The 72,089-nt window shown below is 41.4% G+C and overlaps 2 protein-coding genes and 1 long non-coding RNA gene across 6 annotated transcripts in view; 2 read left to right on the top strand and 1 right to left on the bottom strand.

The window, feature by feature from the left end:
* The window catches only part of LOC139756545 (ras-related protein Rab-24-like), a 369,051-nt gene extending 362,903 nt beyond the window's left edge, over positions 1-6,148 (top strand). For all 4 annotated transcript variants that reach the window (XM_071676111.1, XM_071676109.1, XM_071676110.1 and 1 more), the window contains one exon: positions 4,575-6,148. In XM_071676111.1, the coding sequence (XP_071532212.1) occupies positions 4,575-4,745 (171 nt within the window). In that variant the 3' untranslated portion in view covers positions 4,746-6,148. The remainder of the gene's footprint in view (positions 1-4,574) is intronic.
* A 7,033-nt stretch (positions 6,149-13,181) lies between these two features.
* On the bottom strand, positions 13,182-61,079 carry LOC139756540 (uncharacterized). Its single transcript, XR_011714375.1, has 2 exons — positions 60,940-61,079; positions 13,182-15,621 (listed from the first exon to the last, which is right to left on the bottom strand). It is a non-coding gene; the product is annotated as an uncharacterized lncRNA (long non-coding RNA).
* LOC139756539 (larval cuticle protein A3A-like) lies at positions 59,418-62,861 on the top strand. Its single transcript, XM_071676096.1, has 4 exons — positions 59,418-59,582; positions 61,061-61,132; positions 61,347-61,526; positions 62,020-62,861. Exons 1-4 carry the CDS (start codon positions 59,433-59,435, stop codon positions 62,098-62,100), a joined length of 483 nt encoding a protein of 160 aa, XP_071532197.1. The 5' UTR covers positions 59,418-59,432; the 3' UTR covers positions 62,101-62,861.
* Positions 62,862-72,089: the final 9,228 nt, after the last annotated feature.

Genomic DNA, 72,089 nt, shown 5'->3' with positions numbered 1-72,089 from the left:
CTTGCTCTTATTCACATTTACTCTTAACTTTCTTGTTTCACACACTTTACCAAACTCAGTCACCAGCTTCTGCAGTTTCTCACATGAATCAGCCACCAGCGCTGTATCATCAGTGAACAACAACTGACTCACTTCCCAAGCTCTCTCATCCACAACAGACTGCATACTTGCCCCTCTTTCCAAAACTCTTGCATTCACCTCCCTAGCAACCCCATCCATAAACAAATTAAACAACCATGGAGGCATCACACACCCCTGCTGCAAACTTACATTCACTGAGAACCAGTCACTTTCCTCTCTTCCTGCAAGTACACATGCCTTACATCCTCAATAAAAACTTTTCACTGCTTCTAACAACTTGCCTCCCACACCATATATTCTTAATACCTTCCACAGAGCATCACTATCAACTTTATCATATACCTTCTCCAGATCCATAAATGCTACATACAAATCCATTTGCTTTTCTAAGTATTTCTCACATACATTCTTCAAAGCAAACACCTGATCCACACATCCTCTACCACTTCTGAAACCACACTGCTCTTCCCGTCTGATGCTCTGTACATGCCTTCACCGTCTCAATCAACACCCTCCCATATAATTTCCCAGGAATACTCAACAAACTTATACCTCTGTAATTTGAGCATTCACTCTTATCCCCTTTGCCTTTGTACAATGGCACTATGCAAGCATTCCGCAAATCCTCAGGCACCTCACCATGAATCATACACACATTAAATAACCTTACCATCCAAACCTGCTGCCTTGCCGGCTTTCATCTTCTGCAAAGCTTTTACTATCTTTTCTCTGTTTACCAAATCATTTTCCCTAACCCTCTCACTTTGCACACCACTTCAACCAAAACACCCTATATCTGCCACTCTATCATCAAACACATTCAACAAACCTTCAAAATACTCACTCCATCTCCTTCTCATATCACCACTACTTGTTATCACCTCCCCATTAGCCCCCTTCACTGAAGTTCTCATTTGTTCCCTTGTCTTACGCTCTTTATTTACCTCCTTCCAAAACATCTTTTTATTCTCCCTAAAATTTAATGATACCCCAACTCTCATTTGCCCTCTTTTTCACCTCTTGCACCTTTCTCTTGACCTCCTGCCTCTTTCTTTTATACATCTACCACTCATTTGCATTATTTCCCTGCAAAAATTGTCCAAATGCCTCTCTCTTCTCTTTCACTAATAATCTTACTTCTTCATCCCACCACTCACTACCCTTTCTAATCTGCCCACCTCCCACACTTCTCATGCCACAAGCATCTTTTGCGCAAGCTATCACTGCTTCCCTAAATACATCCCATTCCTCCCCCATTCATGCTTGCCTTCATCCATTCCTGGTACTACCACTTCCTACAGGAAACAGCATTGCCACCAACAGCTTTAGCAAGGTAGCACTAGGAAACAGATGAAAACAGGTCATATCCTCTCACACTCATTCTCAGGCTGTCATGTGTAATGCCCCGAAACCATAGGTCCTTATCCACATTCAGGCCCCACAGACCTTTCCAGAGGTTTCACATGGCCTGGTTCAGTCTAGTGATAGAACACTGACCGTAGGATACCACATCATTCCAATTCATTCTGTTCTGTGCACTCCTTTCACTTGCTTCACCTTGTTCCCTCCACATCTGACACATATATCCGCTTTGCCAACCATTTCTCACTCTTTCTTTCTACATTTCCAAACCATTTTACAACCTCATCTGCTTTCTAAACCACAGTCTTTTTATTACCACACATCTCTCTTACCCTTTCATTACTTAATTGATAATACCACCTCACACTACATATTGTCCTCATACGTTTCGTTTTCAACACATCCACCCTCCGCACAACCCTTTCTGTTGCCCATGCTTCGCAACCATATATTATTGTTGGAACTACTATTCATTCAAACACCCATTTTTGCTTTCCAAGATAATATTCTCTCCACATATTCTTCATTGCTCCTAGAACTCACCCCCTCCTCCACCTGATGAATCACTTCAGCTTCCAGGGTTCCATTCGCTGCTAAGTCCACTCCCAGATATCTAAAACATCACTTTTCCTCCAGATTCTCACTATTCAAATGTACATCCAAACTAGTTGTCCCTCAACCCTGCTGAACCTAATAACCTTGCTCTTATTCACATTCACTATCAACTTTCTCCTTTCACACACTTTTCAGAAATCAGGCAACAGCTTTTGCAGTTGCTGTATCATCAGCAAACAACAGTTGACTCACTTCACAGGCCCTCTCTTCCCCAACAGACTGCATACTTGCCTGTCTCCAAAACTTGTGCGTTTATCTCCGTAACCACCCCATCCATAAACAAATTAAACAACTGTGGGGACATCACACATCCCTGTCGCAGACCAACCTTCACTGGGGACTAGTCTCTCTCCTCTCTTCCTATTCGTACACATGATATACACCTTTGATAAAAACTTATCTGCTTGTAGCAGCTGACTCCTGCAACATATATTCTTAAGACTTTCCACAGAGCATCTCTATCAACCTTATCATATGCCTTCTCCATATCTATAAATGCCGCATACAAATTCATGTGTTTTTCTAAGTATTTCTCACATACATTCTTCAAATTAAACACTTGATCCACACATCCTGTACGACCTCTAAAACCACACTGATCTTCCCCGATCTGTTACTCTTCACATGCCTTCACCCTCTCAATCAGGACCCTCTCATACAATTTTTCAGGTTTACTCAACAAACTTACCCTCTGTAATTTGAACACTCACTCATTGTCTCATACAATGGCATTATACATGCATTCCGCCAATTCTCAGGGACTCCACCATGATCCATACATACATTGAATAGCCTTACCAACCAATCAAAAAAAAACAGTCACCCCCTTTTTTGATAAATTCAGCTGCAGTACCATCCAATCCTGCCATCTTGCCAGATTTCATCTTCTGCAAGGCTTTCACCAGCTCTTCTCTCTTCTCTCAACCACTCTCCCTGACTCTCTCACTTTACACACCACTACAACCAAAACATTTCTACATCTGCCATTATCATCAGACATATTCAGCAATCATTCAAAATACTCACTCCATCACTACCTGTTATCACTTCCTCCCTTGTCCCCTTCACAGATGATCCCATTTGTTCTATCTTTCACACATTATTTACTTCCTCCAAAACATCTTTTTATTCTCCCTAAAGTTTAATGAAATTCTCTCATCCCAATTCTCATTTGCCCTCTTTTTCAACCCTTGCATCAGCCTCTTGACTGCCTGCTGCTTTCATATGTACATCTCCCAGTCATTTGCACTCCTTCTCAATGCTTGTTCCTTTCTGGAACTCGCTCAAGGGGGTGGCCATGGCAATAGGCTCTGTAACTAGTGAACTCCCATATATATGTAGGGGTTAGAAAAAAGAAAAAAGAAATATACTAGATACTCATCAATGTTATTACTTGACAATTGGTGATGATGATCGAGTGAAATTACCATAAGGGCCCATAGCCATGGTTTAAGAAAAAACCCTTGATATAGACTTTAATGATCCAATTATGCCTACGAGCCAAGCATTGGCTCATTGCTCATACAAGGAATGAGCCACTGTAAACACAACCTGCTGCCACAGTGGAAGGTATGACACACTCCTCTCTTTCTACTCATACAAACATCTCATCCACTCCTGAAAATGTTGTTCTTCCCAATCTAATGTTTTGTACATGCCTTCACACTCTCAATCACCATTCCACAACTTACCAGATACACCCAACAAACATATGTATGTAGTTTGAACCCTTACCTTTGTCCCTTTTGCCTTTTTAGGGTGGCACTATACATGCATTCTGTCAATCCTCAGGCACCTTACTGTGATCCATACATGCATTGTAATTCCTAACCAACCAATCAAAAACACAGCCCCTTTCTTTAGAAATTCAAAATTCGATTCCAGTACAAACTGCTCCAGTTGCTTGCCACATTTCACATAACACAGGGCTTTTACCACTTCTCTCTTCACCAAACCATTTTCCATGTCGCTTTTTGCACACCTCCCCAACCCAAACACATTACATCTGCCACCTTGTCATTGGATACATTCAGCAGTCGTTCTAAACAATCTTCTCACCTCATTATTTTCTTTTACCGCTTCCCCATTTTTGCCCCTTTCACTGAATTTCTCATTTGTTCTCAGATCAGTCAAGAATCACTGTTTATTTTATATGTCCATTGTGCTTTGTGGTAACTTGAAAATGACTAAATGTATATTTTAAATTGTATAAGAACCATTATGATTAACACATTTGTTGTAGAATACATGGTGATTAATTAGGTATAGGAAATAGGATATTATCCTCAGAAGTTGCAAAACATGCTGCTGTTCCTGAAACAATGAATATTACACATAAGAAAGGGAGAAGAGAATAAAAATACTAGGAAATAATGTTATTATTTTGCTTTGTGGTTTAATAAATATATGTGTGTATGTGTGGAATATCTGTTGCTGATAATTTCTAATTTTACATAATGTGTGGGTGGTAGTACCTGTTACTCATATTTCTATATTTCTCCAATTTTACAAAATAGGTGGGTGGGAAAGTGTTTGAAACATCAAGCAAGATGGGCAGCAATGTTGAGAAACTCTTTAACTGTGTTGTTGAAGATTTTGCAAATGAAAATGCCGAAGTTATGGTTACACTTGAAGATTCAACCATTGTCCTCCATAATAAGAATATAAAGAATAATAGGTGCTGTTGATTTAAATTAGAATGTTTGATATGTCTAAGCACACACATGATATATATTATTTTTTGTAATTTGATTTATATTTTATGACATATTTTGTATGGATAGGAAGATTAAAGTTCGTCATATTGTTGAAACTAGTTTTAGGGAGTGTGAAAGCATACGTGAAACGAAAACAACTCTTGGTTTGAAGTTTGTACTGTTGGCTAAATGAAGTGGTTTCATTTGGATATAATATTTTGAGTAATTGAGTCTGTGATAGAGTATTATATTTTTGCTCTTTTTAAACAGAAACTGAAACCTTGAAGAATGTTATTGTACTTAGAGCACTGGCTTTTACTAGTTATGGAGACTCTTGTCATTGCCATCCCATTGAGAGAGTTTAGGTGGGAGCAGGTGTCAAGATAGACATTGATTAAAAGGGATTCAAGAGTATTTTTATGTTTTAGTATAATTTTGGTGCAAGTTACTTTAATATTATTGTACAATCCTTGGTTGTGCATGTCTGTATAGCGTAAATTTATGGCCAGTTATTATGTTTTACATATATTGAATAGGGGATAGGGGAGAAAGAATACTTCCCACGTATTCCCTGCGTGTTGTAGAAGGCGACTAAAAGGGAAGGGAGCGGGGGGCTGGAAATCCTCCCCTCTCTCTTTTTTTTTTCTTTTTTTTTTTTTCCAAAGGAAGGAACAGAGAAGGGGGCTGGATGAGGATGTTTCCTCAGAGGCCCAGTCCTCTGTTCTTAACGCTACCTCGCTGACGCGGGAAATGGCGAATAGTATGAAAGAAAGAAAGAAAGAAATATATTGAAGCATCTGGAGGAAACCTGGAAAGTTCTGTGGTGCCTGGTTGTGGATAAGGGGGCTAGAGGATGGATTTGAGCAAATGAAGCCTTTTCTTCACGTATTTGGCACTACCATACTAATGCAGGATATGGAAAAGAAGTGATTAAAAAGATATGAATAAATTAGTTGTAAGAATGGTTTTTGTAAGCAAATATCTCTTAATATCTTGGATTGTTCCTTTAAACCTAAGTCAAGTTTGATGGATTGATAGTTCATAACATTTAATTTGGTTAAGGTTTAACAAGGGCTAGACTGGTGTATGGATCCTCATATCATTGAGGGGCTGGTATTGTTAAAATGAGATGTACTGATTTAGGTATTGTGAAACTGACATGCTGTAAAAATTAGATATATTATTCCTAAATATACTTTTTAATGATGTTAAAGGAGGATAATTAAGAAAATGGATCATGGTGCTTAAAAATGTTGAGTTTGTAAGTTGCATTTTGGTCAAGTTGTTGTTACTTAGGTTTTTAATGTGATTAGATCTTGGGTTCCCTTATGTGTGCATATTACATGTATATAAAACTTAAAGAAGCCATTATCATGTTCTCTTCAAAAGGTAAAGTAGTCATTATCATTTTCACTACCAAAATTGATTTAGTATAAAAAGTCCAAGGTGATTCTTAGATAATTGCAATTTTGTGTGGAATTAATTACAGTCAAAATGGATGTAGGGTTTAGTTTAAGGCAAACAGTTACATGATCTGGCTTCATTCCTGAAGTTAATTATGACAGTCTATTAATCCCTTGTTCAGGATATTAATATTACATGAGAATATTTCTGTCTTGAACACACACCTGAGGCCCCACTTCCTTTTTGATGTGCCTTTTCACACATACACTAAGGCCCTACTTCCCTGGGGATAGGGGAGAAAGAATACTTCCCACGTATTCCCTGTGTGTTGTAGAAGGCGACTAAAAGGGGAGGGAGCGGGGGGCTGGAAATCCTCCCCTCTCATGTTTTTTTTAATTTTCCAAAAGAAGGAACAGAGAACTGGGCCAGGTGAGGGTATTCCCTCAAAGGCCCAGTCCTCTGTTCTTAACGCTACCTCGCTAATGCGGGAAATGGCGAATAGTTTGAAAGAAAAAGAAAAGAATATATATATATATATATATATATATATATATATATATATATATATATATATATATATATATATATATATATATATCGCTACCTCGCTAACGCGGGAAATGGCGAATAGTATGAATATATATATATATATATATATATATATATATATATATATATATATATATATATATATATATATATATACATATATATATATTTTCATACTATTCGCCATTTCCTGCGTTAGCAAGGTAGCATTAAGAACAGAGGACTGGACCTTTGAGGGAACATCCTCACCTGGCCCCCTTCTCTGTTCCTGCTTTTGGAAAATTAAAAAAACTGAGAGGGGAGGATTTCCAGCCCCCCGCTCCCTTCCCTTTTAGTCGCCTTCTACGACACGCAGGGAATATGTGGGAAGTATTCTTTCTCCCCTATCCCCAGGGAAAATATATATATATATATATATATATATATATATATATATATATATATATATTTTTTTTTTTTTTTTTTTTTCATACTATTCGCCATTTCCCGCGATAGCGAGGTAGCGTTAAGAACAGAGGACTGGGCCTTTGAGGGAATACCCTCACCTGGCCCCCTTCTCTGTTCCTTCTTTTGGAAAATTACAATAAAAAAATGAGAGGGGAGGATTTCCAGCCCCCCGCTCCCTTCCCTTTTAGTCGCCTTCTACGACACGCAGGGAATACGTGGGAAGTATTCTTCCTCCCCTATCCCCAGGGATAATATATATATATATATATATATATATATATATATATATATATATATATATATATATATATATATATATATATATTATCCCTGGGGATAGGGGATTAAGAATACTTCCCACGTATTCCCTGCGTGTCGTAGAAGGCGACTAAAAGGGGAGGGAGCGGGGGGCTGGAAATCCTCCCCTCTCGTTTTTTTTTTTTTTTTTTTTTTTTTTTTTTTTTTTTTTTTTTTTTTTCAAAAGAAGGAACAGAGAATTGGGCCAGGTGAGGGTATTCCCTCAAAGGCCCAGTCCTCTGTTCTTAACGCTACCTCGCTAATGCGGGAAATGGCGAATAGTTTGAAAGAAAAAAAGAAAAAGATATATATATATATATATATATATATATATATATATATATATATATATATATATATATAGGGTGTTTTGGTCGAGGTGGTGTGCAAAGTGCGAGGGTTAGGGAAAATGATTTGGTAAACAGAGAAGAGGTAGTGAAAGCTTTGCGGAAGATGAAAGCCGGCAAGGCAGCAGGTTTGGATGGTATTGCAGTGGAATTTATTAAAAAAGGGAGTGACTGTATTGTTGACTGGTTGGTAAGGTTATTTAATGTATGTATGACTCATGGTGAGGTGCCTGAGGATTGGCGGAATGCGTGCATAGTGCCATTGTACAAAGGCAAAGGGGATAAGAGTGAGTGCTCAAATTACAGAGGTATAAGTTTGTTGAGTATTCCTGGTAAATTATATGGGAGGGTATTGATTGAGAGGGTGAAGGCATATACAGAGCATCAGATTGGGGAAGAGCAGTGTGGTTTCAGAAGTGGTAGAGGATGTGTGGATCAGGTGTTTGCTTTGAAGAATGTATGTGAGAAATACTTAGAAAAGCAAATGGATTTGTATGTAGCATTTATGGATCTGGAGAAGGCATATGATAGAGTTGATAGAGATGTTCTGTGGAAGGTATTAAGAATATATGGTGTGGGAAGAAAGTTGTTAGAAGCAGTGAAAAGTTTTTATCGAGGATGTAAGGCATGTGTACGTGTAGGAAGAGAGGAAAGTGATTGGTTCTCAGTGAATGTAGGTTTGCGGCAGGGGTGTGTGATGTCTCCATGGTTGTTTAATTTGTTTATGGATGGGGTTGTTAGGGAGGTGAATGCAAGAGTTTTGGAAAGAGGGGCAAGTATGAAGTCTGTTGGGGATGAGAGAGCTTGGGAAGTGAGTCAGTTGTTGTTCGCTGATGATACAGCGCTGGTGGCTGATTCATGTGAGAAACTGCAGAAGCTGGTGACTGAGTTTGGTAAAGTGTGTGGAAGAAGAAAGTTAAGAGTAAATGTGAATAAGAGCAAGGTTATTAGGTACAGTAGGGTTGAGGGTCAAGTCAATTGGGAGGTGAGTTTGAATGGAGAAAAACTGGAGGAAGTGAAGTGTTTTAGATATCTGGGAGTGGATCTGGCAGCGGATGGAACCATGGAAGCGGAAGTGGATCATAGGGTGGGGGAGGGGGCAAAAATTCTGGGGGCCTTGAAGAATGTGTGGAAGTCGAGAACATTATCTCAGAAAGCAAAAATGGGTATGTTTGAAGGAATATTGGTTCCAACAATGTTGTATGGTTGCGAGGCGTGGGCTATGGATAGAGTTGTGCGCAGGAGGATGGATGTGCTGGAAATGAGATGTTTGAGGACAATGTGTGGTGTGAGGTGGTTTGATCGAGTGAGTAACGTAAGGGTAAGAGAGATGTGTGGAAATAAAAAGAGCGTGGTTGAGAGAGCAGAAGAGGGTGTTTTGAAGTGGTTTGGGCACATGGAGAGAATGAGTGAGGAAAGATTGACCAAGAGGATATATGTGTCGGAGGTGGAGGGAACGAGGAGAAGAGGGAGACCAAATTGGAGGTGGAAAGATGGAGTGAAAAAGATTTTGTGTGATCGGGGCCTGAACATGCAGGAGGGTGAAAGGAGGGCAAGGAATAGAGTGAATTGGAGCGATGTGGTATACCGGGGTTGACGTGCTGTCAGTGGATTGAATCAATGCATGTGATGCGTCTGGGGTAAACCATGGAAAGCTGTGTAGGTGTGTATATTTGCGTGTGTGGACGTATGTATATACATGTGTATGGGGGGGGGTTGGGCCATTTCTTTCGTCTGTTTCCTTGCGCTACCTCGCAAACGCGGGAGACAGCGACAAAGTATAATAAAAAAATAATATAATATATATATATATATATATATATATATATATATATATATATATATATATATATATATATATATATATATATATATCCCTGGGGAAAGGGGAGAAAGAATACTTCCCACGTATTCCCTGCGTGTCGTAGAAGGCGACTAAAAGGGAAGGGAGAAGGGGGCCAGGTGAGGATATTCCCTCAAAGGCCCAGTCCTCTGTTCTTAACGCTACCTCGCTATCGCAGGAAATGGCGAATAGTATGAAAGAAAGAAAAAAGATATATATATATATGGGCTATGGATAGAGTTGTGTGGAGGAGGGTGGATGTGCTGGAAATGAGATGTTTGAGGACAATATGTGGTGTGAGGTGGTTTGATCGAGTAAGTAATGTAAGGGTAAGAGAGATGTGTGGAAATAAAAAGAGTGTGGTTGAGAGAGCAGGAGAGGGTGTTTTGAAATGGTTTGGTCACATGGAGAGAATGAGTGAGGAAAGATTGACCAAGAGGATATATGTGTCAGAGGTGGAGGGAACGAGAAGTGGGAGACCAAATTGGAGGTGGAAAGATGGAGTGAAAAAGATTTTGAGTGATAGGGGCCTGAACATGCAGGAGGGTGAAAGGCGTGCAAGGAATAGAGTGAATTGGAATGATATGGTATACCGGGGTCGACGTGCTATCAATGGATTGAACCAGGGCATGTGAAGCATCTGGGGTAAACCATGGAAAGTTCTGTGGGGCCTGGATGTGGAAAGGGAGCTGTGGTTTCGGTGCATTATTACATAACAGCTAGAGACTGAGTGTGAACGAATGGGACCTTTGGTGTCTTTTCCTAGTGCTACCTTGCACACATGAGGGGGGAGGGGGTTGTTATTCCATGTGTGGTGAGGTGACGATGGGAATAAATAAAGGCAGACAGTATGAATTATGTACATGTCTGTGTGTATATATATGTGTACATTGAGATGTATAGGTATGTATATTTGCGTGTGGATGTGTATGTATATACATGTGTATGTGGGTGGGTTGGGCCATTCTTTCGTCTGTTTCCTTGTGCTACCTCGCTAACGCGGGAGACAGCGACAAAGCAAAATGAATAAGAAATAAAAATAATATTTGTGTGTGTGCGATTCGGATGAGAAACTGCAGAAGTTGGTGATTGAGTTTGGTAAAGTGTGTGAAAGAAGAAAGCTGAGAGTAAATGTGAATAAGAGCTAGGTTATTAGGTTTAGTTGGGTTGAGGGACAAGTCCATTTGGACGTAAGTTTGAATGGAGGAAAACTGGGGGAAGTGAAGTGTTTTAAATATCTGGGAGTGGATTTGGCAGGAGATGGAACCATGGAAGCGGAAGTGATTCACAGGGTGGGGGAGGGGGCAAAGGTTCTGGGAACATTGAAGAATGTGTTAAAAGTGAGAACATTATCTCAGAGAGCAAAAATGGGTATGTTTGAAGGAATAGTGGTTCCAACAATGTTATATGGTTGTAAGGCATGAGCTATAGATAGGGTTTAAAGATGTGTGGTTGAGAGAGCAGAAGAGGGTATATGTGTCAGAGGTGGAGGGAACGAGGGGAAGTGGGAGACCAAATTGGAGATGGAAGTATGAAGTGAAGAAGACTTTGAGCGATTGGGGCCTGAACATCCAGGAGGGTGAAAGGCGTGCAAGGAATAGAGTGAATTGGAACGATGTGGTATATCAGAGTCAACGTGCTATCAGTGGGTTGAATCAGGGCATGTAAAGTGTCTGTGGTAAACACTGGAAAGTTTTGTAGGGCCTGGATGTGGAAAGAGAGCTGTGGTTTTGGTGCATTATACATGACAGCTAGAGACAGTGTGAACAAATGTGGCCTTTTCCTAGTGCTACCTTGTGCATGTGCAGGGGGAGGGATTTGTCATTTTATGTGTATATATGTATATATATTCACATGTACATAATCATGTATATATGTATATATATTCACATGTACATAATCATAGTTGCTGCCTTCATCCATTCCCGTTACCACCCCGCCACACATGAAATGGCACCTCCCTCCCCCCTGCGAGGTTAGCACCAGGAAAAGACAGCAAAGGCCACATTCAGTCTCTAGCTGTCATTTATAATGCACCAAAACCACAGCTCTCTTTCCACATCCAGGCCCTACAAAACTTTCCAGTGTTCACCACAGACACTTCGCATGCCCTGGTTCAATCCACTGACAGTAAGTCGACCCCGGTATACCACATCATTCCAATTCACTCTATTCCTTGCACGCCTTTCACCCTCCTGCATGTTCAAGCCCCGATCGCTCAAAATCTTTTTCACCCCATCCTTCCATCTCCAGTTTGGACTTCCACTTCTCGTTCCCTCCACCTCTGACACGTATATCATCTTTGTCAATCTTACCACACTCTATCTATTACCCTTTCATTACTTACTCGATGAAACCACCTCACACCTCATATTGTCCTCAAACATCTCATTTCCAACACATCCACCCTCCTCCGCACAACCCTATCTATAGCCCATGCCTTGCAACCTTAGGCATTGTTAGAACCACTATTCCTTCAAACATTCCCTTTTTTGCTCTTCGTGATAATGTTCTCGCCTTCCACACATTCTTCAACGTTCCCAGAACCTTCGCCCACTCACAGATATCTAAAGCACTTCACTTCAGTTTTTCTCCATTCAGACTTACCTCCCAGTTTACTTGTCCCTGAACCCTACTGAACCTAATAACCTTGCTCTTATTAACATTTACTCTCAGCTTTTTTCTTTCACACACTACCAAACTCAATAGCCACCAGCACTGTATCATGAGTGAACAACAACTTACATATAGTTTGTATTTTAATGCACCTATACATGAATTTTTATTTTTTATACTACTACTATTCGCCATTTCCCCCCATTAGCGAGGTAGCGTTAAGAACAAGAGGACTGGGCCTTTGAAGGAATATCCTCACCTGGCCCCCTTCTCTGTTCCTTCTTTTGGAATATTAAAAAAATAAAATATATTAAGAAAATATATTAAAAGGTCATAGTGTTATATGTGATTGCTTTTAGGAATAACAATACTATAAAGAGTATTTTCGATGAAAAAATAATTCAGAAACTTCTTTGTGCTTTGTTTAGAATGTCCCATAAAACATAACATGTTTGTTGAGCAACATGAATTTAGTATAAGAACAGGATAAGAATCAAATGTTTTGTTTGCTCATGTTAAAAATTATGACCATTGTATAGACTAAAGTAATGCTCAATGAATTTTATGTTAAATACAAAATGAATTGTAACTATTAGTGAAAGGTCTATACAAATTTGTCAGCAAGATTTTTAAACCTTTCAAGTACTAAAAGATTTTATGACAATGCCAGATCCCAGTCAGTATCTGGTAAGGATTGTTTACCAATGTCTTGGCTATATCTTTTCCCTTTATATCAACTGACTGTTCTACGTATTCTATCTCTTTCTGGTATCTCCCGACAATGTGATCATTACTCAGAAGTGTACTTATAAACTTACTGCATTTCATTTTCCTGTGGTTTTATGTATATACACACACACACACACATATTTGAGTATTAATACAATTACATGAATATTTATGTAATATAAAAGAACTTATATGTAGATATTTTGCAATTTCAAAATAAAAGTATAATATACATATATTATTATCCTGGGAAGTATTTCATATATATGAAAACAAAAATGGAAAACATCTGTACAGAAGTATTATAATTTCAAATCTGATATATAAATTTATTATCCTTGCTGTAGAAGTATATATGAAATTTTTAAGTCACGTTAAAAACTACGATCACTGTACTTGCTGGAGTAATGCCATCTCAGTTATTAACTCCCCTTGGGAACTTCCCTTCTTTCATTTTCCCCATGCACTCATAACCATATAACAAAAAGACATACACAGACATGCATATTCATACTTTTGTGCCTTTATCCATTCCCAGCGCCACCCCACAGGAAACATCATCGCCAACCCCTGCATTTGTTAGGTACCACCAAGAAAAAAAAAAAAAGGCCACATTTGCCACTCACACTATGTCTAGCTGTCATGTGTAATGCACAGAAACCATAGCTCCCTATCCACATCTATGCCCTACAGACCTTTCCATGGTTTACCCAAGACTTTTCACATGCCCTGGTGCAGTCCACTGACAGCATGTCAACCCCAGTATGCCACACAGTTGCAATTCATTCTATTCTGAGCACACTTTTCACCCTCCTGCATGTTCAGGCCCTGATCACTCAAAATCTTTTTTAACTCCATCCTTCCATCTCCAATTTGGTCTCCTGCTTCTCTTTGTTCCCTCCACCTCTGACACATAAATCCTCTTTGTCAACCTTTCCTCACTCATTCACTCCATACGTCCAAACCATTTCAACATACCCTCTTCTACTCTCTCAACCAAACTCTTGTTTCCACATGTCTCTCTTACCATTTCATTACTTTATTGATGAAGCCACTTTACACCACATATTGTCTTCAAACATTTCATTTTCAACATGTACACCCTCCACCGTACAACTCTATCTATTGCCCATGCCTTGCAACCATTTAATATTGTTGGAACTACTATTCCTTCAAACGTTCCCATTTTTGCTCTCGGATAACGTTCTCTCTTACGACACATTCTCCATAGCTCCCAGAACTTTGCCTACTCCCCACCCAGAATCACTTCCATGGTTCCATTCACTGCTAAATCTACTCCCAGATATCTAAAATACTTCATCCAATTTTCCTTCTGTCAAACTTGCATCCCAACTAACTTGTCCCTCAACCCTGCTGACTTTGATCTTATTCCCATTTACTCTCAACTTTCTCATTCATCAACTTCAGCAGTTTCTCACCTGAATCATCCACCAATGCTGTATCATTGGCGAACAACAACGGACTCACTTCCCAGGCCCTCGCACCCCCAGCAGACTGCATACTCGCCCCTCTCCAAAGCTTTTGCATTTACCTCCCTACCCACCCCATTCATAAACAAATTAAACAACCACAGCCACAGACCAACCTTCACTGGGAACCAATCACTCTTCTCTTCTTATTCGTACAAATGCCTTGCACCCTTGATAAAAACTTCTCAAGATCCATAAATGCTACATACAAATACATCTGTGTTTCTAAGTATTTCTCACACATTCTTCAAAGCAAACACCTGATCCACATATCCTCTACCACTTCTAAAACCACACTGCTCTTTGCTAATCTGATGCTATGTAAAAGCCTTCACCCTCTCAATCACTATCCTCCTATACAACTTACCAGGTATACTCAACAAACTTGTACCTTTGCAGTTTGAACATTCACCTTTATCCCTTTTGTCTTTCTACAATGGCACAATACATGCATTCCGCCAATCCTCAGGGACTTCACCATTATTCATACATACACTGAATATCCTTACCAACCAATCAGTAACACAGATGGAAGGATTGAGGACTGCATTAGACATAATACTGAAGGTGAACATGAAATAACAGTTGACAAAGGATGAATTGCCAGCCAAACAGGCTATCTCCTATAGAGGAGGGCAATTGACTTGAGGAACCTGATACATAACTGACTAAGCTAGTACATGTTTTCACAATTGATACATTATGTATCTTAGATATATTTATCGATTACAATATAAGTAACACCCACACCCAGCTGAAAATCATATCTTCCCAGGAGTGGCTTAATGCAGAATAACATTCATCCACCCTTCTTGACCTCTTGGCGGAGCTGCAATTATCTTGGGATGGTAAATTCACCAGCCACTAGGATAGCTAGGCTGACTTCGGTACAGTAACAGAGCAGGCACGTATAGCAGACATAAAGGCTAAAGTGTGAATCCAGGGCCCAAGGAGCTATCCTTTACATGGGAACACCTTGCTTCTGGTCCATTGTCTGGAGTGGCCACCTCAAGAGATATTGACCAAAGACCACCAGGTGTGATCACAGAAAGGCCTTGGGTCACCAACCCTATCATTGGCAACATCTGCAACTCCAACTGTAGGACTGTTGTTCTCACAATGTCTGCATGGGACCACTGCCAGCTCTGAGAAAGACAACTGTTGTTAGTATGGGCTGGGAAAATGCTTGAGATACTCGTACAGATAAGGCCACTGTCCCTGTTACAGGAGTTATGGACTTCAACTCCCAGCTGTAAAATTCTAAGTACATGTACTAGCTGAGGGCTACCCTACATTAAATACAGGGCTACACCAAGTCAATACATTATTACCTGACAGTCTCTGACAAAAAAGGTAACCAGGCTCATCACTTCTTCAGAGCAAAGTTCAGAGGACTCAACGATTGTGACTAATGCCATGGCTCCTGTGTGTGTGTGGAGGTACTACCATGGCCCCATAATGACGACGTATCCCTAAGTACCTGATGGCGGTGCGACTTTACCAGTAAGGTGCAAACACTCTCTCGAACCAATTCACCCAAGAGCATATTTACAGAATACTTTAAATGTGAATAATGCAGCTGCAGCAAACTTTTGTGGAAATCTCTTTGTAATCAAAAATCACTCATCCTCAACCTATACCATTCTTTCTGTAACTCATAGTGTGACACCAACACCACACTGTTGAGTATCTAACTGGTTACCTGAAGCTCTCTTCAACACAGGTACTCCTAACCATAAGTGAAGTCAAACTAATTAAAACTTCAAAACTTCTAACAGTCTTCATAAAACATCATCTGCCAGTAATCTCATCCACCACTGCTGCTGGCCAATGGTTTCATTAGATCCATGCCAGGTCCTAAGGATATCTCCCTGTCTAAGGTTAGCACTGGGCTCACTCTATTCCTATCAGCTTCTGTACTATGCCCAAGGAGATGTGCATCCCTGAGGTGAGCAACAGGCTTGCAACATCCCTACCAGGTTCTACACTTTGTCCAAGGATATCTACACCCCGCAGTTGAGCAACAGGCTCACTATAACCCTGCAATGTCCTACACTGCCCAAGGATATCTGTACCCCAGAGATGAGCAACAACAGGCTCACTATAATCCTGCCATGTCCTACACTTTACCCAAGGATATCTGCACCCCAGAGGTGAGCAACAGGCTCACTACAACCCTGCCATGTCCTACACTTTGTCCAAGGATACATACCTTCTTAAGGTAAGCAACTGGTTCATGCACACACCAAATATTTTTATCTTGGTCACCCTTTCCTGCATTACCAAAGTAAGTGGCCACCACTAGAACAATATGGCCTCAATTCCTCACATCAACACTACCTTCAACTGACTAGGACCTGAAAATTCAACACTGCCACCAAAGCAATGGTTTCACTGTATCCCTGACAGGTCCTCTTACCTTGCCGAAGGATATCTGCCTTCCTAAGGTAAGCAACCAGCTCACCCACACAACTAAAAAAGATTTTTTACAACCTGTTTCCTCCATCACCGAAGTATGCAAAAAACAGAACAATTGCCTAATTTCTTCACATCCTTTCTATATTTCATGTATAATACACCAAAACCAGAGATCACTATTCACAGCCATACCCCATACAACATTCTTTGGTTCCCTTGACAACTTCATATTCACTGACAAAGTGCAATGACCCCATGTATACCATATGAATTCCTTCTATCCCATGCATTCCTGTCATTCTCTTGCACTCCATTCTTCCATCTTCTCCTTAAGTCTCCCCTTCTGTCCAACCATTTCTGACAGATATGTAATCACCTATTCAAACCATTTTAGTTCTCAATCATTTTTTATATTAATTTATTTTGCTTTGTTGCTGTCTCCCGCATTAGCGAGGTAGTGCAAGGAAACAGATGAGAGTGGCCCAACCCCCCCACATACACGTCCACACATGCAAATATACATACCTATACATCTCAACGTATACATATATATACACACACAGACATATACATATATACACATGTACATAATTCATACTGTCTGCCTTTATTCATTCCCATCGCCACCCCGCAACACATGAAATAACAACCCCCTCCCCCCTCATATGCGCGAGGCAGCGCTAGGAAAAGACAACAAAGGCCCCATTCATTCACACTCAGTCTCTAGCTGTCACGTAATAATGCACCGAAACCACAGCTCCCTTTCCACATCCAGGCCCCACAGAACTTTCCACGGTTTGCCCCCGACACTTCACATGCCATGGTTCAATCCATTGACAGCACGTCGACCCCGGTATACCACATCGTTCCAATTCACTCTATTCCTTGCACACCTTTCACCCTCCTGCATGTTCAGGCCCCGATCACTCAAAATCTTTTCCACTCCATCTTTCCACCTCCAATTTGGTCTCCCACTTCTCCTCGTTCCCTCCACCTCCGACACATATATCCTCTTGGTCAATCTTTCATCACTCATTGTCTCCATATGACCAAACCATTTCAAAACACCCTCTTCTGCTCTCTCAACCACACTCTTTATTACCACACATCTCTCTTACCCTATTATTACTCACTCGATCAAACCACCTCACACCACATATCATCCTCAAACATCTCATTTCCAGCACATCCACCCTCCTGCGCACAACTCTATTCATAGCCCACACCTCACAAACATATAACATTATTGGAACCAATATTCCTGCAAACATACCCATTTTTGCTTTCCGAGATAATGTTCTCGACCCACACATTCTTCAACGCTCACAGAATTTTCGACCCTTTCCCACCCTATGATTCACTTCCGCTTCCAAGGTTCCATCCACTGCCAAATCCACTCCCAGATATCTAAATAACTTCAATTCCTCCAGTTTTTCTCCATTCAAACTCACCTCCCAATTGACTTGACCCTCAACCCTACTGTACCTAATAACCTTGCTCTTATTCACATTTACTCTCAACTTTGTTCTTTCACACACTTTACCAAACTCAGTCACTAGCTTCTGCGGTTTCTTACATGAATCAGCCACCAGCGCTGTATCATCAGCAAACAACAACTGACTTACTTCCCAAGCTCTCTCATCCATAACAGACTGCTTACTTGCCCCTCTTTCCAAAACTCTTGCATTCACCTCCCTAACAACCCCATCCATAAACAAATTAAACAACAATGGGGACATCACACACCCCTGCCGCAAACTTACATTCACTGAGAACCAATCACTTTCCTCTCTTCCTACACGTACACATGCCTTACATCCTCGATAAAAACTTTTCACTGCTTCTAACAACTTGCCTCCCACACCATAAACTCTTAATACCTTCCACAGAGCATCTCTATCAACTCTATCATATGCCTTCTCCAGATCCATAAATGCTACATACAAATCCATTTGCTTTTCTAAGTATTTCTCACATACATTCTTCAAAGTAAACACCTGATCCACACATCCTCTACCACTTCTGAAACCACACTGCTCTTCCCCAATCTGATGCTCTGTACATGCCTTCACCCTCTCACTCAATACCCTCCCATATAATTTCCCAGGAATACTCAACAAACTTATACCTCTGTAATTTGAGCACTCACCTTTGTCGCCTTTGCCTTTGTACAATGGCACTATGCAAGCATTCCGCCAATCCTCAGGCACCTCACCATGAATCATACATACATTAAATAACCTTACCAACCAGTCAACAATACAGTCACCCCCTTTTTTAATAAATTCCACTGCAATACCATCCAAACTCGCTGCCTTGCCGGCTTTCATCTTTCGCAAAGCTTGGGAAGGAGACTTGTGTGAGGAAGTACCAGGAGAGACTGAGTACAGAATGGAAAAAGGTGAGAACAAAGGAGGTAAGGGGAGTGGGGGAGGAACGGGATGTATTTAGGGAAGCAGTGATGGCTTGCGCAAAAGATGCTTGCGGCATGAGAAGCGTGGGAGGTGGGCACATTAGAAAGGGTAGTGAGTGGTGGGATGAAGAAGTAAGATTATTAGTGAAAGAGAAGAGAGAGGCATTTGTAAAACTTTTGCAGGGAAATGATGCAAATGAGTGGGAGATGTATAAAAGAAAGAGGCAGGAGGTCAAGAGAAAGGTGCAAGAGGTGAAAAAGAGGGCAAATGAGAGTTGGGGTGAGAGAGTATCATTAAATTTTAGTGAGAATAAAAAGATCTTTTGGAAGGAGGCAAATAAAGTGCGTAAGACAAGGGAACAAATGGGAACTTCAGTGAAGGGGGGTAATGGGGAAGTGATAACAAGTAATGGTGATGTGAGAAGGAGATGGAGTGAGTATTTCGAAGGTTTGTTGAATGTGTTGATGATATAGTGGCAGATATAGGGTGTTTTGGTTGAGGTGGTGTGAAAAGTTCTCAGTTGTACTCTACTTATATCACATCTCTCACAATCTCATACCTAACTTGATTTATCATCCTCACAATACATGTCCTTATCCATTTAATTTTAATACATCCACTCTCATCTGGTCTTTTGCATTTAATGACAATGCTTTCACCTATATAGCAGTCAGGAATAAAGTATCATCAAATATGCCCATCCATGACCTCTCCTTCAACATGCTCCTCATTGTACACTGGACCTCTACCCTCCCCATGCCCAACTTAAGGTATAGCACTATCAAGAATTATTTACCATCAAACATATCTATCTGTGACCTCCGTCTTTACATGCATCCTTGATGCACCCAGTGCTTTTGACCTCTCATCCATCCTTAAGTTCCCTATAGCTGCTGTGTCCACTTTAAGGTATATAAAATACTCATGGTTCTCAAACTGTCTCACTTCCCTGCTAAATCTTATCTCCTTACTTTTATTTACAACAACTGTCAACTTTTTCCTTCACTTATACTCCAGATTTCAGATACCACTTTCTCCTTAGAGGCTAAAACAAGAGTTGTGTCATCTGCAAACAGCAACTGATTCAACTTCTAGGTCCCAGCAAACCCAAGCATACTACAGGCCCATCCCACTCTCCCTCACATACACCTCACTCATCATTCATCCATAAACAAAGCTATGTTGACAAACTGCCCTTGAAATACACCTTCCCTCATATGTACCAATCTCCCTTTTTGCACATATGCCATCATTTTCACACAAAACTCATCACTACATGTAATGTAGCACATTTACTGTTACACCACATATTCACATCATCTTCCAAAAAGGATGTCTTTTAACCCTATCACAAGCTTTCCAAATCCATAAATGAGATACAAATCCCTCTCTTTATCAATTTCTCAACAAAATTTTTAAAGCAAACTCCTTGCCCTCACATCCAGTGCACCTTCAGAAGCTACAATGATCTTCCCAAATCAGTGCATGCCACCCACTCTCCTAAACCTCTGTAATTCTCACAAAACCTGCCACACACAATCAAGAGGCTTATAGCTCTGTTCTTCAAGCATTCACTTTTGACCCCCTTGCCTTTATATAATGGCACTATACAAGCAGTGACACCTAACTTTGGCCCATACAAATTTTCATAATCTAGATTAACCAATCAATAAGACTGACACCCCCTTCCATGAAAAATTCAAGCGCAGTCCTTCCTTGCTTGGTGATGTAGCTTCTTACACAGCCTCCCATAATGTTGTAGTGTCAAATGCTTTTTGGCAGTCCAGTAATGGATGAGCCACCCAGTCTTTCTATTTTGTCTAGGACTGAGCTCACTCTCCTGTAGTTACACCTTTCTTAAAATTATGCTGTCTCTTACTTAGGAAATTTCTTTTCTATAGAAAGTCATCTACATGCTTTCCGATAATTTCTCGAGAACCTTACACACCACACTCGTAAGTGAGACCAGTTTCTGGTCTCCTTTCATATATATTTAGAAGAAAGGAGACCAGGAACTGGTCTTACTAACATGTGTGGTGTGTAAGGTTCTGGAAAAGATTATGAAAGACCATGATTTTAAGAAAAGGATTTCTACAAGTGAGTTAGCTGTCCTAGACAAAACAGAAAAACTGGGTGGACTGTCTGTAAGTGGACCACCAAAAAGCATTTGACACTATAACTTTATGGGAGGCTGCATAAGAAACTGCATCAGCAAGGAAAAAGGACACATGTCAGAAGGACCTTTTCCAAATGGGTTGAGTTGACCAGCAAAGAGCCACAGGGACCATTAGCCTTCTTGTTCTATGCTAATGACTTGCATGAAAATCTATGGAATTTTACATGAATGTGTTTGCTGATGATGCAAAGGATATGAAGTGAAAAGTGAGGAGCACTGTATCAGCTAACAAGGGAACCCTAAACAGTCTCCAAAGTTGATCTGAAACATGGGTGATGAAAAAAACCACTGAGCAAATGTAACATAATGAAAATGGGACAAAATGAAAGATGACCTTAAAATGATTACTGTCTAATAGGATATAAGCTTCAGGATTCTGTCTGTGGTAAGGTCTTAGGAGATGACATCGTTAACCATATCCTAAGTCATTCTGTTCCGTTTATCTACCACCCTTATACCCAAGTCCATATTAAGGGAGTGGTTAGGGAGACAAAGTGTGTGTTGGGAAATAGAATGGCTTGCAAATATATGGATAAGCAAGCTATTCATATCCTACATAAAGCCAAAACTAGAATATACTTCTCAGGTTTGGTCATCACACCTAAAGCAAATATAGCTTACAGAGAAGGGCAACAAAGATGGTACCAGAATATAGAGAGATAAGTTACGGAGAAAGGGTGGAGGTTTTAACTTTACCCAACTTGAAAGAGAGAGTAGTGCCAGATAAGTGATCTCAACCTTAAAGTTTTTAAGAGAGACATGATGTGGACAGTGAATTGTTCTTCAAGAGATGAAGAGGTATAGCAAACAGAGGGCATAACATGAATTTCAGTAAGAAACTTGTTAAAAATATGTAAAAAAAATATATTCTTATAGTATGAGTGGTGGGTGAATGGAACAGAATTACTGAGGCATGATTATGAAGGCAGCATACATAAATTTACAAGGTTGTATGATGGTAAAGAATGTTCATGAGATGGGGCCCCATGAGAGTAAAACTCTCTCTCCACACAGAATACCATATCTGCAAAACAGGTTGTCTAAAATACAACAAAAAAAAAATGCCCCATCTCCACCCTCACAGTACTACAAAAATAAACAAAAATGTCACACTTACATATTTGTACTTTGTCATGTCTCCTTTGGCCTTGTTTACCATCTGCAGACATCTGGTCATGGAACTGACAAGGTCCACTTCTGGGTCCATGGGGTGTTGCCCTGAATGAGGTGAGGCACTGATGAGGTGTTATAAGACGCAAGCTCGACTTTTATCTGGTTCCAGCAACTCTCAATTGAGTTTACGGTCTGGGGAGTTCCCAAGCCACTCTGGCAGTTAAATATTGTTCTCTGACAAACAATTCATCACCTTTCTAGTCTTAGGGGACACTATCCTTAATAAAAAGATCACACCAGTGAACCTCATAAAAAGGAAGCACCTTATTGTATTTCTCTCCGTTTACTGTAGTCTTTTTAGGTAAGAAGTATAACCTTGTACCCACTGCACCACTAAAGCAACTGCAGCCCATCATAATATCTGGGTGAAATGAGAGCCATACTATTTGGCACTATCTGGTCTCTTCATCCTTCCCTGCCCTTCTCCACTGTTGCTCACTCCGGTCCTTGTATTTCTTTGTAAATACAAGTTGTTTGTATTTCATTTCCTTCATACACAAGGGTTTGGCATACTGCATATGGGAGTTAATATGAAGGTCCTTTTTCAGGTGATGTTGTTAAATGGTGGTTTGAGAGATAATTCCTGTAAGTCTTGGATGGCTTTTCTTAAGTTTGGTAGCTGAAATGTGGGGTAGCTTCAATACTTCTCATCTTAGGTTATCTGCAGATCTATATGTCTTCACGGATAGCTTTTGGTAATGGGGGTGACATTGTCAAGAAGGCCACAAGCACTGGCAAGCAGCTCCCTAATCATGTGCTCTAAGCCACCAGTGTGCTTAGAGATCTCATGTATACCCACATTTCCTTTCTTCCTTGCAAGAATTTCGGCTTTCTCTTCCTTAAAAAGCACAGGTGGAAGTAGTACAGTGCCCAGAAGTGAAATTTCAAATATAAAGTGGCAGCCAGGAGGAATAAAGAAAGAACATCCTTCCCTAAAGATAACTTGTGGCACACTGAGACGGGTTGCTGATGCCCAGACCTTTAGAAACTTTAGCTTCAATGACCAGATGTAGGATGATATCACCCTGAGAATGTCATGTGCTTGTACCCGCAATAAACCTTACTTATGAATCGTCTCTGAAAGCATGTGAGGGGTGGACAAGATTTTTGCAGACACTCATAGGTAATTATAGATAAGCATTTACATTTCATCTTAGATTTTTTACTGAAATGAAAGTTATCCACATACAGTGTCTGCAAAAAACATTATTCATCCCTTATATATTATCAAAGGTGATACATGGCTAAGGTTTATTATGGGTACAAGCACATGACGCTCTCAGGGTGAAATCATCATACATCTGGTCATTGAGACTAATGTTTCTTACAGAGTTGGCATCAGCAACTTGCCTCAAGCTATCTTGAGGGAAGAATCTTTCTTCACTTTTCCTGGCCCCCCACTTCATTTTGAGAACTTCTCTTTGGGTGCCACATTTCTTCCACCTATGCTTCAAGGTGGATGGCTATTTTAAGGAGGAGAAAGCTGAATTCTCACCTGGAATAAAGAAAATGTGGGTGCACGTGAGATTTCTAGGGTGTCAGGAACACACAATCGAGCAGCTGCTTCCTGCAATACTTCATCAGTGCCTCACCTCATTCAAGAGATCAAAAAGACCCTATGGACTCAAAGCATCACCTAGAATACTTTATAGGAACCTTGTCAATTCCAAGTCCAAATGTCTACAGATGGTAATCAAGGCCAAAGGGGATATGAAAGAGTACAGAAATGTGTGACCACCTGGGGAGGACAATAATTTTTGAAAATCCCTGTATTTTTATACTTTCTACTATTCCTAAAGATGAATTAGGTTTAAGGATATCACATTTAATACTTAATCTCAGGTACAAATTTGGATTATTCACAAAATGGATAGGTGTCCTCATGTTTCTTACTCTCTACTTACCAAATGGTGACTACATTTGTACAGTTCCTCCAGATAAATAAGATACAAATTACTATGTTCAAAACTTAGCTTCACATCCTTCCTTCCCATTTAACATTACAAAGACTCATATTTCTCCTATGAGCCAGTCCTACATTTCAAAAACCTCTCAATCTTTTCTCATAATTCTAACCACATTACATGACTTAATCACCTTGGATTATGGAACTACAATAACATTTTTGCATAGCCACTCTTACTTCAAATATTTCCATAAGTAACCATTCTTACTCTTTTACTCACCCTGTATATATACTCACTACTATACAGCAGACAACCAATGAAATGAGTCACCACCATCTATAACATTCTTCCAAACAGGAATATTTTACAAGAGTACTTGCCCTTTCCTGCCTTAACTCCTTTCACTGCAAAATTGTAATAAATACTTTCACATATCTGAAAAAGAAAAGTTTGTATTTGGGGAATATTGATCTATAAAAGACTCGCAAGCAGTTCTTAGTGCAGTTCACATTACAGCTTGAGAGTGGATACGAGCAGATGTGGTCTCTCTTTGTATGTACCTGGCGGCACCTCGCTAGCACAGGAAGCAGCAATCATAGTGTGAAAGAAGGAAAGATATACTTGACTGCCATTTACCATGCTACCAAGGAATAGCCAATAACATACAAAGAAAGGCCACATCTGCTCACGTCCATTCTAAAGCTATCATGTGTACCACACTCAGTAAATGAGTTTTTCTTCATCTGTTTCCTGGCACTACCTTGCTAAAGCAGTAAATGGCAATCAAGTGTAATAATAATAATAATATTTATTTATTTATTTTGCTTTGTTGCTGTCTCCCGCATTAGCGAGTAGTGCAAGGAAACAGATGAGAGTGGCCCAACCCCCCACATACACGTCCACACATGCAAATATACATACCTATACATCTCAACGTATACATATATATACACACACAGACATATACATATATACACATGTACATAATTCATACTGTCTGCCTTTATTCATTCCCATCGCCACCCCGCAACACATGAAATAACAACCCCCTCCCCCCTCATATGCGCGAGGCAGCGCTAGGAAAAGACAACAAAGGCCCCATTCATTCACACTCAGTCTCTAGCTGTCACGTAATAATGCACCGAAACCACAGCTCCCTTTCCACATCCAGGCCCCACAGAACTTTCCACGGTTTGCCCCCGACACTTCACATGCCATGGTTCAATCCATTGACAGCACGTCGACCCCGGTATACCACATCGTTCCAATTCACTCTATTCCTTGCACACCTTTCACCCTCCTGCATGTTCAGGCCCCGATCACTCAAAATCTTTTCCACTCCATCTTTCCACCTCCAATTTGGTCTCCCACTTCTCCTCGTTCCCTCCACCTCCGACACATATATCCTCTTGGTCAATCTTTCATCACTCATTGTCTCCATATGACCAAACCATTTCAAAACACCCTCTTCTGCTCTCTCAACCACACTCTTTATTACCACACATCTCTCTTACCCTATTATTACTCACTCGATCAAACCACCTCACACCACATATCATCCTCAAACATCTCATTTCCAGCACATCCACCCTCCTGCGCACAACTCTATTCATAGCCCACACCTCACAAACATATAACATTATTGGAACCAATATTCCTGCAAACATACCCATTTTTGCTTTCCGAGATAATGTTCTCGACCCACACATTCTTCAACGCTCACAGAATTTTCGACCCTTTCCCACCCTATGATTCACTTCCGCTTCCAAGGTTCCATCCACTGCCAAATCCACTCCCAGATATCTAAATAACTTCAATTCCTCCAGTTTTTCTCCATTCAAACTCACCTCCCAATTGACTTGACCCTCAACCCTACTGTACCTAATAACCTTGCTCTTATTCACATTTACTCTCAACTTTGTTCTTTCACACACTTTACCAAACTCAGTCACTAGCTTCTGCGGTTTCTTACATGAATCAGCCACCAGCGCTGTATCATCAGCAAACAACAACTGACTTACTTCCCAAGCTCTCTCATCCATAACAGACTGCTTACTTGCCCCTCTTTCCAAAACTCTTGCATTCACCTCCCTAACAACCCCATCCATAAACAAATTAAACAACAATGGGGACATCACACACCCCTGCCGCAAACTTACATTCACTGAGAACCAATCACTTTCCTCTCTTCCTACACGTACACATGCCTTACATCCTCGATAAAAACTTTTCACTGCTTCTAACAACTTGCCTCCCACACCATAAACTCTTAATACCTTCCACAGAGCATCTCTATCAACTCTATCATATGCCTTCTCCAGATCCATAAATGCTACATACAAATCCATTTGCTTTTCTAAGTATTTCTCACATACATTCTTCAAAGTAAACACCTGATCCACACATCCTCTACCACTTCTGAAACCACACTGCTCTTCCCCAATCTGATGCTCTGTACATGCCTTCACCCTCTCACTCAATACCCTCCCATATAATTTCCCAGGAATACTCAACAAACTTATACCTCTGTAATTTGAGCACTCACCTTTGTCGCCTTTGCCTTTGTACAATGGCACTATGCAAGCATTCCGCCAATCCTCAGGCACCTCACCATGAATCATACATACATTAAATAACCTTACCAACCAGTCAACAATACAGTCACCCCCTTTTTTAATAAATTCCACTGCAATACCATCCAAACTCGCTGCCTTGCCGGCTTTCATCTTTCGCAAAGCTTGGGAAGGAGACTTGTGTGAGGAAGTACCAGGAGAGACTGAGTACAGAATGGAAAAAGGTGAGAACAAAGGAGGTAAGGGGAGTGGGGGAGGAACGGGATGTATTTAGGGAAGCAGTGATGGCTTGCGCAAAAGATGCTTGCGGCATGAGAAGCGTGGGAGGTGGGCACATTAGAAAGGGTAGTGAGTGGTGGGATGAAGAAGTAAGATTATTAGTGAAAGAGAAGAGAGAGGCATTTGTAAAACTTTTGCAGGGAAATGATGCAAATGAGTGGGAGATGTATAAAAGAAAGAGGCAGGAGGTCAAGAGAAAGGTGCAAGAGGTGAAAAAGAGGGCAAATGAGAGTTGGGGTGAGAGAGTATCATTAAATTTTAGTGAGAATAAAAAGATCTTTTGGAAGGAGGCAAATAAAGTGCGTAAGACAAGGGAACAAATGGGAACTTCAGTGAAGGGGGGTAATGGGGAAGTGATAACAAGTAATGGTGATGTGAGAAGGAGATGGAGTGAGTATTTCGAAGGTTTGTTGAATGTGTTGATGATATAGTGGCAGATATAGGGTGTTTTGGTTGAGGTGGTGTGAAAAGTTCTCAGTTGTACTCTACTTATATCACATCTCTCACAATCTCATACCTAACTTGATTTATCATCCTCACAATACATGTCCTTATCCATTTAATTTTAATACATCCACTCTCATCTGGTCTTTTGCATTTAATGACAATGCTTTCACCTATATAGCAGTCAGGAATAAAGTATCATCAAATATGCCCATCCATGACCTCTCCTTCAACATGCTCCTCATTGTACACTGGACCTCTACCCTCCCCATGCCCAACTTAAGGTATAGCACTATCAAGAATTATTTACCATCAAACATATCTATCTGTGACCTCCGTCTTTACATGCATCCTTGATGCACCCAGTGCTTTTGACCTCTCATCCATCCTTAAGTTCCCTATAGCTGCTGTGTCCACTTTAAGGTATATAAAATACTCATGGTTCTCAAACTGTCTCACTTCCCTGCTAAATCTTATCTCCTTACTTTTATTTACAACAACTGTCAACTTTTTCCTTCACTTATACTCCAGATTTCAGATACCACTTTCTCCTTAGAGGCTAAAACAAGAGTTGTGTCATCTGCAAACAGCAACTGATTCAACTTCTAGGTCCCAGCAAACCCAAGCATACTACAGGCCCATCCCACTCTCCCTCACATACACCTCACTCATCATTCATCCATAAACAAAGCTATGTTGACAAACTGCCCTTGAAATACACCTTCCCTCATATGTACCAATCTCCCTTTTTGCACATATGCCATCATTTTCACACAAAACTCATCACTACATGTAATGTAGCACATTTACTGTTACACCACATATTCACATCATCTTCCAAAAAGGATGTCTTTTAACCCTATCACAAGCTTTCCAAATCCATAAATGAGATACAAATCCCTCTCTTTATCAATTTCTCAACAAAATTTTTAAAGCAAACTCCTTGCCCTCACATCCAGTGCACCTTCAGAAGCTACAATGATCTTCCCAAATCAGTGCATGCCACCCACTCTCCTAAACCTCTGTAATTCTCACAAAACCTGCCACACACAATCAAGAGGCTTATAGCTCTGTTCTTCAAGCATTCACTTTTGACCCCCTTGCCTTTATATAATGGCACTATACAAGCAGTGACACCTAACTTTGGCCCATACAAATTTTCATAATCTAGATTAACCAATCAATAAGACTGACACCCCCTTCCATGAAAAATTCAAGCGCAGTCCTTCCTTGCTTGGTGATGTAGCTTCTTACACAGCCTCCCATAATGTTGTAGTGTCAAATGCTTTTTGGCAGTCCAGTAATGGATGAGCCACCCAGTCTTTCTATTTTGTCTAGGACTGAGCTCACTCTCCTGTAGTTACACCTTTCTTAAAATTATGCTGTCTCTTACTTAGGAAATTTCTTTTCTATAGAAAGTCATCTACATGCTTTCCGATAATTTCTCGAGAACCTTACACACCACACTCGTAAGTGAGACCAGTTTCTGGTCTCCTTTCATATATATTTAGAAGAAAGGAGACCAGGAACTGGTCTTACTAACATGTGTGGTGTGTAAGGTTCTGGAAAAGATTATGAAAGACCATGATTTTAAGAAAAGGATTTCTACAAGTGAGTTAGCTGTCCTAGACAAAACAGAAAAACTGGGTGGACTGTCTGTAAGTGGACCACCAAAAAGCATTTGACACTATAACTTTATGGGAGGCTGCATAAGAAACTGCATCAGCAAGGAAAAAGGACACATGTCAGAAGGACCTTTTCCAAATGGGTTGAGTTGACCAGCAAAGAGCCACAGGGACCATTAGCCTTCTTGTTCTATGCTAATGACTTGCATGAAAATCTATGGAATTTTACATGAATGTGTTTGCTGATGATGCAAAGGATATGAAGTGAAAAGTGAGGAGCACTGTATCAGCTAACAAGGGAACCCTAAACAGTCTCCAAAGTTGATCTGAAACATGGGTGATGAAAAAAACCACTGAGCAAATGTAACATAATGAAAATGGGACAAAATGAAAGATGACCTTAAAATGATTACTGTCTAATAGGATATAAGCTTCAGGATTCTGTCTGTGGTAAGGTCTTAGGAGATGACATCGTTAACCATATCCTAAGTCATTCTGTTCCGTTTATCTACCACCCTTATACCCAAGTCCATATTAAGGGAGTGGTTAGGGAGACAAAGTGTGTGTTGGGAAATAGAATGGCTTGCAAATATATGGATAAGCAAGCTATTCATATCCTACATAAAGCCAAAACTAGAATATACTTCTCAGGTTTGGTCATCACACCTAAAGCAAATATAGCTTACAGAGAAGGGCAACAAAGATGGTACCAGAATATAGAGAGATAAGTTACGGAGAAAGGGTGGAGGTTTTAACTTTACCCAACTTGAAAGAGAGAGTAGTGCCAGATAAGTGATCTCAACCTTAAAGTTTTTAAGAGAGACATGATGTGGACAGTGAATTGTTCTTCAAGAGATGAAGAGGTATAGCAAACAGAGGGCATAACATGAATTTCAGTAAGAAACTTGTTAAAAATATGTAAAAAAAATATATTCTTATAGTATGAGTGGTGGGTGAATGGAACAGAATTACTGAGGCATGATTATGAAGGCAGCATACATAAATTTACAAGGTTGTATGATGGTAAAGAATGTTCATGAGATGGGGCCCCATGAGAGTAAAACTCTCTCTCCACACAGAATACCATATCTGCAAAACAGGTTGTCTAAAATACAACAAAAAAAAATGCCCCATCTCCACCCTCACAGTACTACAAAAATAAACAAAAATGTCACACTTACATATTTGTACTTTGTCATGTCTCCTTTGGCCTTGTTTACCATCTGCAGACATCTGGTCATGGAACTGACAAGGTCCACTTCTGGGTCCATGGGGTGTTGCCCTGAATGAGGTGAGGCACTGATGAGGTGTTATAAGACGCAAGCTCGACTTTTATCTGGTTCCAGCAACTCTCAATTGAGTTTACGGTCTGGGGAGTTCCCAAGCCACTCTGGCAGTTAAATATTGTTCTCTGACAAACAATTCATCACCTTTCTAGTCTTAGGGGACACTATCCTTAATAAAAAGATCACACCAGTGAACCTCATAAAAAGGAAGCACCTTATTGTATTTCTCTCCGTTTACTGTAGTCTTTTTAGGTAAGAAGTATAACCTTGTACCCACTGCACCACTAAAGCAACTGCAGCCCATCATAATATCTGGGTGAAATGAGAGCCATACTATTTGGCACTATCTGGTCTCTTCATCCTTCCCTGCCCTTCTCCACTGTTGCTCACTCCGGTCCTTGTATTTCTTTGTAAATACAAGTTGTTTGTATTTCATTTCCTTCATACACAAGGGTTTGGCATACTGCATATGGGAGTTAATATGAAGGTCCTTTTTCAGGTGATGTTGTTAAATGGTGGTTTGAGAGATAATTCCTGTAAGTCTTGGATGGCTTTTCTTAAGTTTGGTAGCTGAAATGTGGGGTAGCTTCAATACTTCTCATCTTAGGTTATCTGCAGATCTATATGTCTTCACGGATAGCTTTTGGTAATGGGGTGACATTGTCAAGAAGGCCACAAGCACTGGCAAGCAGCTCCCTAATCATGTGCTCTAAGCCACCAGTGTGCTTAGAGATCTCATGTATACCCACATTTCCTTTCTTCCTTGCAAGAATTTCGGCTTTCTCTTCCTTAAAAAGCACAGGTGGAAGTAGTACAGTGCCCAGAAGTGAAATTTCAAATATAAAGTGGCAGCCAGGAGGAATAAAGAAAGAACATCCTTCCCTAAAGATAACTTGTGGCACACTGAGACGGGTTGCTGATGCCCAGACCTTTAGAAACTTTAGCTTCAATGACCAGATGTAGGATGATATCACCCTGAGAATGTCATGTGCTTGTACCCGCAATAAACCTTACTTATGAATCGTCTCTGAAAGCATGTGAGGGGTGGACAAGATTTTTGCAGACACTCATAGGTAATTATAGATAAGCATTTACATTTCATCTTAGATTTTTTACTGAAATGAAAGTTATCCACATACAGTGTCTGCAAAAAACATTATTCATCCCTTATATATTATCAAAGGTGATACATGGCTAAGGTTTATTATGGGTACAAGCACATGACGCTCTCAGGGTGAAATCATCATACATCTGGTCATTGAGACTAATGTTTCTTACAGAGTTGGCATCAGCAACTTGCCTCAAGCTATCTTGAGGGAAGAATCTTTCTTCACTTTTCCTGGCCCCCCACTTCATTTTGAGAACTTCTCTTTGGGTGCCACATTTCTTCCACCTATGCTTCAAGGTGGATGGCTATTTTAAGGAGGAGAAAGCTGAATTCTCACCTGGAATAAAGAAAATGTGGGTGCACGTGAGATTTCTAGGGTGTCAGGAACACACAATCGAGCAGCTGCTTCCTGCAATACTTCATCAGTGCCTCACCTCATTCAAGAGATCAAAAAGACCCTATGGACTCAAAGCATCACCTAGAATACTTTATAGGAACCTTGTCAATTCCAAGTCCAAATGTCTACAGATGGTAATCAAGGCCAAAGGGGATATGAAAGAGTACAGAAATGTGTGACCACCTGGGGAGGACAATAATTTTTGAAAATCCCTGTATTTTTATACTTTCTACTATTCCTAAAGATGAATTAGGTTTAAGGATATCACATTTAATACTTAATCTCAGGTACAAATTTGGATTATTCACAAAATGGATAGGTGTCCTCATGTTTCTTACTCTCTACTTACCAAATGGTGACTACATTTGTACAGTTCCTCCAGATAAATAAGATACAAATTACTATGTTCAAAACTTAGCTTCACATCCTTCCTTCCCATTTAACATTACAAAGACTCATATTTCTCCTATGAGCCAGTCCTACATTTCAAAAACCTCTCAATCTTTTCTCATAATTCTAACCACATTACATGACTTAATCACCTTGGATTATGGAACTACAATAACATTTTTGCATAGCCACTCTTACTTCAAATATTTCCATAAGTAACCATTCTTACTCTTTTACTCACCCTGTATATATACTCACTACTATACAGCAGACAACCAATGAAATGAGTCACCACCATCTATAACATTCTTCCAAACAGGAATATTTTACAAGAGTACTTGCCCTTTCCTGCCTTAACTCCTTTCACTGCAAAATTGTAATAAATACTTTCACATATCTGAAAAAGAAAAGTTTGTATTTGGGGAATATTGATCTATAAAAGACTCGCAAGCAGTTCTTAGTGCAGTTCACATTACAGCTTGAGAGTGGATACGAGCAGATGTGGTCTCTCTTTGTATGTACCTGGCGGCACCTCGCTAGCACAGGAAGCAGCAATCATAGTGTGAAAGAAGGAAAGATATACTTGACTGCCATTTACCATGCTACCAAGGAATAGCCAATAACATACAAAGAAAGGCCACATCTGCTCACGTCCATTCTAAAGCTATCATGTGTACCACACTCAGTAAATGAGTTTTTCTTCATCTGTTTCCTGGCACTACCTTGCTAAAGCAGTAAATGGCAATCAAGTGTAATAATAATAATAATATTTATTTATTTATTTTGCTTTGTCGCTGTCTCCCGTGTTAGCGAGGTAGCGCAAGGAAACAGACGAAAGAATGGCCCAACCCACCCACATACACATGTATATACATACACGTCCACACACGCAAATAATAATAATAATAATCTTTCTTTTTCTTTTTTTTTTAAACTATTCGCCATTTCCCGCGTTAGCGAGGTAGCATTAAGAACAGAGGACTGGGCCTTTGAGGGAATACCCTCACCTGGCCCAATTCTCTGTTCCTTCTTTTGGAAAATTAAAAAAAAAACGAGAGGGGAGGATTTCCAGCCCCCCGCTCCCTCCCCTTTTAGTCGCCTACTACGACACCCAGGGAATACGTGGGAAGTATTCTTAATCCCCTATCCCCAGGGATAATAATAATAATAATGATAATAATAATAATAATAATAATATCCCTGGGGATAGGGGAGAAAGAATACTTCCCACGTATTCCCTGCGTGTCGTAGAAGGCGACTAAAAGGGGAGGGAGCAGGGGGCTGGAAATCCTCCCCTCTCACTTTTTTTTTTGATTTTCCAAAAGAGGGAACAGAGAAGGGGCCCAGGTGAGGATATTCCCTCAAGGGCCCAGTCCTCTGTTCTCAACGCTACCTCGCTAATGCGGGAAATGGCGAATAGTATAAAAGAAAGAAAAGAATAATAACAAATATCTATTTATATTTATTACACTTTGTCGCTGTCTCCCGCATTAGCGAAGTAGCACAAGGAAACAGACGAAAGAATGGCCCAACCCACCCACATACACATGTATATACACATACGTCCACACACGCACATATACATACCTATACATCTCAACGTATACACATATATACTCACACAGACATATACATATATACACATGTACATAATTTATACTGTCTGCCCTTATTCATTCCCGTCGCCACCCCGCCACCCATGAAATGACAACCCCCTCCCCCCCCATATGTGCAAGGTAGCGCTAGGAAAAGACAACAAAAGCCCTATTCGTTCACACTCAGGCTCTAGCTGTCATGTATAATGCACCGAAAAAAGAGCTCCCTTTCCACATCCAGGCCCCACAAAACTTTCCATGGTTTACTCCAGACGCTTCGCATGCCCTGGTTCAATCCATTGACAGCACGTCGACCCCAGTATACCACATCGTTCCATTTCACTCTATTCCTTGCACGCCTTTCACCCTCCTGCATGTTCAGGCCCCAATCACTCAAAATCTTTTTCACTCCATCTTTCCACCTCCAATTTGGTCTCCCACTTCTCCTCGTACCCTCCACGTCCAACACATATATCCTCTTGGTCAATCTTTCCTCACTCATTCTCTCCATGTGACCAAACCATTTCAAAACATCCTCTTCTGCTCTCTCAACCTCGCTCTTTTTATTTCCACACATCTCTCGTACCCTTACATTACTTACTTGATCAAACCACCTCACACCTAATATTGTCCTCAAACATCTCATTTCCAGCACATCCACCCTCCTGTGCACAACTCTATCCATAGCCCACACCTCGCAACCATACAACATTGTTGGAACCACTATTCCTTCAAACATACCCATTTTTGCTTTCCAAAACATTCTTCAAGGCTCCCAGGATTTTCGCCCCCTCCCCCACCCTATGATTCACTTCTGCTTCCATGGTTCCATCTGCTGCCAGATCCACTCCCAGATATCTAAAACACTTTACTTCCTCCAGTTTTTCTCCTTCAAACTTACCTCCCAATTGACTTGACCCTCAACCCTACTGTACCTAATAACCTTGCTCTTATTCACATTTACTCTCAACTTTCTTCTTTCACACACTTTACCAAACTCAGTCACCAGCTTCTGCAGTTTCTTACATGAATCAGCCACCAGCGCTGTATCATCAGTGAACAACAACTGACTCACTTCCCAAGCTCTCTCATCCACAGCAGACTGCATACTTGCCCCTCTTTCCAAAACTCTTGCATTTACCTCACTAACAACCCCATCCATAAACAAATTAAACAACCATGGAGACATCACACCCCTGCCGCAAACCTACATTCACTGAGAACCAATCACTTTCCTCTCTTCCTAAACGTACACATGCCTTACATCCTCGATAAAAACTTTTCACTGCTTCTAACAACTTGCCTCCCACACCATATATTCTTAAAACCTTCCACAGAGCATCTCTATCAACTCTATTATATGGGTTCTCCAGATCCATAAATGCTACATACAAATCCATTTGTTTTTCTAAGTATTTCTCACATACATTCTTCAAAGCAAACACCTGATCCACACATCCTCTACCGCTTCTGAAACCACACTGCTCTTCCCCAATCTGATGCTCTGTACATGCCTTCACCCTCTCACTCAATACCCTCCCATATAATTTACCAGGAATACTCAACAAACTTATACCTCTGCAATTTGAGCACTCACTCTTATCCCCTTTGCCTTGTACAATGGCACTATGCAAGCATTCTGCCAATCCTCAGGCACCTCACCATGAATCATACATACATTAAATAACCTTACCAACCAGTCAACAATACAGTCACCCCCTTTTTTAATAAATTCCACTGCAATACCATCCAAACCTGCTGCCTTGCCGGCTTTCATCTTCCGCAAAGCTTTTACTACCTCTTCTCTATTGACCAAATCATTTTCCCTAACCCTCTCACTTTGCACACCACCTCAACCAAAACACCCTATATCTGCCACTCTATCATCAAACACATTCAACAAACCTTCAAAATACTCACTCCATCTCCTTCTCACATCACCACTACTTGTTATCACCTCCCCATTAGCCCCCTTCACTGAAGTTCCCATTTGCTCCCTCGTCTTACACTTTTTATTTACCTCCTTCCAAAACATCTTTTTATTCTCCCTGAAATTTAATGATACTGTCTCCCCCCAACTCTCATTTGCCCTCTTTTTCACCTCTTGCACCTTTCTCTTGACCTCCTGCCTCTTTCTTTTATACCTCTCCCACTCATTTGCATTTTTTCCCTGCAAAAATTGTCCATATGCCTCTCTCTTCTCTTTCACTAATAATCTTACTTCTTCATCCCACCACTCACTAACTTTTTTTATTTTCCAAAGGAAGGAACAGAGAAGGGGGCTGGATGGGGATGTTTCCTCAGAGGCCCAGTCCTCTATTCTTAACGCTACCTCGCTGACGCGGGAAATGGCGAATGGTATGAAAGAAATAAAGATATATATATATATATACAAATGGATTTGTATGTAGCATTTATGGATCTGGAGAAGGCATATGATAGAGTTGATAGAGATGCTCTGTGGAAGGTATTAAGAATATATGGTGTGGGAGGCAAGTTGTTAGAAGCAGTGAAAAGTTTTTATCGAGGATGTAAGGCATGTGTACGTGTAGGAAGAGAGGAAAGTGATTGGTTCTCAGTGAATGTAGGTTTGCGGCAGGGGTGTGTGATGTCTCCATGGTTGTTTAATTTGTTTATGGATGGGGTTGTTAGGGAGGTAAATGCAAGAGTCCTGGAAAGAGGGGCAAGTATGAAGTCTGTTGGGGATGAGAGAGCTTGGGAAGTGAGTCAGTTGTTGTTCGCTGATGATACAGCGCTGGTGGCTGATTCATGTGAGAAACTGCAGAAGCTGGTGACTGAGTTTGGTAAAGTGTGTGGAAGAAGAAAGTTAAGAGTAAATGTGAATAAGAGCAAGGTTATTAGGTACAGTAGGGGTGAGGGTCAAGTCAATTGGGAGGTGAGTTTGAATGGAGAAAAACTGGAGGAAGTGAAGTGTTTTAGATATCTGGGAGTGGATCTGTCAGCGGATGGAACCATGGAAGCGGAAGTGGATCATAGGGTGGGGGAGGGGGCAAAAATTTTGGGAGCCTTGAAAAATGTGTGGAAGTCGAGAACATTATCTCGGAAAGCAAAAATGGGTATGTTTGAAGGAATAGTGGTTCCAACAATGTTGTATGGTTGCGAGGCGTGGGCTATGGATAGAGATGTGCGCAGGAGGATGGATGTGCTGGAAATGAGATGTTTGAGGACAATGTGTGGTGTGAGGTGGTTTGAGCGAGTGAGTAACGTAAGGGTAAGAGAGATGTGTGGAAATAAAAAGAGCGTGGTTGAGAGAGCAGAAGAGGGTGTTTTGAAATGGTTTGGGCACATGGAGAGAATGAGTGAGGAAAGATTGACCAAGAGGATATATGTGTCGGAGGTGGAGGGAACGAGGAGAAGAGGGAGACCAAATTGGAGGTGGAAAGATGGAGTGAAAAAGATTTTGTGTGATCGGGGCCTGAACATGCAGGAGGGTGAAAGGAGGGCAAGGAATAGAGTGAATTGGAGCGATGTGGTATACAGGGGTTGACGTGCTGTCAGTGGATTGAATCAAGGCATGTGAAGCGTCTGGGGTAAACCATGGAAAGCTGTGTAGGTATGTATATTTGCGTGTGTGGACGTATGTACATGTGTATGGGGGGGGGGGGGTTGGGCCATTTCTTTCGTCTGTTTCCTTGCGCTACCTCGCAAACGCGGGAGACAGCGACAAAGTATAAAAAAAAAAAAAAAAAAATATATATATATATATATATATATATATATATATATATATATATATATATATATATATATATATATATATATATATATATGTGTGGATTTGTATGTGGCATTTATGGATCTGGAGAAGGCATATGATAGAGTTGATAAAGATGCTCTGTGGAAGGTATTAAGAATATATGGTGTGGGAGGCAAATTGTTAGAAGCAGTGAAAAGTTTTTATTGAGGATGTAAGGCATGTGTACGTGTAGGAAGAGAGGAAAGTGATTGGTTCTCAGTGAATGTAGGTTTGCGACAGGGGTGTGTGATGTCTCCATGGTTGTTTAATTTGTTTATGGATGGGGTTGTTAGGGAGGTGAATGCAAGAGTTTTGGAAAGAGGGGCAAGTATGAAGTCTGTTGGGGATGAGAGAGCTTGGGAAGTGAGTCAGTTGTTGTTCGCTGATGATACAGCGCTGGTGGCTGATTCATGTGAGAAACTGCAGAAGTTGGTGACTGAGTTTGGTAAAGTGTGTGAAAGAAGAAAGTTAAGAGTAAAAATGATTAAGAGCAAGGTTATTAGGTACAGTAGGGTTGAGGGTCAAGTCAATTGGGAGGTAAGTTTGAATGGAGAAAAACTGGAGGAAGTGAAGTGTTTTAGATATCTGGGAGTGGATCTGGCAGCGGATGGAACCATGGAAGCGGAAGTGAATCATAGTGTGGGGGAGGGGGCGAAAATTCTGGGAACCTTGAAGAATGTGTGGAAGTCGAGAACATTATCTCGGAAAGCAAAAATGGGTATGTTTGAAGGAATAGTGGTTCCAACAATGTTGTATGGTTGCGAGGCGTGGGCTATGGATAGAGTTGTGTGCAGGAGGATGGATGTGCTGGAAATGAGATGTTTGAGGACAATGTGTGGTGTGAGGTGGTTTGATCGAGTAAGTAACGTAAGGGTAAGAGAGATGTGTGGAAATAAAAAGAGCGTGGTTGAGAGAGCAGAAGAGGGTGTTTTGAAATGGTTTGGGCACATGGAGAGAATGAGTGAGGAAAGATTGACCTAGAGGATATATGTGTCGGAGGTGGAGGGAACGAGGAGAAGAGGGAGACCAAATTGGAGGTGGAAAGATGGAGTGAAAAAGATTTTGTGTGATCGGGGCCGGAACATGCAGGAGGGTGAAAGGAGGGCAAGGAATAGAGTGAATTGGAGCGATGTGGTATACCGGGGTTGACGTGCTGTCAGTGGATTGAATCAAGGCATGTGAAGCGTCTGGGGTAAACCATGGAAAGCTGTGTAGGTATGTATATTTGCGTGTGTGGACGTATGTATATACATGTGTATGGGGGTGGGTTGGGCCATTTCTTTCGTCTGTTTCCTTGCGCTACCTCGCAATCGCGGGAGACAGCGACAAAGCAAAAAAAAAAAAAAAAAAAAAAATATATAATATATATATATATATATATATATATATATATATATATATATATATATATATATGTATATATATATATATATATATATATATATATATATATGTGTGTGTGTGTGTGTGTGTTGAAATGTATAGGTATGTATATGTGCGTGTGTGGACGTGTATGTATATACGTTTGTGGGTTGGTTGGGCCATTCTTTCGTCTGTTTCCTTGCGCTACCTCGCTAACGCGGGAGACAGCGACAAAGTGTGATGAATGAAAAAATGAATACATGAAAAAGGAATATAATAATAACAATAATATTATTATTATTATTATTATTATTATTATTATTATTATTATTATTATTATAACATCGCTGAGTGAGTGGTAAGACATGGATCATTATGATACACAGCATTTAACATACACCAGAAACTGCTCATACCAAGAAAGAGTATATGAGATATTTTCATCAAAGTTATCGTAAAAATATGAGAAAGAACAGACAAGAAGCAGTAAAAGGAAAATGTGAAATTACTAAGGACGAGCGTTGGGTAACGCCAACGGAGTAGCGCGTGTATGCCACACTGAGTGGAGGGTGTCCGTGGAACCCGTTTTCCTGGGAACTGGTGCTGGCCGGACCCGGCCTGTTGTCCCACATCCCAGGCAAAGACAAGCCGCTATCTCCCCTCCCTCACCAACCACCAGGTGAGCGGAAAGTGACAGCTACCCGACCGAAAGTGACAGGGCTGAGATCACGATGACTGGTAGTGAGGAGAGAGGCAAAGCTGAACATAGGATCACGTCATGCTAGGAATCATGGAGGATGGTTCTTAGTGTGACAAATGACCAAGTTGCCCTCCCTACGCTGGCAGCAGTGTCCGTCATGGTGTGCACCCATCCAGGGTTGCAACACTTGCTGCAAGAGGTTAATGCCACTCTTAGGTCACAGAGGTCAAATGCCTAATAACTGTACACTGCAAATATTATCTATTCCATGACCAGGTTCATTATAGACCTGCGTGATTGGGTAACACGTCTATACCACATTTAAATCTGAACTAAGATTTACTTTGGCGTTACTGTTGGGTGTACGGCTGGTGTGGGTGGCCAGCAGTAGTATCCTCCAGATTATCTACATAATGTCGCACAATTAACATAGGTTCATATACAAACATCTCTACTCTAGTACTTTCCTTCAATAAATTTAGGAAGCCATGCGGGTAAAAACGTAACGAATGTTCAGTAGTAAAATGAAACTATAACTTGAGAATATAACAAATTAAGTTACATATGGAGTAAGAAGAACACAATGTTCCAGAAAAAGTTGGAGAGTTGTAGTCTGAGTGTCATAGAAAGGAGCATTGTTATCATGTTAATGTATCTGTCCCCTTTCTCCATATACCCTCCAACCACTACACACCCTCCCATCAGTGAGGATGGAATACAGTGGAAGGCCTACATGCGAATATTTAATTAAAGAAAATATGCTGCAGGAATCTCTACATGAGAGAAACATGAGACCCGATAACACCCGATGTATGACAATACCGTCCACAATCCTGCAACACTTCAAGAACTGGCACACCGTTAACAACCTTACAACACATAAAATGACAACATCGCCCACAACTGCACACCTCATGAACTGACAACATCGTCCACAACCTCACAAAAGCACATAACCAATAATGGGTGGTTTAGGGCTGTCATGAGTATATAACCATACGGGCTAACCATTACCTAAAAACCAAGCAACACTCGCCTCTCCTTAGGAGAATGAGAAACCATCTCCTGTATCACAGGTGAACGACCTCATGCAACACCACCTCTCCATACCCCACCACCGCTCTTCACTCCACACCCACCCCGACCATCTTGCAGTAAAGCGGCTGAGACAGAGAGTGACCCAGAGACCTGGGCGGCGGCGGTGGCGGACCAAAATATGGAATGTGTGTCAGTGAAAGGTTAGCTTGGTTAAGTTAGGTTAGGTTTTTTTTATCATGATACGGGCTGGGCGACCCTTCCACCTTAATACTCCAGTAATGAAGTGAAAGTCTTTCTCAGACATGAGAGATGTCCCGTATTAAAACTGACCTTTTTATTTCCATATTCTGCAACAGTTAAGCCACAGTAGCTGACACCTGCCTGACTGACCCATGACCAGAGTCATCATCAGTCTGGAAGGACGTTATTATGTAAACAATCTGCCCAACTCATAATTCTGGACAATATACAACTCTTGACAAGTGGCTAGTAACGTACTGTATCAAATTGCAGACAACAGAAACTTGGGTGTAGGAGCCACTTATATGACCTGGCCAGCAACCCTGCCCGCCTGGAGTGGCATATAATTCTGCTTGTCATTAGATCGCAACACCTAACTGTGATGACACAGTCTTCCCAAAACTTTACATTACATACAGTAACCTTTATCCTTAGCTAAGGTAACGTACACTCTACCCTTACTTTACGCAGCGTACCCTCTGCCCTTCTCTAACGTAACGTACACTCTACCTTTTCCTTAATATGGTGGCAGTAGTGAGAGATGAGGATGGAGGAGAGGAGGAGGCAGCAGTGAATGATAAGGATAGCGGGGAGGCAGTAGTGAGAGATAAGGATGGGTGGGTGGGGACGTGGGACACCACACACGGGTGGGTTCAATGTACCGGTAAAATAAGATGAACCACCAGGTTAACACCATGTTACAACCCTCTTGGTTAACACCATCTTACAACCCTCTTGGTTAACACCATGTTACAACCCTCTTGGTTAACACCATCTTACAACCCTCTTGGTTAACACCATCTTACAACCATCTTGGTTAACACCATCTTACAACCCTCTTGGTTAACACCATGTTACAACCCTCTTGGTTAACACCATCTTACAACCCTCTTGGTTAACACCATGTTACAACCCTCTTGGTTAACACCATCTTACAACCCTCTTGGTTAACACCATGTTACAACCCTCTTGGTTAACACCATGTTACAACCCTCTTAGTTGACACCATGTTACAACCCTCTTGGTTAACACCATGTTACAACCCTCTTAGTTGACACCATGTTACAACCCTCTTGGTTAACACCATGTTACAACCCTCTTGGTTAACACCATGTTATAACTCTTACACTGTTGAAGTATAGAAACATGGTTGGGAAAAGGACGCTCTGGCTGTATAAGATAATAGTCTGTTCACACTAAGTGGTATCTCTTGCATACTGCTGTCATTCATCATGCAACACTACTCACAACACCGGACACGTAGCAGCCAATTAGACAAAAACATACAACCCCCCATCACAATCCCACCCCCCCCCCCCCTCCACCTCTAGCATAAACACCCAACAAACAACATCACAGAACTAACCATTCTACTCCACATAAACACACAAAACATCTTGCAACTCAAGGCTAATGACATCAAAAACAAACATAAAAAAAATATTCATCCAACCCATAGAACACAACAGCCACATAGCCCTCATCCAAGAAACCAGACTCACACCTAAATCTACCCTCCCACGTTTCTCTACATACACAACTGTAAGACAAACAAGACAAGGATGGGAATATAACTCTCGTCCATCAAACCATACCTTCCTCCAACACCAGTAACAACACAACAGCTCAAAAACAACGAGAACACCTAAGAAATATAATCACAATAAGAAAACCACAATAACAACTACAACATAATCAACATCTACATACCTACCTACTCCACACCCCCCCCCCCCCCATACACTCCCCAAATGCAAATCCTCGCTGACACCCACCTCTGTGGAGATTTCATTGTCTATCAGGCCATTTGGTTCAAGACACACACACCAGTGCTTCTTCCTCAAGGTGAACTATTCATAATCCAACTGTAACCTCTCAAAATCCTCAACCTAAACAGACTCCCAACCCACCACTAACGGCAGCCGACCTCGCCAAACATCACAGTGTGCTCTTCAACACCAACTGGAAAACCTTACATTAACTGTCCTCTGAGAACTTGCCTATCCTGATAACTATCCATCTAGTCTATCCACTCAACAAAATCACCAAAACATTTATACACAAACAACAGGAAAAAAGAATGGATAGTCTTCACACAGTACATGGAAAAAATATTCCAAAACTTAATAATATATGATTTCTCATCCCTAGACCAAACATTTTCACACTTCAACATCTCCAACCAAGCCAACAAAAAGCACTTACCACAAAGGCACAGGAAAAAAAGAGCAACTGTCGCCGCACACGTTACACACTACATAAAGAAAAGAAACCAACTCAAACCTAATCACTCACCATAAACATTATGCTGAGAACAAATCCAAACTGTAAACAACACCATTACTAACATATAATCAATTAAATACAAACCAAAATTGATATTCCTCTCCAACAAAGTGGATCACAAGACTACAGCAACCAACTCTGGCACAAACTAAAGAAAATCCGTTCTTGTCTCACCATTCCAACTAACTCATGAACCTCTCCTGACTCATTCCTACGTAATTCCTTTTCCCAAAGATCACACACATTCATAAGACACTTCTCAAAAATCAGCAACAATCCAGCCACATACCTAAACAGGAAAGTCATGACCCCCTAAAAAATAAAATCCAGAAGAACTGCCCACCCACCATTCTTCTCTCCCAATGATGCGAACATTACAGTTAAATCCTTTAAGAACTCTCTTGCTACACGCCATAACAATAAATCGAATTTTCACATAACACTTTGACACATTTGCAGTTCAGGCACTTACTGATATCTTCAACTACTGCCTACACAACAAAATTCCTAACACCTGGAAACATACTAACATAATACCACTCCTAAAACCTTCCAAACAAACCCCTCCTTCTACTACTACCATATATGATCAATATCCAAACTGTGAAAAAAATCACACCATATAACAGAACATCCCTCAATCACCCATTCAGCATGGCTTTATACTCGAACACTCTACCACCACAATACACTAGGGGAAATGGATATCAACAAAGCATTTGACACTAACCCCCCTACACATCCTCACACGAAAACAAAAATACTTGACACCGCCCTTCACAACAATGGCAACTCACTCACAATCTACCACTTAAACTCTACAATGGAGTTTCCAAGGGGTAATTCTCACCCAAACTCTCTTCACTCTCTTCCTACACGACCTCCCCTTACTTCAGGCAAACCTAAATGTGAAATTCCTTTCACAATCACATCACAACACCCTGACACCACAGTAGCAACATCAAACATGCAGCGCTACATTACAAAACTGGAACAATGGGTCACCCAGAACAGAATGTCAGCATCTCCACAGAGGTCTTCAGTCTCTTTTAACCCCAGAGAGACCGGAATCCAGCTCACACCCACCCGTCACCTTGAACACAGTCTCAACTACTGAGCAAAACACCAACCATTCTAGGCGTCATAATACGTTATACATATGACGTTCACTACCCAGACCGATAACATCAACACACACACTAAATGCCCTTACAACACCAACTGCCACCACATTTGGACAAGTCAAACTATCCCTCAAACAATCCATACGTTCCTTTTTATTCTGTGCCTCACCTGCCTGGTCTTCCAACCTCTCAAAAGCAAATACAGCAACGCTTCAAATCACACAAAATAATGCACTTAACAATCACTGACTACTTAGCAGCCATAAACACTCAACACCTTCATAATGTCACTAATGTCCAAACTGTCGCTTACGGAGGGTTAGGAGGTCAGTCAGCGTCACAAACGAAGGCGTAAAACAGTTACTTTATTTCAGAAATTCCATACAAACGTAAATACATACGAGGTATATCCATATATACGTAACACATACGAGGTATATCCATATATACGTAACACATACAGGTATACAAACAGTATCCTGCGTTCAGATTGTATGCCATGATAAGGCAGAGGGCGATGTAAAGATGTGGAGGTGAGGAGGGTGATGGTTGTGGCATGTGCAGGGTAGGCCAGCAGACCTGTGTGTGAACCTATACTGAGGTGAGGCCTGTGGGCGTATGCTAGTGTAGATGGCGTCGTGTCACAGTCACCTTGTCTTGAGTTCTCACCTCCTTCTGCATCATAAGTTTCGTCAGATTCTTTCGCGTACGTTTAAGTTGAAGCTTCGGGTAAGCAGGTGACGGTGACATCCCTCTGATAAGGCTAGTGTAGTCCCTCAGTGCCCGGCACGCCAGCCGATAGTAACGCCCCTCATGTAGGTCACAAGTCACGAACTGACCTGGACTTAGTGCTGGACCTACCTTGGGTCATACTGCTGCTCTTCAGAACGTGGGTCAAGCCAGACCACACCCTTGCCTACAACATCACCACCAAAATGGTGAGGTGGAGAAGCCACCTCACATACAGTAACGGACCAATGTGTACCAAAGGACTTTTTCAAGAAAAAGGTCCTATACTAATAAGGAAGAACAAAAAAACGCGCTGTATGGCAGCCGGTCTGCCTGACAAGGCCTGTAACTCCTCAGGATGATATCATGAAAGAATCGGAACAGTATTGACGAGGTGAAGCTGTGCAAGTAAAGAACAACATAAATAATGAAGTATTACAAGTGTTGTACCTAGATGTATGCCACAGTGAACCTGGCTTAGTGAAGTGTATCCTTGTGGCAGCTCAAACACCCTCTACAATACAAACATACATCACCTCTCTACCCTCACACTCAAGAAATGCTGTTTGGCAAAACCAACGGGTATCAAGTCAGACACAATCTACGGGTGTAGGATAGACCACTGTTCATTAGCAACATGTATCACGTTACCTTTCCCAACTTTCCATGAATAATGGTTATTATATTCTTTATGTGGCAGGTTCCAACCACTTACGCAAGTGCTCACAGATGAGAGGATTTTCAGGAACGAAAAGAGAACTGGAGAAATATGAGCAGAACATAATTCAAGAATGTATAAGGAATTGAACAATTTTACTGTACCACGTGACACAAGGTACCTGTTGAAGACAATCGCACAGAGGTAAATAGTTCCCCAGCTTTGTAATGTAAGGAATGAAACACATGACAACAACCCAGCCGGACTTGTAAATGTTCGTAAAGTAATGAAGTGAGGCAGTGGAAGGCCAGGTATCTCGTGGTCCAATTACTGAACGATACACATGAAAAGGCAGTTTTTGAGAGTAAAAACGGAAGTAATACCATTAGAAGAAAGAGAACCCAGTGTTGAGTACGGAGAGTAGATCAAGTTTTGAGTTCAGAATGGATGAGAATATGTTAGAACTCCATTAAAGTGGAGTCTGTCAAGTATGTCATGCTAACCCCGCCACAGATATAAGTCCAGAACTCCACACTTACCTCACTATCGACCTACGTGTCAGGCCAGTGAAATGCCTATACCGTCAACATTCATGAAACCTTTCACCAGAGATACAAGTGCCACACTACCCCAAGTATCAAGTGATCCTAACAATTGCTCCCAACAATACGTTTTGTACACCATTAACACCTGACTAAACTCTCTCTTTCTCTCTCCATTTACATCACGAGACAGTTAATGTTCTCACTATAAACAAACACTGTCTCAATGTACTGTCTACTGCTTCACTGTCTCGTGTCCGTATATACTGTTCGTCTGAGCATTATATTTCCTCTCCTTAGTTCCAGGGCAACATGCTATCACTTCCACATACTTCGCTTCCTACATATAAACAGTTAAACATGATTATGAAGGAGCAACACCTGACTCATATCATGGTGCGCCTGGCTGCTCAGCCAGGTACTGTCTGGACACCAACACATAATGCTGTTCACTTGACTAATAATCATAACATGACCAACATGACGATGGTAACAGGTGCACGACACGAAGCGATGCAATAACTTGTCCAATCACTCCCAGTTCATCTTATTCAGTGAAAAACTATATAAATATGTAATGGTGTCCACGAGCCGTGACCTACTGTACACAGACAGCAGCTGGGTAAGCATCACTGCAACATGACATGAGTTTCAGCAGTGACAGTGTCAGCATGTGGCTGACGGTCAGGCACAGTTACCTGACCCCGACACCACGGCCCAGCCAATTAAGCTGACGTCGCTCTGTCTGTCTGAAGATGTGGGTGACCAGGAAAGCCTGAGTGGAGAGTGGAAGTCACCTGTAGAACGGGGATGATGGCGTGTGTAGTGAGAGTAGATCGCTGTGTAGAGCAAGAGCAGGTCATAATAGTGAGTCCAGGGAGACGGTTGCGGGAGGTGAAAGTGGGGAAAAGTTAAGCAACAGTGACAACCTAACCCCGTATGACACCATGTACAACATAACCCCGTATGGCACCATGTACAACATAACCCCGTATGACAACATGTACAACATAACCCCGTATGGCACCATGTACAACATAACCCCGTATGACAACATGTACAACATAACCCCGTATGACAACATGTACGACATAACCCCGTATGACAACATGTACAACATAACCCCGTATGACACCATGTACAACATAACCCCGTATGACACCATGTACATCATAACCCCGTATGACAACATAACCCCGTTTGACAACATGTATAACATAACCCCGTATGACAACATAACCCCGTTTGACATGTACAACATAATCCTGTATGACAACATATACAACAGGTTAGCCAGTCCACCAGAGATGAGGAGGAACCATGACAGGATCATGCTAGCCTGAGCGTTTCCGTCAGTTGCACCTGCCGGTACCACGGATATATGTACCTCTGGCACACTACGGCGGTACAAGCCTCCCTCAATCAAGGCAATCCTGATTTTCTCTGTAATTCACCGTTGCCAGATGAGGCGGGCGTGAGGAAGATGCCTCAACACCGAGGAATGTCTCACCCACACAGGCACGCTCAACCTTCCATACTACAGGAAGCATGATGAACTATTGTCCCACAAGGAAGGATCAGCTGTGCACGTTACTACAGTACACGGTCCCTGGACACGTAATTACATCCTTAGTACAGTACATGGGTATTGGAGATGTAATAACAAAACCACAATCTTAATACATGATTCTGGCACTATCTATCTTTAACGCCGTTTTCCATCAAGGGCTGACCACGACCAGAGTTTCCATTTGCCTCTGTTCCTACATGCCTCCCTCAAATACGCCATTCCACACATTCTTCCACCATCTCTCTCCTTCCAGTATTCCTCCATCGTATTTCCCCATGTCACAGATGGTCTCCCTCTCACACCAATCCCTTTCATTGTACTATCATACACTCTCCTCGCAAACTCCCAGTCTTGCAGTCTTTCCACCTGCCCAAACCACCTCAAATATTACGTTTCACCCACTCTATCACTCCACAATTCACTCCCTTTGCATTCACTGTCGTACCACATCTCTCATACACCCCTACATTTCTTTCATCATTCTCTCTAGTCACACCAAATGCTCCTGAAATTGCTCATTTCCACAGTCTGCTTGACCTCTGTGACTCATTTCATGTCCATTTTCTGGTTGCACAGGTCAAGGTTGGGTGGACTATGCTGTCCCTTAATCCTCTCTTCACTTCCATACTTACACCTCTACCCTTCATTATTCTATTAAGGGACCCAATGACTCTTGTACCTGCTCTCCCTTATCTGTCCTTCACATCACTAACCTTACCCAAGACAGACAGCTCCCACATACTTAAATTCTGGCGGAGCGCCATTTCCAGTCTTTCTCACCCCACATGTATAAGATATTTAGTACGTTTTCTTCCCTCGTTGTATAAGGTTTTGCAAAATCCAGACTTTCATTCTGTTTCCTTTCAAAGATCATTACTTACACATGCGCTTACACACATCATAGAATATCCGCAAACACGTTGTCACTAGTCAAGCTATCTCTAATTTTGCTCTCTCTCTCTCTCTCTCTCTCTCTCTCTCTCTCTCTCTCTCTCTCTCTCTCTCTCTCTCTCTCTCTCTCTATCTATCTATCTATCTATCTATCTATCTATCTATCTATCTCTATCTATCTATCTATCTATCTATCTATGTCTCTCATTACTCTGTCCACACATGTCTTAAAACACGTGGTGACATCACACAGCCCTGCCTCACACCCAAATGTATATCGAAACTTTCGCTCAACTCTCCATCTACTCTTCAACAAACATTTGCTCCTGTATAGAAGGCTATCTCACCATCCAACAGTCGTCCCCTTCCCATACATCCTTAACACGCCCCATAAAGCTTTCCACTCGATTCTGTCATACTCTTTCTCTGGCACAACAACTTTATATACCTGAATAAATTCCTTGTGAATATATACTGCGGCAGACAACACCGAAGTGTCAGGATGTGACACGTGTAACAGGAGGTGTTCCGTCTCCACATTTGTGAAGGTATCTCAATTCTTCCTCGACCTCCTTGGCCAATCCAGTTCATGAGCACAAGTGTTGAAGACCACAGCGCCGGCTCACACTTCCAGCCTACCTCTCCCCCGTGGCGCGGGTGGGTGTGTAGTGCCTCCTGCCACGTTCAATGCTGCCATCCTCTTCGTTCAACTTGTCATGCCTCACTTGTTACAAGGCTGAGGCTGCTCGGTCCACACCAACACTGTACAATGTCCCGCTCTCTTGACTTCTACGTCCCATCTGCAGGCAACATTCCTCGCTGTTCTTTCTCAACCAACGTACACTGACCATGCACTCTCTCTCTCTCTCTCTCTCTCTCTCTCTCTCTCTCTCTCTCTCTCTCTCTCTCTCTCTCTCTCTCTCTCTCTCTCCTACAACACAAGCTAAACAAAACGTTAGCGGGGTTGTACAGTTGTTCATGCTTACCAATGGTTGCCGCGTTCTGTACCTCTCGTTATGTTACGTTACTCATAAAGTAACAGTAAAGGAAAAACAAGCGTTACTCAGGCTGGGTCAGGCCGCCACCAACAGAAAAGTTGTGTTCCGGGCGGACAGCCCCCACATGGTTCAGGTTCCTCAACATATGTTGTCACATCATGACACCTTTGCCATGAGTACTCATGGCGATGCGTACATTCGTCATGATGACCCACACTTTTTTATGTGAGCTAAGACGGCACGAGCAGCTAAGGCCAGGTACCCATTTTATGGACCAACTCCCAAGGATGCATGAACAGCTGGGTTGACTGTGGACCGACTGCCGCAATCAGGATTGGAACCTCAACACTCGACCCTGGGCGGGCGGCAAGTGAATGCGTCACGGTCAGGAACGCTCATCAAGTTTTGTCTTTACTGAACAATAACTACTGATCACATGTACGATAGTCCTGGTGACCCCGCCCCGCCCCACCATCCAACCCATACCTGGTGACCATGCCCCACCCCACACACGAAGAAAGACCCATCCACTCATATACACACATATATGCATACACGCACATACACTACATATACATATCAACATATATACATAAACATACATATACACAGACCTATACATATATACACAGGTACATATTCATAATTGCTTGCCTTTAGCCATTCCCGGCGCCACTCTGCTCCACAGGAAACAGCATCGCCACCCCATGTGCCAGCGAGGTAGCGCCAAGAAAACGCTTGTTTACCATTAACGTCTTATCTACGTCTCTTCCTTGTATATCATATGACTGTTCTACGTCTTCTATCTCATTCTTGTATCTACCCTGACGATGAGATCATTACACGAAAGTCGCCACCCCACCACACATAAAATGACAACTCCTCCCCCCGCATGAGCGCGAGGTAGCGCTAGGAAAACACAACAAAGGCCACATTAGTTCACACTCAGTCTCTAGCTGTCATGCATAATGCACCGAAACCACAGCTCCCTTTCCACATCCAGGCCCCACTAAACTTTCCATGGTTTACCCCAGACGCTTCACATGCCCTGGTTCAATCCATTAACAACACGTCGACCCCGGTATACCACATCGTTCCAATTCACTCTATTCCTTGCACGCCTTTCACCCTCCTGCACGTTCAGGCCCCGATCGCTCAAAATCTTTTTCACTCCATCTTTCCACCTCCAATTTGGTCTCCCACTTCTCCTCGTTCCCTCCACCTCTGACACATATATCCTCTTTGTCAATCTTTCCTCACTCATTCTCTCCATGTGACCAAACTATTTCAAAACACGCTCTTCTGCTCTCTCAACCACACTCTTTTTAGTACCACACATCTCTCTTACCCTTTCATTTTAAATATATATATATATATATATATATATATATATATATATATATATATATATATATATATTTTTTTTTTTTTTTTTTCATACTATTCGCCATTTCCCGCGATAGCGAGGTAGCGTTAAGAACAGAGGACTGGGCCTTTGAGGGAATACCCTCACCTGGCCCCCTTCTCTGTTCCTTCTTTTGGAAAAAAAAAAAAAAAAAAAACGAGAGGGGAGGATTTCCAGCCCCCCGCTCCCTTCCCTTTTAGTCGCCTTCTACGACACGCAGGGAATACGTGGGAAGTATTCTTTCTCCCCTATCCCCAGGGATAATATATATATATATATATATATATATATATATATATATATATATATATATATATATATAGGAAAGGATCACAATTTTGCGCGTGATCAAGATATTCCTATGAGTCCCAGGGAAAATTAAACACGATAAGTTCCCAAGTGCACTTTCGTGTAATAATCACATCATCAGGGGAGACACAAGAGAGAAATACAAGTCAGTTGATATACATCGAAGAGACGAAGCTAGGACGCCATTTGGTAAACATGTGATTGTCCAAATATACAACGTTGTATATTTGGACAATCACATGTTTACCAAATGGCGTCCTAGCTTCGTCTCTTCGATGTATATCAACTGACTTGTATTTCTCTCTTGTGTCTCCCCTGATGATGTGATTATTACACGAAAGTGCACTTGGGAACTTATCGTGTTTCATTTTCCCCGTGGACTCATAGGAATATATATATTATACAGGGTTCCCACTCTTTTACTGACATAAAATTCAAGACTTTTTCCATGATATTTCCAGGATCTGTAAATGTCTTCCACGATATTTTCTACAGGGTTTTCAGCCCACTTAATCTTAAATGGACTTCAATGGACAAACCATCTGGATAACACTGATCATTGGTTTGTGTTTGTTCTATTGAACACATTTATAACTTCGTTACCATGTTAGTTTAATGATTTAGGATTGGACTTGTATTGACAGGACTATCAAGAGCTTTCTGTATGAGGCTGGCTTTCAATGCTTTATAAGCCACAAGATGACCAATATGCATGATACAGAAATTTTCTGACTCAGCACTGTGACTAAGGCCAATTACCTAAAATACTGGAAATCTATAGCATTCAAAGGATTTCCATAAAGATCACCATTATTCTAAGTTTGGTAAAAATTCATTTTCATTAACCATACTCTCAATTCTTGATGTTAATAAATACATGATGCTACTTCTTGGATAATAACAAACTTATGACTCAGAACTTCAACTAGTTTTCAATGGTTAGTGTCTTCCTATTGTACATGTATATTCTATATTCTTTATAAATTATTACTTGGACAATGTGCACTTTTTTCAGCATATTTTTTGGCTTAATTATGATGTTTTTAGGGTGATTTTTCAACACGGTATTTTAGGGTATACTACTAACCTTCAGGGTTTTTTCAAAATCATCTTCTATCTATAAATCATTATCTAAGTCTGGAGAAATGTCAGTTGCATCACTGTCGTTTGATTCACTTCCTGACATGTAGAAAACTTCTGTTGAACAGTCTTCATCCAGAAGGTCCATAGATGCCCACTGAGGGGCAGAGTCATACATTCTATTGTAGCACGAGGAACTGTAGCCATAATCTACATATTTGTAGAAGTGAAAAAAATCTTCACCAAATTTCAGCCTATGGCTGTACTGAATAAAAATGCCAATCCATTCAGACAAAGAGTTAATCCATCTTGGCGTAAAGGAGAAAAGTCTTAGATTAGGATTCCCTTCCACAATGTCAACAACTTGTTTTGGACTCAAATAAAAAGCCCTTTCAATTTTTAAAGATTCAATAATTTTAGCGTTAGCTATTTCCTTGCAACATTCATCCGTAACTTCCTCTGAAAATTGTTTTTCTCTTGTTACAATTCTTGGTTCCAATTCAATGCTAACTAAACGCTTTGAAAGTAAACATGCGATACTTATGAAAATTTCGCAATCTTTGAACGTATTTGTATTTAACGATATTGCATTGGGAAAAAGAGACTTTAACCCAATATGAGTCAATAAGAGTTGACTTGGCAAATGTGAAGCACGTTTTTTCAAAAAATTGGCCATCACGATCATCATTAACCATTGCTTTCATTACTCCATAACAGATGTGAGCAAGCGCTATCGAGACCGCGATTTCAGTTCGATTCGTACCATACATATAACTCGCTCCACAAAAAAGCCGCAATGTAACAATAAAGTATATTCAGGGTACGAAAGCGAGGGACGAATGAGGCCCAAGGGAAGTAACCTTTTCCTAACTTCCGTTTCAATGGTTTTTCCTGGACATTTTCAATTTTATGCGTTTTCCAGGCCTTTTCCCGCCCGGGAGCACCTCAAATAAAATTCCCGGGTTTTTCCCGTTTTCCCGGTCTGATCAAGTATTTGCTAAAAACTAAAACACGAAAGGAGAGAGCTTGACTTTGTATCAAGTAACAGCAATCCTCAAGATAATCAGCTAAGATCATGTTCAACAGTGATCTGAAATATTCAGATGAAGGCTGATAAATAGCAGGGGAAGGCTGAGGCCACCTTTACACTGCTCTTGCTACCAGTGAAAACATTTTCAAAGCGTTTACCCAATTATGGAATGAGTCAAAACTGATTAAAAGAGCTATAATATAACGTCTTTAAACCTGGATATATCCAAGACAGTTACCGGATCACCAACTCTAACATTTCAGAAAAAAAAAAATGTCAACCACATGAAGGAAACCTTCAACATCCCGGGTCGTCAGGTATTGTGGAAGTTCCACAGCAATCAAAATGAAGAGCAATGTTGAGCCCAATACAAGCCAGAGGGTGACGGTACACACCCTTGTAGCACCATCCTCCACACTCCATAGTGCAAAGCGACGTCCTGGTGACCCTTTACACAAATGTTTGTCTTTAATGAAGCATCACAGAACGCACTAAACATCATTGTGTTCCATCTCGTTTATTTCATTTCATAAGGACCAAGTGCGTCAGTCTTGCATGAAACAATCCACATCATGGTAGGCTCAACATGCACCAATAGGTCGGCGCTTTACTATCATGGAGAACATGTCGCTCTTATGTCTGGCACTCAACTTCCATATGATGGCAAAAACTGGGACAGCCAATGGTCCGTCAAACTACAGACAATTTACACAGAATACAATGTCTAAACTGACCACAGGAGTTGTGATGAAGAACTGAAAGAAAACGATAAAATAATGGAGCCAAGGTAGGAGGTGGAGAGAGAGGGCTGCGTGGTTGAAAAATATCTGCATGTTGTGTTCAGGTCAGACCAGGACTGCCTGGCAACTTCTCAAATGCAGGCAGGATGGGTAAATTAGGTGAGGGCCAACCTGGAAGGATGTACGATAACAAAAGGATCCGCAAAGCTTTTCTTCTTATTCAGTAAAGCTTAAAATTATTAATTTCTGGTGATACTGTTTTATGGTTAGTTAGTCTCTGGATGTTTAAGTTCTTTGTTTACCACCAAAGCAACTTGAGTATCGCTCAAATTGATCTTTTTAACCAGAATTCGTTCATGCTTGAGGATACAGTAGCCAGAGACGAGCGAGTGTTGCGTTAGAACTAAGGAAAGTGAGCCTAACATGATATATAGAGCGATGAGGGGCTTGGTCATCACTACAGGACTGCTACCATACACGTGTCACTGTACGTACACTGGAGGCCACGAAGCACGCTCACTGCCCTGTATCACAAAGACAGTAGGAAAGACCTGAACCCTAGAGGCAAGACCTGAACCCTAGAGGCAAGACCTGAACCCTAGAGGCAAAACCTGAACCCTAGGGGCAAGACCTGAACCCTAGAGGCAAGACCTGAACCCAAGAGGCAAGACCTGAACCCTAGAGGCAAGACCTGAACCCTAGAGGCAAGACCTGAACCCTAGAGGCAAGACCTGAACCCAAGAGGCAAGACCTGAACCCTAGAGGCAAGACCTGAACCCTAGAGGCAAGACCTGAACCCTAGAGGCAAGACCTGAACCCAAGAGGCAAGACCTGAACCCTAGAGGCAAGACCTGAACCCTAGAGGCAAAACCTGAACCCAAGAGGCAAGACCTGAACCCTAGAGGCAAGACCTGAACCCAAGAGGCAAGACCTGAACCCTAGAGGCAAGACCTGAACCCTAGAGGCAAGACCTGAACCCTAGAGGCAAGACCTGAACCCAAGAGGCAAGACCTGAACCCTAGAGGCAAGACCTGAACCCAAGAGGCAAGACCTGAACCCTAGAGGCAAGACCTGAACCCAAGAGGCAAGACCTGAACCCTAGAGGCAAGACCTGAACCCAAAAGGCAAGACCTGAACCCAAGAGGCAAGACCTGAACCCTAGAGGCAAGACCTGAACGCCAACACAACTAGAGCACCTGTGGCAGGAGAGAGTGTGCTCCACCTAACATCCTACAGACCCGGCGTTTGGAGTGTGACACAATAGGTGGTGGCAGGACACAATTAAGGGACTGATGAAAACAAACTTGTTACTAAACTTTCTCAAACGTTTAGATATTCAGAATTACGAGAAGAGATCTGCTACAGTTATCGAGATCAAAGTCGTGAGTGAGGAAGGCCATGACGTGCAGCAAAACACGTTGCTAAACTTATGACCAAGTGCCTGATATTACTGGATTATCTTGATGAAGATATTACTAGATTATCTTGATGAAGATATTACTAGATTATCTTGATGAAGATATTACTAGATTATCTTGATGAAGATATTGCTGGATTATCTTGATGAAGATATTACTAGATTATCTTGATGAAGATATTACTGGATTATCTTGACAAGATGAAAAAAGTATTGGTCTACGACAAATAGTGGAATCCTAATTAGTTTTCTTATTATGTCAAAAGCCCAAGTCACAGCCAGTTTTCATGGGAAACAGGCCTTAATTAAAATATAAAAATGATCAAACATAAGATGTTAAAAAGATAATAATATTCGAGTTTTTGAGGGAGCGGTAAACCTAAGGCAGGTCTAATGTGTTGCTCTGAGAGAGTCAATAGCTTGAGAGGGTGGCAGTGTGTGGGGACGACACAGGTTACCAGAGTAATCATGTTAGTAGCTTGCCCAGGATTGTGTGGCCAACCGAACAATGGGCACCAACTGCCAAGTCTCGCAAGGAAAAAGGCGAGTAACATAAGCAGAAAGAAAGAGAAACAACACAGCGGTGTAAGGCAAATGGGTCAAGTTTAAATGCCAGCAAAGGAAAGTTGACAAATCAATTCTGTCTAGGTCTGGCTTTAGAAAGTATACAGAACGAGGCAGAGCCACTCCTGCCGAGACACCTGCACTCTATACACTGATGAATCAAGCTTTTGTATAACTAGAGGAACGTGTCTGAAGATCTTCAGCATCTCAACAATATTCTCAGTTTCATTAAGGCAGATTCATCCATATGTGTGACAATCAAGTTTTCCTCTAAGAAAGTGAAAATCCTAGTCAAATGTGAAACTCTTCCAAAGAGTGGAGGATTCCTATTACATATTAGGTGTAATTGTGGTACCAAATGTGATTACCGCCTCCACTGCTGGGAATATCAAGCCATCAAAGATGGTAAAGTTGTGGATATCTTAAGAAAAAGAGGGATTTACTGAGTCTGGGTAAGTTCAAGTTAAGGACTGTAATACGTAACGATACGTTCATTCTAGCACTTGAATATAAGAACCTTTATTGGACACGCGACTAAAGGTTTCATCTGCTGTGCCGACATGTTATAAGGTGTAATACTTGATACCGAGAGCTGGCTCATGTCAACCTTCTCCTCACTGTGGCCTGCTGTTGTAATCATGGGTGCTAAGGGTAAGGCCGTTGCTGTCACAAGTGTTGTCATCCTATACATAATCATGAAACATTTTGTGAGAGGGTACTGTCAGAGCACACGTGTTGTTGGTGTACGTTGTTGTGCTACCCTGTGTGCTGTTGGCACTCGAGGGTTGTGAAAGTGAATGTTGTTAAGGTTTCACTCTGGAGAAAACTTATTGTGTTAGTGTTAATCCCAGGTGTTGAGGCAGGACTCATGCGATAGGCTGGAGAATCCAGTTCACAGGAAGTGTTTTGGGACACAGTGGGTCTCGTATCTTTCGCCTTTTCTACGAGGGACCAGTTGCCCCTCATGGCTGACATAGGGGTAGTCTTCCCCAAAGGACTTCCCCTAAATGGTAAACCTACTCAGGAGAAATCTTCCCTCAGGGGTAACCTTCCCCACGGGACCTTCCAACAAGGTTGATCCTCCTAGGAAATCTTCCCAGGGGTAACCTTCCCTAAGGTCAACCATCCCCCAGGAACAATTTTCTCACTAGGGGTAATCCTCTCCTGAGATAACCTCCCCCTTGGGTTACCCTCTCCAGTGGTAACCCTCTGAAGTATATATATCCGTGAAGACTGCTGAGGACTCACTCACTTCAAAGTTTCATGTTGGTAATTTCAAGAGAATAACAATCCTAAACAATCAGGTTCTAACCATACTGTTCACACCAACCTACAATAACACTGCCCTCTCCCCACCTACGTGCCACCAGCTAAGGCCAGAATCACGTTTCTTTGTCCTGATCATAATCTTCCCATACAACTGGCTGGACTATCAATACCACACGTGAAAAACTTTAACCATATTTTCCTCCAGTTTTTAGGAACAAATGTAAATCAATGAATGTCCCAACAAAATGTTTTAATGACAAGTGTATAATAAGATCCAGTCACCTTTAGAAATCTGTATGGCCAAAATCAATCTAGTTTTTTAACTTAATACATCATTGAAATTTTCCTTTTTTATTTGAAATTTTCGCCAATTACTCATCTTCTGTGATATATGCATATCATGAATAAATTTGACGCTCACATATTGAAAGCTTACAATAAAATTGTCTTAGCACCAACAACCAAGGACAAATATAAACAAAATCAGGAAAGTCTTATTTTCCTGCAGTAATAATCCTCGGTGGTTTATTTTAAGTTTCATGTTATTCATTGTAGTCCAGACAGCAACGGGGAAGTCAACGTTTTTTGTTAGTTTTTCAGTGAACAAAATAGCCTTGTGGTATTGTTTACATATTTTTTCACGAAAAAAATGAGAAAAAAAATCAAAGCAATGATTATGTTTCCAACATTTAGTAATGATATAATCAATATAAACTTACAAAAAAACTGACATTATACAAAAATAAAGAAAACCGAGAATCTTCTCTTCAAGCTAATGAATGAGAAACAATAACTTCTTTGAGGAAGACCAGGAAATGTAATATTGTCTCATTATTAAGTGCATCTCGCCATCTTAGGGAAGATGAAGTCCACGGTAAAGATCTGGTGTCTTATGGACAATGTGGACAAATTACATATTACAAAGACCAGTGCAAAGGTCAGAGGAATACTGTGAAAGTCTGATGTAAGGCATGAGGCAGAGCTGACCTTTAAACACACGTAGGGTGGGTGGGAGGGGGGGGGGTCTGATTCCCTGGGGGGGGGGGGGGGGGGGGGGGGGGGGGGGGGTCTGATTCCTGAGCCAGGCTTTGTTGGATGGTGGTGTTCAAGCAGCCAGCCAGCCCCTCCTAGTGTACCGCTCACTCGGCCTTGAATCATCACACACATTACTTTCCTTACAAACCTGCCTCATCTGTATTCTATAAATTATTATTATCATTATTACAGAATTAATAATACTAATATTGTTGTTATTAATGTTTACACTTATAGGGCGTCACGAACGATGATAAAAATTGTAAGACACGATACCACATGAATACATGACTCGTAACGACACACAAACTCGTTTATAAATACGTAAAGTAGTTTTATCTTGACATTATGTAATACAATGTTTCTGTGCCATTCTGATGTCGATTTATGAAGGGGACTGAACCTGCTGCATGACAGGTGAAGCCACATGGAGAGAGAGTCTCCGGCAGGTCAGGTCACCTACATCAAGTCAGCGAGCGACCCCGGGTATATAACGGGCGATGCAGCACGCCAGTCAGTCAGTAGTGACCCAGCAGCTGACGACACTCCCTCCTCATCCAACTCTCACAACATGAAGGTAAGTTGTTACTGATCAAGAGAAGGCCAACATTAACTTGCACACTGACTCACACTTATTAACCCGATCTACTGCCTTCTAAGTGTAACGTAATCACTACTTGATTTTCTAAATCATTTATAAATTCAGTCGTCCGTTTCTACGTGTCCATCCAGAAAATAATAACAAAAGAGACGACACAGAGTGCCTATGTAGATGAGATACAAAACAACTTTACCTTCCCAGTGATGTACGACATACTACTGCCGAATCTTCGGACGTAATATCTACAAGGTAATGTCTTTCTTCTTGATAAGACTCTCACCGTTCACTCTCACGTACTGTGACACTACCAGTGGCAGCTGGCATCGTCCCTAAACCGTCGCCAAAGTAAGCAAGACAAAAGAGTCTGCTGACAAATACTAGCATAGCCAGCCTTCAGGGACGTGGATAAGGACATATTTAAGCAAGCTGTTTATATCCTACATAAGCTAAACTACATCATACTACTTCTCAAGGTTGGTCAACGCACCTAAAAGTGTACAAACAGCTAAATGAAAAGGTCTGACTAAAGGTGAGCGACAAAGATGGAGGAAGAATTAAGAGAGCTGAGTTACAGGGAAACACTACAGCACTTCATAAATTGATCAACCATGGAAAAGAGAAGAGCGAAGGGTAAATTAATCATAACCTTTAACCACAGAACATAACATGTTTAGATAGAACAACCAGAGGACACAACATGCAGGATGGAACAACCAGAGGACATAACATGCAGGATAGAACAACCAGAGGACATAACATGAAAAGAAACCCATTAAAAAGTATTAAAAATACTTTTATAGAATAGAAATGGTGGATGAATGAAATAATAAAGTGAACGAGCATACGGTAAATATGGACACCACACATTAATCAAAGAAGTCGTATGATTGTAGATAATGCTCAAGTGGTGGGACCGCTCCTGCCTGCCTGGCCGTACAGTAGACATGTGTATCACAAACACACGTGCTGATACTCCGAGCCTGACCCTCCGCCTCACAACGCCACTGTAACACTCACGCCACGTACACGTCCTACCCTCTCTAGGTAACCTGTGTCCTCAGTACCTGAGACTAACTCTACTGTCACCACCAACAAACCTCACGCTGCCCCTCACTTTACTATCACCGCCCCTCACGCTCTACTATCACCATCACTCACACTCTTGTCAGTGACTGTCATTGTAGACTGTCAATGAAGATATAACTGTCATTCCGGTGTTAGAGGTGTTAAGTTAGGTGTAGTATGAGCGTCAAGACAAACCATAGAATCAGTGTGATATAGTAACACTGCAACATTCACCTCATGATGAACGAAAGAGAAAATGAATCGTTACCTTGTGAGAACGATCATATATGTTGTTGGGTATGGTAGGGCCTCCCTCTACTGATGGTGTTAGCCGTCCGTTGAGGCCGTGCCTAGTAGATCGTGACCACTGGTGTCTGTCTTCCCCTCAGGTCCTGGTGTTGCTCTGCCTGGTTGGCGTGGCTCTGTCCGCACCTCAACAACTACGGGAGCTGGAAGAACAAGTAGGTTCTGCTCACCCTTATGTGCATAATTACAACATAGTCATAATAACACTAAGTAATGTAGTAGTATCTGATGACTATAATTCTCGTGTTTTACTCACACCATTTTATAAGTATAAATTTCTATGACTTATACTCACGTCTTTTCATAAGTAAAAATGTTGAAATCTTGTTTGGTATATATCTTACCAAATAACGGCCGGATATGTTCCAGGTTCAACCCGTGCCATACAACTTTAACCTAGACGTTGCTGACGACCCAACTACTAACTACCAGGCTCGGGCAGAGAGTCAGGACGGAACTGGTTTTGTAGAAGGTTTTTACTCATGGGTGGCACCTGACGGGTTCAAGTACACCGTCACCTACACTGCTGACGGAGAAAATGGCTTTGTGGTAAGACTTCTTCCACCGCTCAATCACTTAACAGTTACCTTACGTGTGATGATGTTAACTTGATTTACCTCCTCATAATGTAACAAGAACCTGGGAACACAACATTACACACGGTGTACAGGGACCAGGGAACACAACATTACACACGGTGTACAGGGACCAAGGAATACAACCTTACACATGGTGTACAGGGACCAGGGAACACAACCTTACACATGGTGTACAGGGACCAGGGAACACAACCTTACACAACCTTACTTGGTGTACAGGGACCAGGGAACACAACCTTACACTTGGTGCACAGGGACCAGGGAACACAAGGTCTGTATAAGGACTAGGTTCATGACACTTGGGCAAGAAGTGTCATGATCCACATGCATGAAGTACTGAGGTTAAGTTTAATGTTGGAAAGTTCCTGAGCTACAAGCACATAGTGTGAAAGCTTCAGCAGAGGTGAGGGTGTTTTTGCTGTAATATCTTGTTCATGTTTCAGGCGGAGACTACAAAGGAAGAATCTGGCATCAATGTCATTATCCCGGTTCACAAGCCAATTGAAGGGGATCAGCGTGGGTAACAACGCCCACCACTTGTATCCAACAATTACGTCAATGGAAATTCACATATGATACGGATGTTACTCATTACTGTTAATTAAGCCTATATGATGGATGCCTCACGTCTCTGTATAGCTGTGGGTCTGCGTTGGTTCCCTAAAAGGTTTATGCTAATGGCAAGAAAATCTTCATTAGCAGAGGTGTGTGAGCAACAACCTTGCTGTAGTAGTAGTAAGCTTCGGGCAATAGACTTTGTTGACGACCATATTTGGGATGATCATTGGTTCGTGTGTACGTTTGTTACATCTCGTGGTGGTCTGGCCACACCATATACAACATACTTCATGTCTTATAGCAACAAGTCCACAACATTGTTCTCTTTCTTCATGTATATATTGTATATAAATCATGACGTCATTCATGACAAAGTAACTGTTGAAACACTTTCTTGGCCCACACAACTGGTAGGCTGGCTTTCTTAAATCTTCCAATATTCTTAATATTCATATAGAAGTAAGTCAGAATTTGTTATACATCTAACGATTAGCATGATCTTCAATCTTCTTTTTTCTTTTTTTTTTGCTGTATTTTGTATCACTTATACATGAACTTGTTTCCTTGAATTCCTGACGTCCTGATTAGCATGTGCCACAGTGACAGTGTCCTGCACTCATATCTTAGCGGGACCTGGCTCCCCTACCCCGCCTCACACCCAGTCTGCCTCGACGGTCCGCCTAGTGCTCATATTGTTACTTAGTACAAATAAATATTGGCTTGAATACGCGTCATCTTTCAATTTCCTACCACACACACACACACACACACACAAATATATATATATATATATATATATATATATATATATATATATATATATATATATATATATATATATATATATATATATATATATCGTTTTAGGCTTTTGAGTATTCAAATTACAAGGACGACGTTAGTAAAGGATGCAGTATGAAAATAACGCTTCAAGATATAACAAAGAATAAAGTTATAGTGTTATTTGTGCAATCATGTGCGTATGATATACGATATGATCAAGTGTTTACAAAAGTGCGCAAAGAAGAAAGATCAAGATGTTAAGCTGAGTGTATAATACGAGCGCCTCCCTCGCCCTAGTCAGGGATGTAAACAGTTCACAATAAACAAGGTTCCAGCGTTGAGCCGTGTGATACACATGTCAACCACAATGTTAGTGATGATGATGATCATGATGAGAACACATGTACACTACCTGCCGTACATCAGCCGTAACACGTCATTATTATCATTATTATCATTATTATCATTATCATAATATTCCTTTAATAACTCCTCACAGATAATAACTATACTTCACTGACATTAATGCAATAAAACTACCACGCCACTGTATATATATATATATATATATATATATATATATATATATATATATATATATATATATATATTTTTTATACTTTGTCGCTGTCTCCCGCGTCTGCGAGGTAGCGCAAGGAAACAGACGAAAGAAATGGCCCCCCCCCCATACACATGCATATACACACGTCCACACACGCAAATATACATACCTACACAGCTTTCCACGGTTTACCCCAGACGCTTCACATGCCTTGATTCAATCCACTGACAGCACGTCAACCCCGGTATACCACATCGCTCCAATTCACTCTATTCCTTGCCCTCCTTTCACCCTCCTGCATGTTCAGGCCCCGATCACAAAAAATCTTTTTCACTCCATCTTTCCACCTCCAATTTGGTCTCCCTCTTCTCCTTGCTCCCTCCACCTCCGACACATATATCCTCTTGGTCAATCTTTCCTCACTCATCCTCTCCATGTGCCCAAACCACTTCAAAACACCCTCTTCTGCTCTCTCAACCACGCTCTTTTTATTTCCACACATCTCTCTTACCCTTAGGTTACTCACTCGATCAAACCACCTCACACCACACATTGTCCTCAAACATCTCATTTCCAGCACATCCATCCTCCTGCGCACAACTCTATCCATAGCCCACGCCTCGCAACCATACAACATTGTTGGAACCACTATTCCTTCAAACATACCCATTTTTGCTTTCCGAGATAATGTTCTCGACTTCCACACATTCTTCAAGGCCCCCAGAATTTTGGAATTTTGGAAAGGATCACAATTTTGCGCGTGATCAAGATATTCCTGAGTCCACGGGGAAAATGAAACGCGATAAGTTCCCAAGTGCACTTTCGGGTAATAATCACATCATCGAGGAGACACAAGGGAGAAATATAACCGTCAGTTGATATACAACGAAGAGACGAAGCTAGGACGCCATTTGGTAAACATGTCTACACCATCTCACGCCACATATTGTCCTCAAACATCTCATTTCCAACACATCCACCCTCCTCCGCACACTCCTATCTATAGCCCACGCCTCACAACCATATAATATTGTTGGAACCACTATTCCTTCAAACATAGCCATTTTTGCTTTCCGAGATAATGTTCTCGCCTTCCACACATTTTTCAACGCTCCCAGAACTTTCGCCCCCTCCCCCACCCTGCGACTCACTTCCGCTTTCATGGTTCCATCTGCGGCCAAATCCACTCCCAGATATCTAAAACACTTCACTTCCTCCAGTTTTTCCCCATTCAAACTTACCTCCCAATTGACTTGTCCCTCAACCCTACTGTACCTAATAACCTTACTCTTATTCACATTTACTCTCAGCTTTTTTTCTTTCACACACTTTACCAAACTCAGTCACCAGCTTCTGCAGTTTCTCACCCAAATCAGCCACCAGTGCTGTGTCATCAGCGAACAACAATTGACTTTTCCCAAGCCATCTCATCCACAAGACTGCATACTTGCCCCTCTCTCCAAAACTCTTGCATTCACCTGTAGGTATGTATATTTGCGTGTGTGGACGTATGTATATACATGTGTATGGGGGGGGGGGGGTTGGGCCATTTCTTTCGTCTGTTTCCTTGCGCTACCTCGCAAACGCGGGAGACAGCGACAAAGTATAATAAAAAATAAAAAAAAAAATAATATATATATATATATATATATATATATATATATATATATATATATATATATATGGAAATCGACTAAAAACCAAACAACTTCCATTTTCATATTCAATATTTTTGTGTAATAAGTTGTCAGTAAAGTTGGTTGATAGTTCAACATGTTACTAGTCTTACAGTAACACAGCAACATGATCAAGCCATTTTTCAAACATTAAACTTGATTTCACAAACTCAACAAAAAATCGTAACTATGTCTCTCACAAGTCTAAACAAATATAACAATGATCTTCACACACAAATAAGAAACTTTTATTGAAAGAAAATTAAAACTGCATTTTACAAACTTAAAGAAAAGTGGAACCTTGAAAGAGTAGTTTATATTATCAGAAATATTTAAAGATGTTCCTCTCCAGTGTCAGCACATGGTTGAAGATGTTTCTCTCCAGTGTCAGCACGTTTGAAGATGTTCCTCTCCTGTGTCAGCACTTGGTTGAAGATGTTCCTCTCTAGTGTCAGCACGTTTGAAGATGATCCTCTCCAGTGTCAGCACATAGTAGAAGATGTTTCTCTCCAGTGTCAGCACATGGTTGAAGATGTTTCTCTCCAGTGTCAGCACATGGTTAAAGATGTTCCTCTCGTGTCAGCACGTTTGAAGATGTTTCTCTCCAATGTCAGCACATGGTTGAAGATGTTTCTCTCCAGTGTCAGCACATGGTTGAAGATGTTCCTCTCCAGTGTATGCACATGGTTGAAGATGTTTCTCTCGTGTCAGCACATGGTTGAAGATGTTCCTCTCCAGTGTCAGCACATGGTTGAAGATGTTCCTCTCCAGTGTCAGCACATGGTTGAAGATGTTTCTCTCCAGTGTCAGCACATGGTTGAAGATGCTTCTCTTCAATGTCAGCACATGGTTAAAGATGTTCCTCTCCAGTGTCAGCACATGGTTGAAGATGTTCCTCTCCAGTGTCAGCACGTTTGAAGATGTTTCTCTCCAGTGTCAGCAAGTTTGAAGATGTTCCTCTCCAGTGTCAGCACTTGGTTGAAGATGTTCCTCTCTAGTGTCAGCATGTTTGAAGATGTTCCTCTCCAGTGTCAGCACATGGTTGAAGATGTTCCTCTCCAGTGTCAGCACATGGTTGAAGATGTTTCTCTCCAGTGTCAACACATGGTTGAAGATATTCCTTTCCAGTGTCAGCACATGGTTGAAGATGTTTCTCTCGTGGCAGCACGTTTAAAGATGTTTCTCTCCAGTGTCAGCACGTTTAAAGATGTTCCTCTCCAGTGTCAGCACATGGTTGAAGATGATCCTCCAGTGTCAGCACATGGTTGAAGATGTTTCTCTCCAGTGTCAACACATGGTTGAAGATATTCCTTTCCAGTGTCAGCACATGGTTGAAGATGTTTCTCTCGTGGCAGCACGTTTAAAGATGTTTCTCTCCAGTGTCAGCACGTTTAAAGATGTTTCTCTCCATGTCAGCACATGGTTGAAGATGTTCCTCTCCAGTGTCAGCACATGGTTGAAGATGTTTCTCTCCAGTGTCAACAAATGGTTGAAGATGTTCCTCCCGTGTCAGCACGTTTGAAGATGTTTCTCTCCAGTGTCAGCACGTTTAAAGATGTTTCTCTCCAGTGTCACACGTTTAAAGATGTTCCTCTCCAGTGTCAGCACATGGTTGAAGATGATCCTCTCCAGTGTCAGCACATGGTTGAAGATGTTCCTCTCCAGTGTCAACACATGGTTGAAGATGTTTCTCTCCAGTTTCAGCACATGGTTGAAGATGATCCTCTCCAGTGTCAGCACATGGTTGAAGATGATCCTCTCCAGTGTCAGCACATGGTTGAAGATGTTCCTCTCCAGTGTCAGTACATGGTTGAAGATATTCCTTTCCAGTGTCAGCACATGGTTGAAGAGGTTTCTCTCCAGTGTCAGTACATAGTTGAAGATGTTTCTCTCGTGTCAGCACATGGTTGAAGATGTTTCTCTCCAGTGTCAGCACATGGTTGAAGATATTTCTCTCCAGTGTCAGCACATGGTTGAAGATGTTTCTCTCCAGTGTCAGCACATGGTTGAAGATGTTTCTCTACAATGTCAGCACATGGTTGATGTTTCTCTACAGTGTCAGCACATGGTTGAAGATGTTTCTCTCCAGTGTCAGCACATGGCTGAAGATGTTTCTCTCCAGTGTCAACACATGGTTGAAGATATTCCTTTCCAGTGTCAGCACATGGTTGAAGATGTTCCTCTACAGTGTCAGCACATGGTTGAAGATGTTTCTCTACAGTGTCAGCACATGGTTGAAGATGTTTCTCTCCAGTGTATGCACATGGTTGAAGATGTTCCTCTCCAGTGTCAGTACATGGTTGAAGATGTTTCTCTCCAGTGTCAGTACATGGTTAAAGATGTTCCTCTCCAGTGTCAGCACGTGGCTGAAGATGTTCCTCTCCAGTGTCAGCACATGGTTGAAGATATTCCTTTCCAGTGTCAGCACATGGTTGAAGATGTTTCTCTCCAGTGTCAGCACATGGTTGAAGATGATCCTCTCCAGTGTCAGCACATGGTTGAAGATGATCCTCTCCAGTGTCAGCACATGGTTGAAGATCCTCTCCAGTGTCAGCACATGGTTGAAGATGATCCTCTCCAGTGTCAGCACATGGTTGAAGATGTTTCTCTCCAGTGTCAACACATGGTTGAAGATGTTCCTCTCCAGTGTCAGCACATGGTTGAAGATGTTTCTCTCCAGTGTCAACACATGGCTGAAGATATTCCTTTCCAGTGTCAGCACATGGTTGAAGATGTTCCTCTCCAGTGTCAGCACATGGTTGAAGATGTTTCTCTCCAGTGTCAGCACATGGTTGAAGATGATCCTCTCCAGTGTCAGCACATGGTTGAAGATGATCCTCTCCAGTGTCAGCACATGGTTGAAGATATTCCTCTACAGTGTCAGCACATGGTTGAAGATAGTTTCTCTCCGAGTGTCAGCACATGGTTGAAGATGTTTCTCTCCAGTGTCAGCACATGGTTTGAAGATGTTTCTCTCCAGTGTCAGCACATGGTTGAAGATATTCCTTTCCAGTGTCAGCACATGGTTGAAGATGTTCCTCTACAGTGTCAGCACATGGTTGAAGAGGTTTCTCTCCAGTGTCAGCACATGGTTGAAGATGTTTCTCTCCAGTGTCAGCACATGGTTGAAGATATTCCTTTCCAGTGTCAGCACATGGTTGAAGATGTTCCTCTACAGTGTCAGCACATGGTTGAAGATGTTTCTCTACAGTGTCAGCACATGGTTGAAGATGTTTCTCTCCAGTGTATGCACATGGTTGAAGATGTTCCTCTCCAGTGTCAGCACATAGTTGAAGATGTTTCTCTCTAGTGTCAACACATGGCTGAAGATATTCCTTTCCAGTGTCAGCACATGGTTGAAGATGTTCCTCTCCAGTGTCAGCACATGGATAAAGATGTTTCTCTCGTGTCAGCACATGGTTGAAGATGTTCCTCTCCAGTGTCAGCACATGGTTGAAGATGTTCTTCTCTAGTGTCAGCACATGGTTGAAGATGTTCCTCTACAGTGTCAGCACATGGTTGAAGATGTTCCTCTCCAGTGTCAGCACATGGTTGAAGATGTTTCTCTCGTGTCAGCACATAGTTGAAGATGTTCCTCTCCAGTGTCAGTACATGGTTGAAGATGTTCTTCTCCAGTGTCAGCACATGGTTGAAGATGTTCCTCTACAGTGTCAGCACATGGTTGAAGATGTTCCTGTATAGTGTCAGCACATGGCTGTAGATGTTCCTCTCCAGTGTCAGCACATGGTTGAAAACAGTTAATATTCAGCTGAATTTCTCACATGAAGTTCATTACACACAACCATGATCTTTTCACGATCATCAATATCTTTCGACTTTGCTGAGTAAATCTCTTCACTCAAATCTTAAAGCTAAACATAAGAAGATGGCGTGACACCTGAGAAGCAGGCGAGACAAAGCAAAGATTCTCCACTGGCAATGCATGGTGCCAGAGGTATGATGGATCACGACTGGTGGTTCCTAGTGAGGAGGGTCATCGTCAGGATGAAAGTCTCAAGACGCCAGTGGTGCTACATGGCATGACGGAAACAAGTCTTGATTTTGGTCGCTCTTGACAGTGTTACTTGAAAAGCTACTTGATTCTGTACGATGACAAGCTGTGATACTACACATCATGTATATGTTCTCGGGCTCTGGATGGATTTTCTGTGTCCGTGGCTAATGCAAGCATGGATATCAAGTCAGCCACTTACGTGGAAAGCTTCTTCAACCGAAAACATGAGTAGTGATATCATGATTGGCTAAGTTTGGAACCTCAAAAAACGACAGGTAATTATTCAAGGTAGAATAAAGTTCACCAATGTACGACACACGGCTCAGCAGAAGAAAGTTCTGTCTTTTATGATCGTACACAGGTCATCTAGGATAACGTCACGTGACGCTAGTCATGGTTAATTACCAGGTGTGACTACGTACCGTACATACACCGCTATAACTCCATATATATATATATATATATATATATATATATATATATATATATATATATATATATATATATATATACACACACAAAGAGGAAAAGTCCATAAGCTGCTGTATGGTTCCCCCCTCCACACAACATAAACGTACCAAGACCAGGTAATGGTGTTCCAACAAGATATGACGCACTTTATTATTATCATGATGATGATGATGATGATGATGATGATGATGGAAGTACAAATACCGAATGATTCAAGACTGAGGCCGGCCGCGGATGTTGACCACACGAACCAACACATCATCTGGCCACATGAGCCAAGAGAACTAGTAATACACATGTTGCCACTACCAACAGCAATAACAGTCACCTGTGACCTAACTACCAACTTCTCCATACAGCAAGAAACACCCTCATATAAACCTGGTCTTCATCAGCCACACTGTAATCTGACACAATCAAAAGAAAAGCGATAATCAACGACACTCAAAACTTTACCCATGAGAGAAAAATCTTGCAAATGTTAAATACTGATAACGGAGGTATAATGTAGTGCAGCCATCATCATGTACAGATACTGTATATATGATGAATTAACCAGGGCAACCGTATGCCCATGACAAACTCTCGCAAATATCCTTGACAACACAAATCTCTCTCTCTCTCTCTCTCTCTCTCTCTCTCTCTCTCTCTCTCTCTCTCTCTCTCTCTCTCTCTCTCTCAAACCACACACACACACACACACACAAATTTTATATATATATATATATATATATATAATATATATATATAAATATTTTATATATATATATATATATTTTATATATATATCGTTTTGGGGCTTTTGAGTATTCAAATTACAAGGACGACGTTAGAAAAAGGAGCAGTATGAAAATAACGCTTTCAAGATATAAAAAAAGAATAAATTTAAAAGGTTTTTTTGTGCAATCATGGGCGTATGATATACATATGACAAGTTTTAAAAAAGGGTGCGCAAAGAAGAAAGATCAAGATGTTAAGCTGAGTGTATAATACGGCGCCGTCCCTCCCCCTAGTCAGGATGTAAACAGTTCACAATAAACAAGTTCCAGCTTTGAGCCGTGTGATACACATGTCAACCACAATGTTAGTGATGATGATGATCATGATGAGAACACATGTACACACCTGCCGTCATACCGTAACACGTCATTATTATCATTATTATCATTATTATCATTATCATAAAATTCCTTTAATAACTCCTCACAATAAAAACTATACTTCCCCTGACATTAAGCAATAAAAACTACCACGCCACTGTAATATTTTATAAAATATATATATAAATATATATAATATATAAATATATATATATATATATTTTTTAATACTTTGTCGCTTGTCCCCCGCGTCTGCGAGGTAGCGCAAGGAAACAGACGAAAGAAATGGCCCCCCCCCCCATACACATGCATATACACACGTCCACACACGCAAATATACATACCTACACAGCTTTCCACGGTTTACCCCAGACGCTTCACATGCCTTGATTCAATCCACTGACAGCACGTCAACCCCGGTATACCACATCGCTCCAATTCACTCTATTCCTTGCCCTCCTTTCACCCTCCTGCATGTTCAGGCCCCGATCACAAAAAATCTTTTTCACTCCATCTTTCCACCTCCAATTTGGTCTCCCTCTTCTCCTTGCTCCCTCCACCTCCGACACATATATCCTCTTGGTCAATCTTTCCTCACTCATCCTCTCCATGTGCCCAAACCACTTCAAAACACCCTCTTCTGCTCTCTCAACCACGCTCTTTTTATTTCCACACATCTCTCTTACCCTTAGGTTACTCACTCGATCAAACCACCTCACACCACACATTGTCCTCAAACATCTCATTTCCAGCACATCCATCCTCCTGCGCACAACTCTATCCATAGCCCACGCCTCGCAACCATACAACATTGTTGGAACCACTATTCCTTCAAACATACCCATTTTTGCTTTCCGAGATAATGTTCTCGACTTCCACACATTCTTCAAGGCCCCCAGAATTTTGGAATTTTGGAAAGGATCACAATTTTGCGCGTGATCAAGATATTCCTGAGTCCACGGGGAAAATGAAACGCGATAAGTTCCCAAGTGCACTTTCGGGTAATAATCACATCATCGAGGAGACACAAGGGAGAAATATAACCGTCAGTTGATATACAACGAAGAGACGAAGCTAGGACGCCATTTGGTAAACATGTCTACACCATCTCACGCCACATATTGTCCTCAAACATCTCATTTCCAACACATCCACCCTCCTCCGCACACTCCTATCTATAGCCCACGCCTCACAACCATATAATATTGTTGGAACCACTATTCCTTCAAACATAGCCATTTTTGCTTTCCGAGATAATGTTCTCGCCTTCCACACATTTTTCAACGCTCCCAGAACTTTCGCCCCCTCCCCCACCCTGCGACTCACTTCCGCTTTCATGGTTCCATCT

This window comes from Panulirus ornatus, chromosome 22 (genome assembly GCF_036320965.1).
Source record: "Panulirus ornatus isolate Po-2019 chromosome 22, ASM3632096v1, whole genome shotgun sequence".
NCBI lineage: Eukaryota > Metazoa > Arthropoda > Malacostraca > Decapoda > Palinuridae > Panulirus > Panulirus ornatus.
Note: the sequence above shows the minus strand (reverse complement) of the source record. Positions and strands in the feature narration are given on the sequence as shown.

Coding starts and splice junctions, on each gene's coding strand:
- LOC139756539 (XM_071676096.1), top strand. CDS start 59,433: ATGGAGAGAGAGTCTCCGGCAGGTCAGGTCACCTACATCAAGTCAGCG. Junction 61,133..61,346: donor TACGGGAGCTGGAAGAACAA/GTAGGTTCTGCT, acceptor GATATGTTCCAG/GTTCAACCCGTGCCATACAA. Junction 61,527..62,019: donor ACGGAGAAAATGGCTTTGTG/GTAAGACTTCTT, acceptor TTCATGTTTCAG/GCGGAGACTACAAAGGAAGA.